At 32.7% G+C, this 72,089-nt stretch overlaps 4 protein-coding genes across 4 annotated transcripts; 3 read left to right on the plus strand and 1 right to left on the minus strand.

Annotated features, from left to right (window-relative positions):
• Positions 1-9,410: 9,410 nt before the first annotated feature.
• LOC145564958 (uncharacterized) lies at positions 9,411-11,391 on the minus strand. Its single transcript, XM_081625103.1, has 5 exons — positions 10,843-11,391; positions 10,681-10,797; positions 10,556-10,621; positions 10,270-10,444; positions 9,411-10,189 (listed from the first exon to the last, which is right to left on the minus strand). Exons 1-5 carry the CDS (start codon positions 11,389-11,391, stop codon positions 9,411-9,413), a joined length of 1,686 nt encoding a protein of 561 aa, XP_081481229.1.
• A 15,638-nt stretch (positions 11,392-27,029) lies between these two features.
• Positions 27,030-30,014, plus strand: LOC145564959 (uncharacterized). Its single transcript, XM_081625104.1, has one exon. It carries the CDS (start codon positions 27,030-27,032, stop codon positions 30,012-30,014), a length of 2,985 nt encoding a protein of 994 aa, XP_081481230.1.
• Positions 30,015-39,065: 9,051 nt separating this feature from the next.
• LOC145564960 (uncharacterized) lies at positions 39,066-39,605 on the plus strand. Its single transcript, XM_081625105.1, has one exon. It carries the CDS (start codon positions 39,066-39,068, stop codon positions 39,603-39,605), a length of 540 nt encoding a protein of 179 aa, XP_081481231.1.
• Positions 39,606-41,709: 2,104 nt separating this feature from the next.
• On the plus strand, positions 41,710-50,716 carry LOC145563729 (cysteine--tRNA ligase 2, cytoplasmic-like). Its single transcript, XM_081624161.1, has 9 exons — positions 41,710-41,970; positions 42,806-42,869; positions 45,345-45,530; positions 46,385-46,555; positions 46,642-46,923; positions 47,031-47,156; positions 49,758-49,979; positions 50,112-50,225; positions 50,309-50,716. Exons 1-9 carry the CDS (start codon positions 41,780-41,782, stop codon positions 50,516-50,518), a joined length of 1,566 nt encoding a protein of 521 aa, XP_081480287.1. The 5' UTR covers positions 41,710-41,779; the 3' UTR covers positions 50,519-50,716.
• Positions 50,717-72,089: the final 21,373 nt, after the last annotated feature.

Below are 72,089 nucleotides of genomic sequence, written 5' to 3' on the forward strand. Positions count from 1 at the left end.
ATCAACATCGTTGGCTTTACTGCACTCAAAACCCGACATACAAGAGGTCATGTTACTTAATATGATTTACATTTCCTACCTTTCAGTGAACATCAAAGAGTCAATCATTCTGCTATTTGTTTACAAGATTCACTCTGAATACAACCATGTCAACCAGAATCATTCTAAATCCTAAAGGAGCACGAGCAGATATGCTTCGAGAATGGTAAATACTGCATAAACAATTCTATCAGCATGTAATAATAAACTAACAAAGGCTGACTATTTGTTTCAGGGTTAAATTATATCAGCATGTATTGCAAGATAAACAAGAAAGGATTATGAATGTTAGATACCCAAGCACTGAAAAGAAACTTGTAACAATAGCTGAGCTAAGAAGCAAAAAGGTCCTTTATACACTGAACTTATTGTATATGAAAAAATAACCCTCATAGTACACAGTATTTCTTACAAATATATTTGTCATCCGTTATCTAATATCCTATTGGTTACATTGATGCAAGCAGCTAATGCAACACCAGATGAAATAGCTTGGATCAGAGTCACAATACCAGAAGCTGACTTGCAAAGAGTTAATGCATACATAGGTTGTCTTGGATGTGGAAAGCGGTCACATCTTGCACTTGGGACTCGATTCCCTTGCATTTCTTGCAAAAAAGGAGACACTACTGCTGCCCATAAGTATAATTTTAAACTGAACTTCAGATTTTTTTTTCCAACAAATGTAGGATATATAGCAACATTTCACTTGACTGACGTGTATACTGTTACAGAGTTACTTTCAAGTTCGAAGCTGTTGATGACAGTGGAACAACGTCATTTGCAACCTTTAATGATGATACAGAAAAACTTTATCGAAAGACAGCAACTGAAATCTGGGATATGAAAATCACTATAAGGAATTATACCAATGCTATGGTCTTTGACATTTTCCAAAATTTTTTAATCTGTGTATATGCTTGTTTGCACTATAATAGTTCATCATAATATGCATGCTACACTAAATATATAATTCATTGTTAAAAGACGCCTACAAAAAAAAATGTAAACTGTTGATTACAACTTTCCCTCTTAATTAGCTCCTTGTTGTAGATAAAGAAAGTCGATTAAGCATCCATTATTTACCATACACTTACTATTTATGTGCCATCTTGAACATTGTAGGACAATTTGGAAGCTTTTAGGGTTGTACAAGAAACGCTATCGACAAACCCTTTTTTCATTCAAGTAACTCCAACTCTGGAGTTAGCATCAAATGCAACAAAACTGTTGAAGTCGAAGATGCAACATCAAATGCTCAAGTTCCAGGTTCATTGTCTTCTAACCTTAACAAAGAACAAATTGCTTCTAAAGCTGGTAAGAGACTACCAACAAAACAGATACTCATGAACGAGGCTGCAACTATTGGCACAACCAAAGACCATGGAAAAGCACCTGCTGTTCCTAACATAGAAGGCGATACTGATTATAGTGAGGAGAATACATAAACAACTTATGAGGTTCTTGCTGAAATAGCTCAATTTCATGACTACAGACTTGCTTCTCAAGCATTCGAGACAGATTGCTTTGATGTCCCGTTTTAGCCAGCAAGTAAAGGAATTACAATTTCTGAAGCACCAGCAATAGTGACAGAACTTCCTTTATGGACCAATCTTGCTCGCACCCGCAGCAAAGCTAAGAACAAAGAGCCAATGCCTATTGATCAGATTAAGGAATCAGATGATGAAGACCATGTTCCAAGGAAGAAACTCCGAATAGCCCTTTTCAAAGAGAATCCAGAGAAAGAAAGTTTAGCCAACAAAGAAGCGCCTTGAAGTCTCCTTAACAACTTACATATGAAGCCGGTTTCAAAAATATGAGTGTGTACCTCCTTTTGCTGTTTGAATGTTGGTATAAATCAATTACTATAGTATGGTAATTCGCTAAGTTTAAGGTATCTTTTGGATGTTTAAAAAGAACATTTTGGACATTGTAGACACCCAAATGTGTCTCCCCAAAACCAAACCCAGTGATGAATACCTTTTGCGTCGAATGATTATCGAATAAGGTGAAAGTGTGAAAAGTCAAGTGTTGCGGTTGGTTTTTATTAAAAAAATTCTTTCTTTCTGTTTTGAAAAAACAACTCTATTTTATGAAAATAGCTAATCCAGTTTAGTTTGGTCCACGACAAGGGTCCAATAATAGTGTAGTTGGATGGGGCTTGCAAAGAGCTTTCCAACGATATATTATAATCCCAATTCCGATGAATAATGAGGAAGTTATGGCCAAAATACTAAACTGGGCCCGGTTTGATCTTTATATGCGGCCCAATGATCTAGGGGAGGGCCCAATGTTAATTATTATTCCTAAAGTTATTAGAATTGATTATAGTCTTCTATAATTCTTTAGAAAGTTCTCTTTAATCCTAATAGAATTAGAATTAATAATTAGATTTTGATAAAGTTTTATTTGGAATAAAATATTATTTTATGAAGAATACGATTTCGGTTTTCATACGGACTTTATAAATCGATTTTGATTCATATGAGGACTCCGTGTTTGAAAGCGCGTAGGAATCCAGGCTGTCGCCAGATGACAGGCCTGTCGCCACGCGACAAGCCTTGTAGCCACGCGACAGACCCTGTCGCCTAGCGACAAGGTCGGTTTTGCAGCGACAGCGTAGAGTTTTATTCCTTATCAAATTCTACCTATTTTCGGACTGTTTTCTTATAAATAGGGTCCTGAACCTCCGTTTTCAATCATCATCTACAATCATCTCTCTCTAAAGCTAGAAGCTTTCTCTCTCTATTCTTTTTCTAAACCTTCCCTGAAACAAAATTCCGCATACACGAGATCTAGACACACCTATCCAGTTCGAAGTTGCCTTCGCCCTAGACGTGAAAGGTTATAATTTCTGAGGGTTTGGTCCCTAATCTCTATTTCAATTATTTGATTTGATTGTTTGATTTTATATTTTCCTTGAAGTTACTAACGTGTGTATTTTGTTATTAGAAAGAGGTACGAGGCATCCAAGTAAGTGCTTTAATTGTTTAATTGATCTTATGATATAGAAATCATGTTAAGATTGTTATTTTAGTTCCTAGTATCATGTTAGGATGCTTTCCTTAGTATGATATTTAGGTTGATTTGCTTATATTAATTGTGATTTCTAGGATGCTTCCTATTTTCTTTTCTAATATCATGTTAATATCATGCTAGGACTAAAGCTTTGATTTTTAATGCTTAGCGACATGCTAGGATTTGTTATTAATCTTGTTAGTATCATGCCTAGGATCTTGCTATTATATTTAAGCTTTATTATTAACATGATTATAATTGTTATTTCATAATTATGATGATTGATTATTATGTTGTTTGATGCTTATTTATTGTTATTGCTTGATCACACCTTTTATGCATGTTTAAAGGGAATTTGTACTTGTAATCACGCTTAATAAGATAATTAATAATCTTGTTTAGGGCTAATATGATTATAATTTAAGTGATCGCCAATAATAGTTTTGCTTGTGCATTAAATTCAACCAACATAGATAAACAGGTTTAGGGTTAACCTATTGTTTGCATGTTAGTCAGAAAGCGCATATGAATACGAGAAGAATGAAGTAGAGGTCTATTTAGGGAAGGTTCAATCTCTTTTAGGTTGGATTTGTACCTTCATCCCCGAACCCTATTTGGTTCAAGACCTTTTGGAGTTGACGATCTCCTGGATCGTTAAGGGGTGTAATCTTCACCTTGTGAACGGTTTACAAGTTCGTAAGACTTGTTGGTGACTCTTTTGCTCTAGCTTCCTTCCCTTTGGACGCCACCATGCTTAAGTGTATGATCACAGTGGGGTTCAAGTTTGGGGTAATGCTTGAAATATTCCCTACAGACATCTTGTGTTCTCTATAAACATCAAGTATATGTATAGCACTAAGACTTTGTAATAGCAGCTAATCTGCAGTAGTGTCTTAGACACCCAGCTTAGTAGAACTAAAGCCTTCTATTATGTACATAGTAATGGCACAATATTTATGATGTATTAGCTTGTAGTATCCTTAAATCAGGATACTTATCTATAATCTAATCTAAATCATTATAAATTCCTTCTTTGAAGTTTTAATTAACAGTTCATCTGCAGCCTTTTAAAATTACAGGTTAATATGTGCATTGCACTTTTAAAGTACATTTTATTTATACTTTCATACACTTACCACATAAAAGGTTTCCAATACTGCACTTCATCCATATCCCATCTTTTGTCGCTTTTTCAAAAGTGGATTCCCTCACTGTATAGTCTACTGAATAGTCTTTACAATGACATGACACAAGATACTTAAATATTATTCTTATTCACGATACATAAAGCAAGTGAACAAAAACCTAAACACCTTCAGCTCATAGTTGATTAGTTCAAATATATAACAACAACAGTTATTATCAAGGTCTTGGCAAACCAGCTAGATTACAACCTAAAATTGCAAGTACCCTATATGCACTTCACAAAGTGAAAAATATATGTTAAGAGGGAACCTACGATGGAATAGCAATAGACACCAGTCTTGAAACACATATACCTTACCACAACACAGTAATTTTATTAGCCTTATAATACAAACATAGCTAAAGCTAGGCATTTTAAAAACTTACTATAAGACTATAGCTAGAATAACTTATTTTACAGTTCCAGTATACAACCACCAAGAGCATCGTCTAAGATGAACTCCTTTATAACACTTGTGGCTAAAAAGATTCTTCATTATCTTAACACCAAAGCAGAATCACCTACATAGCTGTAACTGGCTATAGTAACACATCAAACTTCTCAGAGTACTACTTACATAAGAACATGAAAGTGTTACATAAAAAGGTGACCAAGTAACCTAACACTCTTAATGTGGTGGTAGCAGACATTCAAATAAGAGAGGATATCCTCGACGATAAACTACTAATGCACCTACGCCACTGATAATACACTGATCGTCGTAAAATAGATTGACACCATTTCTCAATGGACAACCAATGATTACATTCCCTCGTCGAGCAATATGTAACTCAGCACACCACTATTTAAGTCTGTGACGAATAAGAACAACAATACATGGTTGCATCCATAGAAAATGAATGCTTGCAAACGATGCAGGAACAATCTGTATAAATTATCATTTAAAAGAATTTAGCCCTCACAGACCATTCACATAAATCTAAGCCAAAATAAAGAAAACATGAACAAACAAAGACATAAGATGCACAATAGTCCATACAAGAGTTCCTTCATTAATATATGATGCACGGAATGTAGACTTAAATGATGGATACGAGCATCTTTGCTGCATTAACCTTAATTGAACTTGAAGCTCCGAGCTGCTTAATGGAAGTGTCCTTTCACTTGTAGCAATTCGTGGTGTCGATGCAGCTGGATACGTCTTTTCTTCACCATGGGAAGCAAATATTCTGGTATGAAATACACTATTACCTTTGGAATACATTATTAGAGTATCTCCAACTTTAATATCATTATCTGCGATAAAGTTTTCCCACCCTTCACCCATATACATACGACTAACTTTACTGGCATTAAAAACTTTCTGAATACTCACAGTCCATGAGAAGCCTTCTGCACCCCGACAAACCTTGACTAATTCACACTGATTTGCTAGAAATTGATAATATCGACCAGGAATTTCCTGAATACAAATACACAGACAGTTAAACAATTAATAATCAATTAAACAGGTGACTAAAAAGCAGTCACTATAAAAAAAGACCCCACACTACTGATGTCTGATGTTCTTGATCAATACTTAGAACCCATTTCATTATTGCATTATCGGTTGCCTGATAAAACAATACAACAAATACATTTATAAGAAAACTTCTAAGATTAAAATAGTAGAAAAGATATCTTGAACTACAAAACTTAGTAAGCATACCATAATTCATCAGTGCATACCACCCTTTACAACAAATCTTAGCCAATTTTATACACAATTACCCCAACAGAAGACAGCAAATGATAACCACAAGCTTCATATTAACTGTATCCATGTGAGTCTCTATAGACATCAAATATACTAAGCCCCTGCCAAGTTTTAGATTCTACAACATTGCAGACACACTAGCCTTAATAATTACAGTGCAGCAGGATAGCTTTTCCTGTTGTAGATTCTATTTATATGCAGCCTGGTACATTAGTTTAGCAAAGACAAATAAGCACACATACAGTTTAGACATTCCTAAATACTTTAAATGTGAAAAGAAAACAACAAGAAATTTCCCAAGGCTTTAAATAACAAAAACACCTTCAAAGTTTTGAAAATGATCCAAATACTTTAACGAATTCCTGCTTATAATAGAAAAATATTACCTATACCTACCTTAGCAAATATGTTGTTATACAAACAATAGAAGTCTACCTTATACTGATCCTAAGCAACACCATTGATCAGCTATCTACCCTATGCTTCTTGATTACTTGCATATGATTCCATTTACTTTTAAGTGTGTCATGTATCTCAGATAATGTAAGTACTGCACCTACCTTCTGCTGTCTAATTATTTAGCTTCGATTTGTAACAGGATCAGGGATTACCTATTTACAATAGCATAAAGACTTAACTTTATATGGATATTATTGCAACCGAAAATCTTGTTTAGTATTTTAGATATTTACTTTATTTTCAGTCGCTTAACATGCTTCTTTCAATTAACTTTCTTTGTCATACATTTGCATACACATTTTTAAACCACACAACTTCTACATTGCTATTATATTAATACATTAGACCATTTCTATCACATATACATTAACAGTTCCCATTCCAAAAACACAAAATTAAATTATATAATCAAAGCCAACAAGTTTTCATAAAATAATGTTTTATTTCATAGTAATTACAACCTAGCTTGCTTTACTAATTACAACCTTCACTTAATACTAAAACTTCTACAGCTCAGCTAAAACTAGATTCTTAGGTAAAGCCAAAATCCACCATGATTAAATAACTTCCTACCATCAACTACCACCTAAAGAACGCCCTAACAAACCTTTAATTCAAGCTCGCACTTCTACAGTCAAACCCAAAAAACCCCCTCCAATGACAAACAGGATGCACTCAGTCAGAAATTTCATCGTAAACATGGAAGAATCTTCACTTGTTTCTTGATTAACTTCGTGATAATTGCCAAAAGCAGAGTCCGATCCACTATCATCATAATCATCATCATAGTCTTCACTGCTTAATCCAAATGACGCATCTGACTCAGCAACACCTTCTTCTTCAGTCTCAGTTTCTGAATCAGAATTCGCATCACTTTCAGTTTCTTCATCCGTCTCTTCATCTTCCTCAGACTCATCTTCTTCTTCACTTTTCTCTCCTTCCTTTTTTGCTCCGCTTCCCTTCTTAGGTTTGGTTTCCCCTTCATCATTGTCTGATTCAACAACAATAACTGACCATTCTCCACAACCATCCCTCTCAACTCCTCTTTTTCTTTTATTGCTTGTTTCTTTTTCTTTTTTGTTCTCAACCTTGAACGTCCCTTGTTGCAGAAATTCCAAATGCCTATTCATCTGCTACGTCACATCTTTAACATACGAACGGAAGCTTGCAATATTTTGTACTTGTGATTTCAACTTATTCGGCCTCCAGATTGGTAGTGTAAATGATTTTCCGGAAGTGGCGGTGCTATCGGTGCTCCCCATTGTTTTAGATAGGGAATTAGAACTCAAACACAAGGGAAAATAAACTAAAAAGAAGAAAGGAAAAAACGGAAGATAGAAGACAGAAGAGAGCAACAGGAACAAGAACAGTACACCACGCAAGAATAAAATTGACCACTCATAAGTACTTAAAACGATTATGACAAAATCTTGGAAAAATAAAAAACCCAATGAATTTCCAAGTACAACCATTTAACAACTTTACATATTCTAGCACTATGAGTACATTAAAGAATCCAAAAATAGAAAGTAACGTTTCGTAACTTTCCTTATATGCACGATATGTATACACACGTGTGTCACCCGTATTTTGTATTTTTTTACCACCGATTTGTCAAAGAACGTCACATTTTGTAATACCAATAAAAAAAACAAAACTTTTTAGATTAATATTTAATCAAAATTGGACCATACGTCACAAATTTGTGACACCTTGCAATTACCCACAATCCATAACCCGTATTAAAATTAAATCCATTACCCGTATTAAAACTTATATATTATAAAGAACCCTTATTTTTACGCAACCTAAACATAACCGCGCGTATAACTAAAAATAAACAATTTCACGAAACTTCCTTTTCTAGCCGTTAGGGGGGCACGCGCAACGCGCTTGCTCCAACGACTAGTGTATAAAAATAAGGGAAATTCTCAACGGTGACCCCCCAACTTCTGCTACTAACCCCATTTTTTTTTTTTTTGGATTATACAAAATGACACTAATTAACTTTTTTCTCTTAATGATGACATTAATGATGTTGTTTTAACATAAATATTATTAATAAAGTTAACCATGGTTAACTTTTCCCACCCAAAAGTCAGACATCAGCTTATAAAAACCCTTTCTCCCCTAATTCCCCCAACTTCCTCCATTGTTGTCTTCTTCTTCATCCAATTTTACGCAGCCACCATGGTAAGAGCTCAAGTAATCAAGGTTCGCTACTGTGACTTTTCATTTAAGCGATTTTTGGATGTGCGTTTTTCTGATACACGCTCCAATCCAGACAGGCCCTAATACAAATGCAGTACATGTCACTTTTTTGCATGGGTTCCTGAAGAAAATATTGTGAGGATTGATGATGGGGTCGGTGATGAAGGTTTTCTCGATGGCTTTGGCAAGAAGATGATGAAGTTTGCAATCGTGTTATTTTTAATTTGGTTTTTCTGTACCTTAATTAAGTGAATGAGTTTGTAAACCCTAGATTGGTAGTTTGGGGAAAATTAGTTGAAATTAGAGTTTCATGTCAGAGAAATTGGGATGTTTGTACTTAGTTCTTAACAATCTTGCTAGTTGAATGATGTACAACTCATCCTTATTTAATAAAAATCAGAACTTTGTTCAAATTCAATTTCTTTTGTTTTGTTGCTTTGTTATTCTACTGTATCAAGGAACTGTAATAAATCATTGCTTAAAACAATATAAAAATAAAGGAACACTACTTGGAGATTAAAACTTAAGCAATTGTTCACAATCTAAACAGATAATTCCCAAAAAACAAGTCCTTCCATAAGATGCCCTGTTCCCTCCAAATACCCAAAAAAATTAGTTTCTAGTGTTATTTCCCTAAAATGCCCTGTTCCCCCTCCCCAAAAAAAAATGCCCAAAAAAAACTGATTCAAATACCAAAAAATCAGTTGTTGGTGCTATATACTTATGCTAATTACAACCAACACATTAATCTACTGAGGCTGGGTTGAGAACCTAATTCCACTAAGCTTCCTCATTTTTTGAGTAGGCTTGTGAGTAAGACATGGGTTGCTTTCCTTTATCCTTTGCAGATGGCTGAATAGTAGCAGGTCCTTTCCTTTTAGCCTTTGCAGAACCTGAAGCAGCAGCGGGTGCTTTGCCTTTACCCTTTGTAGAACCAGAGGCAACAACAGCCTGCTTCCCTTTACCCTTTGTAGAGGTAGAAGCAGCAACAGCTTGTGTTGTAGTAGGGCCTCCTTTGCATGTTGCTGAGTTGTGCTCATAGCTTCCACAGTTGCTGCATTTAATGGTTTTTCTTCTCTTGCCCTTCCCTTCTTCATCTTCATCCCTTCTTCTCTCTCTACAAGGCCTGCCAACTCCTCTTTTCATGGTAGGAGGTTCAATTTTAGGCATGTCAAAGTCTGGGCATTGATCACTGTCAGGGATTGACTTGATTCCACCAGCATATGCAGCTTTGTACCTTCTTACAGAGTACCATTTATGCACAAACTGTTTTGGATCAAGTCTTGCATGCAAGATGGCTATAATGGCATGCTTGCAAGGGATTCCAGAAATCTGCCATTTCCCACACAGGCACCTTCTTTCTGCAAAACTGACAGGGAGAAATGATTTTTCATCAGTGACCTTATACCCATCAACACTAGGGTATGCCTTGCAACACTTGGACTCTTGAGTTATCACTTTAAGTCTGGCCTTGATTCTTGGACATATATCATCATTTATACAGTTCTCAGAAGAAAGCTTCCTAGTGCACATCCTGACCATTGTTGTTCTTCTAATTCCTAACATTAACGACCACAAATTTCAGTGCTACATTCACCAATATAGACACATTACATGCATATAATAAAGAATATGTTACCTTCTAGCAAAGTTAGAATAGATCTTGCTCTATCCATACCCAATGTGGCATTAAAGCTTTCCACAAAATTGCTTTCATTTACATCACATTTGATAGCCTCATTGAATTTGTGAATGGTCCATGTTGATTGATCCCCAACTTTAGACAGCCATATCAAAGCAGCTGGATTAACCTTCTACAGCTGTTCCATGGCTTTCCTGAATGTGAACTCAGAATAGGCCCCACAAGCCCTCTAAAACAGGCTAAACATCAAAGGAGCAAGGAATGGCTTCTTCCAATTCTTTACCAGGTGCTTGTAGTAATATCTTCTTCCAGCCTTTGGCCACAATTTAGTCAATGCAGCGTCAATATCCTAGACAAAGTACTAGCTCAGTTAAGTTAACAAAGAAAATTGATGGCTAAGTTTCATACCTTTTGTCTGTCTGAGATAATGCACCACTCATCACCTCTTCCACTGCCTTTGAGTAAGTTCTTCAAATGCCACACAAAGAACTTCCAATTATCTATGTCCTCAGCTGATACAATTACCTAAGCAAAGGGGAATAGCTCATTGTTTGCATCCAGTGCTACTACAGATAACAGGACACCACCATAATTCCCCTTTAAGTGAGCCTCATCCACACCTATGAAGCTCCTACAGCCAGCTAGCAACCCATCTATACAGCCTTTAAATGATATGAATATACTTAGGAACCGCAGAGGCCTATCAATATAATCTTGAGGTGTCCAAGCACAAAAGGCGGAAGAACCTGGGTTTGTTGATCTAACCATTTCATAGTAGTCAGGAAGTTGAGCATATGAGATGTTATGACCCCCATATATATCCCTCAGAGCCTTAGACCTCATTTTGTACAGAGTACTTGCAGACATTTGTACTCCATATCTTTGCCAGAGTAACTGGTTCAATGATTTGGCAGGGATATCATTATTGGCTCTTATATCTTCAAGCAACACCCTTACAGCCCACTTGGTAGACACCATGGGATTCTTCACCTCTAAACCAGAATAAGTGTGCTCTATGTTCTGAATGGACTTGATTGCCCAGGTTACACCATTAGAAAGCCTAGATGCATGAAACCTCCATTCACAATTACTTGAAGAACATTTAACTGTCCATATCATATTAAATGCCTTGAGAACAACAACAGAAAAAACCACTTTGTATGTAGTAATCTCTCACAACATCTCTCAAATGTTGTTTATCTGTGAATAATTGCCATGGTTTGATGACAATTTTTCTCAAATCCTCATCATTGTACAACTCCCCATTTTTGTATAATGTAGCAAAGTAATCTTCAGCATCATGGTCATTCTCTCACATAGGACCTTCCCTAAGATCAAAGTGATCAACAACTTGTTCTATATCAACTTCATCTATTTCATCTACATCATCCCCTTCATCCTTTATATCATCATCTTCAACTTCTTCAGAATCAATTCACCACCATTCCCTTCATCCCCTTCCACATTCACCACACTCAGAGTGGCTTCATCTTCACCCAAACTAAAAGCAAGTTGGTTTGATGGCTTAGTTGCTTCATCAGAACTTGTTCTAAGAATCAATTCCCTCCTCTTAGCTGTAGTCTTTGGAATTCTTCTACCAACTGTGACAGAAGTTTTGGATGATTTAGAAGATGTCACTAACTCCAAGGAGGGCCCTGCAGCTTTCCCTGTGATAACATTCATCTCAGAAAAAGGTGGTGCAATCACATCTATCCTAGCTTCTGTGTGACCCTCAATTTGAAACCCTTTTCTTGGACTTCTTCTGAGTACTTGCACTGTGTTGGCTTGCTCTATAGGTGGTAACCCTAATTATTTCCTCATCTCTTCTTCTCATTCCTCTCCCTAGCCAACCTCTCAGCCTCAGTTTCTACTGCATTCTCCAGTTTCTTCCTATACCATGCCTTCAAGTCTCTTCCAGGTCCACTATGCCATATCCTACCTTCTATCATCCTGACAAGTGCTTCTTCCCCCCTAGCTCTACCCCTACCTCTCCATCTAGGTCTCCCCCTCCCTCTTCCTCTCCCCCTATTCATGTATTCTTGTTCTTCTTCCATTTCCCTCATCAAATCATCCCATGTATCATCAGAAGGTACTACATTATATATTTCAATAGTAGGGTTTTCAACAGGTTCACCATCACTTTGAACATCAGCTTCATTATCTCCCTCATTAACAGGTTCAGGAATAGGGTCTAGAACTGAGTCTACAAGTTCTATGACATTGGATGAAGTGTTTCTCCTAGGGTTGAGTTTCTTAGGTCTCTCAACATCTATCACAGGTTGACTTGAACTACCCTCTAGCTTCCTTAGACTTCTCCTAGGGATTCCCTTTTCAAGATCACATTCTGTGTGACCCAATTTTCCCACACTCTTCTTCAACTCAGCAGCTATCCTACTTGCCCTCAAAGTCCTAGTAGCCTTCAGTAACTCATTTGGTGAATTAGCTATATATATATATATATATATATATATATATATATATATATATATATATATATATATATATATATATATATATATATATATATATATGTATATATGTATATATATAAAGTGTTGATCATTAATCAAATTCACATGTTTCATTTTGTGAACATAAGAAAAACTTGCATGTTTTGGAATTGGTTTCTTACTTTCAACAGCCTTATCTCAATACTCAATACTAGGTCAACTAGATTGACTGTGTCAATATCCTCAACTACCAAATCAACATCAACACCTTTATACTGAAATCCAAATCTCAACACCACTGCATCGCTCATTCTAACACCATACCATATTCCAAGCACAAACACAGACAATCAAGTTCATAACACAAAATCAGTAAACAAGACAACAAATAATTTCATGTTAGGGCATAATACTTCAATACAACAACAGAAAATATGCAACAGAACAATCATTCCAAAATAGAGTACATAACATGCACAACTCAAACTTTATATAAAAACTAGGGTTTTGGATGCATACCTGAACTTCTTTTTGGCAAGATGATGCAGAAAGATTTGATCTTTCACCACGTACCCCTGATTCTCAGCCCAGACTAGAATACCCTAATCGCAATTATGAAATCAATTTTTTTTTAATACCCCCTTACTTCAACCCAGAAGAAAAATGACTATGACCGTCTTGTTTTGATGCTTTTATGGAGTTTATATTCAATGCTCTGTGATTTTTTTGTATCTCGATGAACACTTTGATAGGAAAGCTTGCAGAAGGAAGAACATAAGGTGAGTAATGAAGAGGGAGAAAGAAGGAGAGAGGGATAAAGAGAGGGAATTAATTTCGGGTGGTTGGGTGAAATAAAAGGGGGCATTCTGTCTTTTCACTATTTTGGTTAACCATGGTTTATATTTATGTTAAAACAACATCATTGATGCCATCATTAAGAGAAAAAGTTAATTAGTGTAATTTTGTATAATCCAAAAAAAAAATGGGGTTACCGTTGGTGCATAGCAGAAGTTGGGGGTCACCGTTGAGAATTTTCCTAAAAATAAAGGTTGATATTAAGGCCCTGTTGACAAAACTAGCGGTAGCAGGTAGCTGTTAAGGTAGCGAGTAGCTGTCAATTAGTAGTGGGTAGAGGTTTGCGGTCAAAGTAACGGTTGATAGTATGAGTATTTTGCAAATGTAGTGGTTGGAATACTAAAAATATTAATAATCATACAAATTGTTAAAAAAATAACTAAAAAATTAATAAACGCTACCCGCTACTCTTAAACGTTACTATTTTTAACGTTTGAGAAAAGGTACCTAAATGCTACTTCCACCGCTAACCGTTACTTAAACCGCTACTTTGCCAAACACTCTTATTTTTTTTCATAATAATGTTTTGACTGGTCAAAACGCTACCTCAAAAGCTATCATCAAACAGGACCTAAAATTTAAAAAGATATCATTTTTAAAAAAAAAAAAAAATTGATATTTTAAAAAGTCAATTGAGTGAGAGAAAGGGGAACCACACTAATTCAAGGGAGTAGAAGGTAAAAGTATATTAAAAACCTGGGGTAATGGAAATCAAAACATCATTATATATATTAAGTGAATCCAATAAAAAGCTAGTAGAGATGGAGAATTTTATCATAAGACTAGAATTTGAAAATAATGAATGTTATTGATCACTTGGTACCCAAGTAAAAGTGAAGCCAATAGTATATAAAATTAAGGAAAAATTGTCAAAAATAATACAAATTTTAAGTGCTCTGTCAAAAACAAGTCGATCTTTTAATTATTTCTGAATAATACAAACTTTGAGGGGCATCCGCTTTAAAAGGTTATGACCAGTTGGTGACTTGATTAATAATTATATGGGAAACGTGTCATTGTTTGACTGGTTTAACAATTTAATTTGATTTTTTATAATTTATTTAATATTTTAAATTTTTAAGAGATATAAAATTATATTTATTATATTATTAATTAAAGGGAAAAAAAAAAAAAAAAAAAAAAAAAAAAAAAAAAAAAAAACCCAGCCACCCCTACCCCTTCCCCTCCTCTTCCTGTTGGCATGAAGTTTCTCGGTGCTTAACTCTCCGACGACCTCCTGTCGGCGGCCCAACCACCTCTAGTGCCGACAACCTTGAGTTTGGCATAACTACCTACCTCGACTCCCACAACCCCCACCAAACCACTAAAAACTCCCATCCTCTACCCCTAAACCCCAAATCGTTCCTCCTCAACCCCTAAAACCTTAACGACTGAGGGTTTCGAGGGTGGAGGGAGGAGCGATTTGGGATTTGGGGGTTGGGGATGGGAGTGTCGTGGGGAGGAGAAGGAGGTTTGGGATGGTGTTTCGGGTGGGAAAGGGAGGACGACAGGTCGACAGCAGAGGTGGGGAAAGGGCGGACCGGCGAGGGGGGCTTGGGTGACGTCGGCGAATGGGCTGGGTAACGCCGGTGAGTATGCTGGGCACTCTGGTGAGGGGAGAGTGGTGGTTGGATGTTGATGGTGGGCTTTTAAATTAAAAAATATATATATTTAGTTAGGAGTTTTTAATAATTTCATTAAGAGTTATTTTTAAAATTAATCATAATTAAAAGGAAAATTTGCGAGAAAGGCCCTTTTAAGTAGTCGATCTTGTGAGGAAGGTCATTTTATGAAAAAAGGTGGCACAAAAGATCCTTATATGAACATTGGGTTGAGAGGAGACCGAACTCCGGCATTGATCAAAATTTTCCGGTAAAAAAAAATCACGTGCTAATGAACCACCCCTTTTTTTTCTTTTTCTTTTTTCCCCTTTCCCTCTTCTTCCTCAATTTTGCCCTTTTCCCCCATTTTTCCCTACCTTATTGAACCCTAATTTGAGAACAATAATCCCAAACTTCAATTCTTATCCCGACCAGAAATTACAATTGAAGGCATACCTTATTGAACCCTAATTTGAGAACAATAATCCCAAACTTCAATTCTTATCCCGGCCAGAAATTACAGTTGAAGGCATTCCAACGTGAGTCGAACAAGGGTAAGGTCACAATCACACTTCAGTTTCAAGATTACTTTCGTAAATTGAAATTAATCTTTGTTTGTTGTACATTATAATTGTGCAAACCGATGAAAAGGTGTAATTGCGGTCATGAAGTTAAATTATGCTGAAATTTTATGGCAAAAAAATAGAGCAGACACCTTGAACTTTCAAGGCACATAATTATAATAAAGCAACCAACACATTTACTATAGAAGCATAATAAATGCCAAGTACTCGAGAATCTAAACAAACTACATTCAATAACAAAATTTAAAGACAAGTAATGTGTTCGGCAGTCTAGAGTTTCAAGTCAAAATTTTAAAAATTTCATCAATAGTATGAGATCTCCAGAACAGCTTCTTCCATGAGTGCATAACACAACTTCAGCTGTTTAACGGTACTGTAAATGCAAAGAAGATTATTAGATCAGGCAATGACATGAATGGTTAATGCAAAGAAGAAAATTAGATCAGGCAATGACATGAATGGTTAATGCAAGTACAAAACAAAGCTCAAAACCACATAGCAATCCATCTAATAAGGCTAAATAGCAGTCCAAATCTACTAAACAGAATAATATGATTTCCCCATATTATTCTCCTACGTTACAAACTCTCTTCCTCATAAGTACAGAGTATGATGTAAAAGTTATGAAACGAGAACAACGGAAGACAGAGAAGCCGTATATTAGAAATTCATGCACAACAGGAAGCAACAAGTTTATCATCATTCCATGTTGGAAGGAGCAAACACAGATTATAATCAAGTTTTGACTAAGGCACAAACAGTTCTCATGATTACAAAATAGCCACTCGCATGATGCAGTCAAGTAATAGATATCACAAAGCAAAGCACACTCACCTTTCAAAAAAAACAAAAACTTTTGACCAAATCATAGCTTGCACAAAACTCAAATTAACACGCAATCACACAAGCCAATCTTCAGCATCGTCATTGATTTTATGATCAAAAACCATTCTCTGGATTGGGTGAAAATTACTTCTACTGAAACATACTTTCATTTAAAAACCTTTTTCATTGAACAGTCCCCTGAAGGATTCCAATCGCATATTTCAAATTAATATGACCTTTTCTTTCGGGTACATACAATCAAAATCACCGAATAAGGAAGCTAAATATCACTAGGGCCATAGCAGAAATTAAGTTAAAGGAGTCGAGAACTCAAACCATTGCCAAAGTATAACATACCCAACAGCACAAGATAATCAAATTCTATTTAAGAACAACTTCCCGTACTTTCCATTGATTTCAATATCAACATTTCTAAAAGATCAATTTGTTCAAAGCCAAATCATCTAAAAACTACTGCCCACCAACGCTGATACTAAAATTCAGTTATGTCCAATTTCAAATTCAACCCACTGTTTGATTCAAGCTTATACTAAAACGATCGTGAGCCCGCCCCGGTCTATAACATCTAATCAACTTCAACAATTTCATCATGTAACAATCCAAATAAAATATAGCTCGTTTACCCTCTTAATTAACAAATCCATGAAACCAAATTGTTGCAAAACCCAGAAAACAATAGAACCAACAAATCAAATTGTTCTGCAAAATAAATAAATAAAATATATATATAAAAAAAAAAAAAAATAAATAAAATAAATAAAAAAATATCATTAACAAAATCAATATCAAAACCTAGAAAACAGTAAATTCAAATCCAAAAAGTATGAGAAATAAAACAGAGAATAAGATGAAAAAAGAAAGAACCTTGATGAAACCGATTTCCTTAGCGTTGCTACGGAAGCACTGTCTGCAGCACATCAATCCATACTTGCGAATAATTGCGTGAGGGTTGCCGCAAACTCGGCTGTTTCGAAATCACAACAACAAAAACAAAAACAATTAAAAAATAAAAATGAAATTTGAATAATCTGGAAAAATGGTAAGAGGAGAGAGAAAAGAGTACCAAGCACGAGATCCAGGACCATAGTTCTTAGGGTGAGCGTTCCAGATGTTAGAGTGTCCCATTTTTGGTTCGACTGAAAAACCTTTGAGAGGAGAGAGAATACGGCGCTGCTCTTCTTCTGGAAAACCCTAGTGATTTCTTCAAGAGGTCAGGATGACTGAATATTAGGGTTTTATTTGTAGTTTTCACCAAAATGCCTATTATATGAAACGCACCGCTTTTGTTTTTTATTATTATTTTTTTTTAATTTAGGGTTCGTTTGGCATTGCTGTGGTTTTCTGTTTTTTGGTTTTTTATTTTTTAAAAGTATATGATATATGCCCCATAATGAATCAAAAATTATTTAAACTTATTAAAATCATGATAATTTTGAAAACCGACAACAGAAAAGTGGAAACACCTTTTTCTCGTTTCCTGTTTTTGGTTTTTGGTTTTCAAAAAAATAGGAAACTGAAAACCAAAAATGATACCAAACAAGCCCTTAATTAGTTATTACCATTTCTTGAGGGTAAAATCAATCTTGTTTTTAAAAACAAAAAAACAAGTGTAAAGCTAAACGTCGCCCTCGAATATCTAACTAACGCCCGTAAAATAAACTAAAATTAAAAATTTACCCTTTCTTAATCAAAAAAATTACCCCCTCAATTTACCCCCCTCTTCATACTAACCCACCACTATCACCTCTTCATACTAACCACCACTACCACTACCACCACCACCACCTCCTCCTCCTCCTCTTTTAACCACCAACTCCTTACCTCCGGTTTCACGATCTACACAGCCGCGGTAATGACGAGTAAGGACAAAGGGAAGTCGGTCGATGGCGGAGAAAATGTTTGATTTTTTTTTCTGAATTTGCTACTAACGCCTAGATTTTTCGCACGTCCTAGGCTCAAACGCCTAGTTTGTGCGAACAATCGTGTGGTTGTATGAAAAATCTGGGTGTTAGAGGTGAAACGCCCGGTTTTTTAGAATACCCTAGGCTGAAACGCCTAGTTTTTTCGAATAGCCTAGGATGTTTCGAAAAAATTAGGTGTTTCAGCCTAGGGTATTCGAAAATTCTAGGCGTTTCTTGGGTTTCGAATTTTTTTAAAAAAATTATCGCGACGTACCGACTCCGTATGGTTCGACGAGCCTTTGGCGAGTGTCTAAGGTTGTGTTTATGGTATTTTGTCGTTGTCCATAAGATCTAATGAATTTGATTTTGCAAAATTTAAAAAATTTGTTTGATTTTGAAACTCACGGTGGTTGGGGTGGTTGTTCGATGAGCGTTAGTGGCCGTTGACCACTAGGGAGAACGGTAAAAAGTTTTGTGTACAGTAAAAGTGGAAATTGAGGTAAAATTAATTATTTTTATAATCGTTATTATAAGGATAAATACGTAATTTTATTTTATTTTGCCGGCGTTAGTTAGATATTCGAGGGCGATATTTAACAACCCCCAACAATCTTTATAAACAAAATCTATCTATACTTATATATTAAAAAGCGTTCCAGTTTGCATCTAAAAAATAGTTATAACAAGACTTGAACTCAAGACCAACAAGTCTTAAATTAAAAGTCTTACCATCTTAGGCCCCGTTCTTTAGAGCTGCTCTGCTCAAATCAAATATACTCTGCTCTACTCAAAAGAAATCTCTCTTAAATTAAAAGTCTTACCATCTTAGGCCCCGTTCTTTAGAGCTGCTCTGCTCAAATCAAATATACTCTGCTCTACTCAAAAGAAATCTGCTCTGCTCTGCTCCATTTTCAAATAATAATTAATAATAACAATAATAATAATTAATATTTTATTGATGATAATAATTTATTATTTAGAATAATTATAATAATTATTAATATTAAAAATAAATTTAATAATTATTAATATAAATAATAATTAATATTTATTAATCATAATAATAATTATCAATAATAATATTTAACAATTCAAACTATTAAGAATTAATATTTAATAATATTATTAATTAATAATTTCTAATAATTATAACAATTCTTTCAAAAAAATAAATAATAATAATAACAATTAATAACAATTTCTTTTTATAAAAATTTGATATTAGAATCACAATGTGTAGAAACAATTTATGTAGGTATTGATTGTTAGTTAATTGAGTTGAATTATTTTTCAAATCTTTCCATACAATTCAAGAATTAAAAAAAAAGAGGTTGTTTTCAAGTAGTACTCTGTATATCATTATTATTTTGAGGGTTAAAAATATAGGAAATTTTGTGTAGAACTACCCTAAAGATAGGGTCATTTGTGAACAACTACCCACTTTTTTTTATTTGTTTAGAACTACGCGCAAGTTTGGAAACGTTTGGGTAGCACTACCCACTAACATTTTCCGTCCAATTAATACCTTATTTTGGCCCAATTTTTCACTTTTATCAATTACAATGGCCAATTAAACCCCAATTCAATTAAACACCCAAACCTTAGAAATCAAAATCCCCAAATAATACTAAACTCATGAACCCTAAAATGAATTCTAACTAAAACCCTAATTAGGTTAATTAAGGTAAATTAAAACCTTTATACAAATTGGGAGAGTTAATTAGGTGGAAAAAGTGATAAAAGTGGGCTCCGGTAACATCTTAATTGGACGGAAAATGTTAATAGGTAGTGCTACCTAAATGTTTTCAAAATTGTGGGTAATTCTAAACAAATAGAAAAAAAATTGGGTAGTTGTTCACAAATGACCCTATCTTTAGGGTAGTTCTACACAAAATTTTCAAAAATATATGATTAAGACAAATTTATAAGTAAAATCATTATTACTCATTAAATCATTTTATTTTAAAATTTTTGTGAAATAAATATAAGTAAACCGTTGTCTTTTATCTTTCTACTATTAACATATGTTAAATATGGTACACATTTATTTATATTTTCACTCACCTAAATCAATGGTATATGCACTTAATAATAATAATAATAACAACAACAACAACAACAACAACAACAACATTAATAATAATATTATTAATAATAGTATTAATAATAATGTTGAAATCTGCTCTACTCGGCTCGGCTCTACTCTACTATCCTGAAATCTGATATGCTCTGCTCTGCTGAAATTTAATCTACTCTGCTGACCCCTGCTCTGCTCTGCTCTGCTTTGCTCTGCTGTGCCCAAGCTCAAAAGGACAGGGCCTTAGTCATTTATTAATTGTGTTTTTTTATCCAACAAAATTATAGTTAACTTGGATAAGTTAATTTGTGTCTTATTATATTATTTGTTTCCATTATGTAATGATTGAGTTTGACAACTAAAAAATGTTTATAACAAGACTTAAACTCGAAACCAACAACTCTTACTATCTAAACAGTCGAATTTGATAGCAAATCAAACAAGTACAAAATAGTAACCCGGGGCATCGTCCGCGCCACACACTAGTTAATAAATTATTAGTTGTTTTGTGTTTTGTGTATGGCCGGTCAAAACACTATTGGAGTAATCCTTGAAGCACTAACGAATGAAAATCAACAAGTAAATATTAAAATCAATCTTGTTTTTATGTCTAAAAAAAACCTTTTATTAAAAATAATAGGTAAAATGTTAAAATATCTCTATTACGGGTATGTTGGGCAGTAACTTTTAGTGGTTGATAAAAATAAAAAAAATAAAAAAAAAAATAAAAAAAAGTGCTTGATTATGTAGCTGTTGGAGTAGTGTTTAGTAGTGGAGGTAGCTTTTATCGAAATATGGAAATATTATCTTTTGAAGATTAAAGGTAGTTGTTGAAATGTTAATATGTAGTTTTAAGAAAAAGACTTTGATTTTTATATATAACAACTACTTTACCGAACATACATACTTTAAGTATCTATCTTTATAGCTAACAGCTTGTTGATATTTTATAGTTATTTGCATGGCTATATTTATTACCACATCTACTTTCACAACTATATTTTGCACAACACTTTATTGGTAATATTAGTACATTAAATTGATTAGAAAAGTAATTAAACTTGTGGTTTGGTGTGTTTGATTTTGTTGTAATTTGTTACAAAATGAAGAAAGTGGATGGATATTAAACTTACGGTGGGCAAAAAAGCTAAACATACATTGAATGTATGTGGCTCCCACATACACTGTGACATGGTAGCATTTCATTGGTTAGTAAAATGGGCCCCAAAATCCACTGTATATGAAATTTTTATTTGAATTCCAAATAAATTTCTGGTTTAAACTTTGAATTTCATTTTTTTTTTGTCATTTCCAACGTAAATTTTTTTTTTTAAAAAAAAAATTAAATTTATAATTGAATTAGTGTTTCTTGGCATTAGTGTTACTGCAGTCGTGATGAGTCTGATGACCCTTTGAAAAAAAGATAACCCTCTTCTAATTGGATTAGTGTTTCTTTGCATCTTTTATGGTTCTTTGATTTTTCGGTAAAAATGCAAAGAAACACTTAGCCTTGAAAATTTTCATTTTGCTTTATTTGTCTTTCCCTTCCCACATACATGTATAGTGTTGTATAATATATTTGTCTAGTCTATAAGATCACACCGATCATAGCCGCCTATTAGTTATTTTACATGACAACATTTTACTTTAGAAATAAAAAAAATAATAAAAAAAAACCTTGTTCATCTTCAACAGTTAACACCATGAACTACAATGGGCGCCATGGAAGATGAAAAAAAAACGTAAAAAAGTCAAATCCAGAAGATAATGTGTAATACAGTTTGTAGTTTAATTGAGTCAATCTTCATCATTTAATTATCTACAACAATTGAAATTAGTGTTTTCCTTTTTCTATTGAACTATTGAAATTAGTCATCTGCTTCTTCTTCTTCTTCCCATTTCTATTGAATTTGGAATTGTGTAGAAATACAATAATTATTAAAGTAACAAAAGTGGTCAAAGTCGTGTTCGTTAGTAAAAAAAAAATGAAGAGTCGAATGACCTCAACAATGGCTAAAAAAGATAAAAGTTCGACGGAAATGGCAAAAAAATTCCCGATAATATTAAACACTTTAACTTACTAATATATTTACTAACACAAACAGATTGTTTAGTAACACAAACAATTATATTTTTGGTAACCAAATATAAAAGACGTAGCACTACTTATTATTAACAAAAAAAAAATCCTACAAATGTCGATATTTATCTTGCAATCTTGATTACTAACAATGAACATAAATTTGCACCGATGAAATATTGTCTCCGAGTTCGATCACTGACATGAACATGAGTTACCTTTTTTTCAAATTTTATTTGTCCTTACCCTCCAATTGATATTTACAAAGATAGTAACAAATATTGTATCCTAAATCTTGTGATGAGTAAGTTATATTTTATAAATACACTTTTGTAGTAACAACAAAACCCAAAAAAAATTGTGAACATATAATTATTAGTAATAAATTGATATATTGAATATAATTCTCAATAATTTTTCAAATATTGAATATTATACATAGACCATAGTTATAACTTTCAAAGTTACCAATTTACCCCTAATTATTTAACTTAATAAAACATTTATCGTTATAGGAAATAAGGCAACATTATATTGATCACGTGTAATGATTTTTGTTTAAATTTTTTTCATGTCCGAGAAAAAGAGGCGACAAGTGTTTAAACTTATGGATGATGTGAAATAGACACAGTAACTGAAAAGTCATAATAAATAAAGTTGAATAAGTAAATATATAGTAATCGAGTTTCACATCAATATTAACCATTGATGTGAAAACTGTAAGTATATGATTTGTTACCGACGATGCAATGAAGAATAATATATAGCTAAATGTTTACATGGTGAATATCAGAATATCTCACAATGTTGGTTACTAACACGTTGCTCATAAATTGGTACACATTAAATTTGGTACCGGTTTCGTATCTCATCCTTAATCACAACGGTTTTTTTTAGTATAGTTTCCTTAATCACATAATTATATGGTAACAAAAAATGAAAATATAGTATTCGAAACTATATATCTTATTCATGTATGACACTTTTTTTAGTAACAACCTTTTTTTTAAAACGAAAAGTAATAACTTATTATCAAAAAAATATGTCGTAAACACATGGGATCACTGGTAGAAAAAATGCTATTTGTAACGCCTTATTTGTAACCAACATTTTTTTATTAGTTCCAAATACTATATGTGTAACCAACATTAGCTATGTCTGTTACAAATAGGATGATATTTGTAACAGACAACATAATGTTGGTTACAAATATATCAATTTTGTAACGGACAACAGAATGTTGGTTACAAATACATCCTATTTGTAACTGACAACTTATAGTTGGTTACAAATAGGAAGGATAACCGCCCAAAGCCCATTACTCCCCTAACCCTAAAAACCATTCAGCCGCCCCCTTTGTTTCTTTCTCATCTCTATTCTCTCTCCTCCTCTCTCTTCTTTCTCTCTCCTTTCTTTTCTCTCTATCCTCCTGATCTCCTCTTCCTTCATCCTTTTCTCCTCGGAAATCTATCTGTCCTCCTACCTTCTTTATTTCCCCTCTTTCCCTCTCCTCTTTCCCTTAATATCTTTGCTATTTTCTCCTCCATGAGCACACCTCGATCATCCATGAGCCGTCAACAATTGAGCTTCACCGTCAGCCCAAGAACATATATCCACCGTCAACCGTGCACACACTGCTTAACCACCGACCACATTATTGCTCCACCTTACATTGTCGACCACTCACGAACGCCGAGAAGAATGTTGAGCACCCACAAAATAATTGTTCAGAGACGAGCATTAAGATGTCAAGGTTTTTCATTTTAGATTTAATTTTTATTAAGGTTATAGTATAGATCTAGTTATTCTTGTTTTTAGTTTTAGTCCAAGTCTACGATTATAATTAATTTGTTGATATAATTGTAATTTTAATACATTTTTTAAGATAATTGTTAAAATTTTTTGTATTTGGACATTTTTTATATGTGTAATTATAATATTTATAGTTTTTTTGATGTTATTTTTGTTATAACTTAGCTTAGATCTGATTTTATATATATATATATATATTGACAGAAGCTTAGATCTGATTTTACTTGTGTTACTTTTGAGATAGTTGTTTGTGTTAATTTTTATTAATTTTTAGACGGTTTCTATGGGCGGTGAGGTGGTATATATTTCGTGCATTGGTCGTTATAGGAGGTGGTGTACATGTGGGTCATGTGGTTAGGGACTGGCGGCGGGTCATGGGGGTGGGTTGTTTTTTGGTCTGGAGTAGGGGCCTGGCGGGTCGTGGTGGTAGTGAGCATGGTTTGCGGTGTGGGAGTGTGGGTGGTGAGGGTGGGTTTGGGTCATGGGCAGGGCCGCAGGGGTATTGTGCAGCTTGCGTTAAGATTCAACGATAGATCTCAACCTAGTATTTTTTGCTAGGTATTTTTTTTTTAATATTGAAAATGAGCATTTGTAACTAACAATTGATATGTCAGTTACGAATAGGCACCTATTTGTAACTGACATATCAATTGTCAGTTACAAATATTTACCTATTTGTAACTAACAATTGAAATGTTAGTTACGAATAGGTACCTATTTGTAACGGACAATGTCTGTTACAAATGATAGGACTATTTGTAACCCCAATACTTGTAACGACCAATGTTGGTTACAAAAAGTCCGTTTTTGTTAGTTACAAATAGCATTTTTTCTACTAGTGGATATTTAACAGTAAGTGACAATAATTATATTGTGTGTGACCAATAATAATTCGATTTAAACTCTTAATTATTTTATTTAAATCTTCAAATCTATAAAGTAAATCTACTACACTTAGATTGTAACTCTCAAAGGCCTCAATAATAATGTTTCAATTTTGATGTTTACAAGCATATAATTCATTCTTTTCTAAAAAAAAAAAGCATCTTTTTTTTTTTAATAACACTTTGTATTTATTTTATTAAGACTTTGTATCTAACGCTACTTGTTTTTATTAATACTTTGTATTTATTGATACTATAAGCAAACTAATCTTTTTCCACATATTTAATATGAGTAATTTTTTTTTGAAACATAATATGAGTAAACTAGTATACATAAATATGATAAAATCAAATAAAAAAATTAAACCAACTTATTTAGTAACGCAAGTAAAAAAGATAAGTTATAAACACACGGGAGTATTTAGCAATAAGTGATAATAATTTGTGTGTAACCTTAGCTTTTGTGATTTCATGTTAACTCTCAATTATTTGATTAAAACCCTTCAAGAAATGAATAAATCCCTCCAATGTATGAATTAATCCGTACAACACTTGATAATTGTATAATTGTAGCTAACACCTATTTAATTTTATATAGTTCCTTATATGTAATAAAAATATAATCTGTACTTTTTTGGTATGTTTGAAACTTTTGTAGTAACAATAATGACAAATTACTAACACTTCTTTAAAAAAGTTAACAAACATAGTAAGGTTAAAATTGTCCAACTTCATAAATTTTTTGAAAATATATCGATATGGATGTCTATAAAAAGATCTTTAAAAAATAATTTCATTGGTTTTTTTATATTAATTTTTTGATTTGTAGTTTGTAAAATATCATCAAATGAATTATTATTTGATTCTTATAATAAACATCTCTCTTCATTAATGACATTGACTAGGATGCTATTTTCTCAGTAAAAAAATTATATATTTTAGTAACCTAAAATATTTTTTTAGTAACAAGAAAGATTATTTGGACCAATAAAATTTGTCCCGCCTTCTTATGGTAAATGGTGTCAAAAACCAAAAACTTTTCTCTCTCATTTTTTATCTAATGATGAGTTGTCAATTTTTAATTGGTAATGTATGTTGGGACCACATACATTCAATGTATGTGTATCATTGTCCTTACGGTGGGAGTGGTTTTGCGCCCAATGTAATTGGTAAAAATAAGCGTTTAACTTTGGATAGTTGATGGATTTATTTGAAAAAGAATGTAACTATTTCCTAGATTGATGCCCACTTCCTAAGGGAAACAGCTGCTCATGGATTCTGTATGTTCATGTCGCTATAAAGTTCAATTCTGATATAAACAAAGAAGAAGGGAAGGACATTTACGGCTGGTAGAAAAGAGTTAGTCAACGATGAGGAAATAAAAGAGGTTATTGATATGTTTTGTTAGATAATATGTGAATATTATCTCGTAAATATTCTGTAAAATATATCTTGTGTATTTTAGGTTATTCTCGTGATTAGGTTGTAAACCCTATATATATTGATTTAATGAGAAAGCCTCCTCCAAGGAGAATTACACTATTCTACATGGTATCAGATTCTTTTTAGGGTTTATTTTCTCTCTTCTCTCACAACCCTAATCGATCCTTAGGGACCACCATAGTCGTTCATCTTCCACCTTCTCCTAGCCGCACCTTTACCTTCCAATGACGGATACTGATGTCGGCACTCCTCTTTCCCCTTCCTCTCCTCCTAAGCAAACCCCCTTCCACCCTGCCTTTGCTGGACACAACATCAAGCAACTCATCAGCGTGACTCTTGATCACGATGACGCTCAATATACTACGTGGGTCGAACTTTTCAAAATTCAAGCTTGTGCCTTCAACGTCACTGATCATATTGATAACAAGGTTGCTCGTCCCGCGGGAATTGATGATGAGACGTGGAAGAGACTAGATGCAATTGTGAAACAATGGATCTACACCACCATCTCCAAGGACCTTGTTAACACCATCATGAAGCCGGGTGCCACGGCTCTTGAATTATGGACTCGCCTTGAGGAGGTATTTCACGACAATAAGCATACTAGGGCCGTTTACTTGGAAGAACAGTTCTCCACTATCAAGCTTGAACATTATGCAAACATGGCAGAGTATTGCAAAAACATCAAGCTTCTTGCCGATCAACTCGCTAACGTCGATTGTCCGGTGTCTGACCGTAAGATGGTGATGCAATTAATTGCAGGGCTTACCAAGGATGAGTACGATACCGTCGCAGCAATCGTCTCACAGTCAGAGCCCACACCAAGCTTCAATAAGGCAAGATCAATGTTTCTTTTAGAAGAAACAAGGCAGAACAAGCAAAGGGAAAACGGGCAGCAAGCCTTAATTGCCCAAGGGTCTGCCGGGACAAGTGCTGCACCGGTCACCTCCCCTCAGAACGCCGACCAGCAGCGTGGTGGTGGTCGCGGCGGAGGGCGAGGCCGTGGGCGTGGGAAGCAAAACAAGGGAGGCCGTGGTCGAGGAAAGCAATCATCAAATGCTAATTCCTCAAATTCGCAAGCTGGGCCCAATTACACGGGCCAACAACAGGCTGCCCCTCAGTGGGGGGCCCAGCCCATATGGCAACAGCAAAACGGGCAGTGGGCTTCACCACCCTGCCCGTTTCCAACTGCTCCTGCCCAACAGCAGTTTCAAAACCGTGGGCCATCTCAATCCATATTAGGAGCACGCCCGGCCCAACAGCAGCAGGCCTACTATGCAATTCCGGCTCCACAAGGGTACGGTCAGCTCATGTCTCCAACAGATTTGGGTCAAGCATATAGCTCGATGAGCCTTCAACCTCCCGACAACGGATGGTATATGGACACGGGTGCGACCTCTCATATGACTCGTGACTCGGGTAATCTCTCTAATTTGTTTAATTTGAGCACTCCTCAATTTATTTTAGTTGGTGATGGCAAACGTATTCCAATTCATGGCTATGGCACTACCACAACCCCCTCACCCAACCCACCTTTCCAACTCAAGAATGTCTTACATGTTCCTAATATTATTAAAAATTTAATTTCTGTTAGGAAATTTACTTGTGATAATTATGTGTCTGTTGAGTTTGACCCTCCTGGTTTTTCTGTGAAGGACCTTCTTTCGGGGACAACTCTAGTGAGGTGCAATAGTGTGGGGGACCTCTATCCCATTTCACAAACTAGCCCACCAACCTATCCTATTTCACCCTCTATCCAGTTCGGCTCACTTCCGAGTCCAACTCCGGTCATCACTCCTCACTCACGGCTTACTACTAAACCTTCCCACATTATGACAACTCGTGCTAAAGACGGGATTTTTAAGCCTAACCCCAAATATCAAGCACATATTACGGTTATCGTTATTTCCCCACTTCCTAAAAATCCCAAATTAGCCATGCTTGACCATAATTGGAATACCGCCATGAATGAGGAATTTAATGCTCTCACTAAACAGCATACTTGGGATCTTGTTCCAAGACCGGAAGGGGTCAATATTATTCGTTGTATGTGGTTATATAAGCACAAATACAGGGAAAATGGTGAATTGGAGAGACACAAAGCAAGACTTGTTGTGAATGGCAAGTCTCAACAGGTGGGTGTGGATTGTGATGAAACTTTTAGTCCCGTGGTAAAACCGGCGACTATCCGCACCGTCTTGAGTATTGCTCTGGGCAGGGATTGGCCCATTCATCAGCTTGATGTCAAAAATGCATTTCTTCATGGTGATCTCAAAGAAACTGTATATATGCATCAGCCTCCGGGTTTTGTTGATCCCAAAGCTCCCACTCATGTCTGTCGGCTCAATAGATCACTCTATGGTCTAAAACAAGCCCCACGGGCTTGGTACCAACGGTTTGCTAATTTTCTGTTGCAGATTGGTTTTATATGCAGTAAAAGTGATAATTCCCTCTTTATTTTGCGACATGGTGCTAATGTTGCATATCTCTTGCTCTATGTTGATGACATTGTACTTACAGCTTCCTCAGAACAACTCAAGAGTGATATTATTGCTCTTCTCAAGTCTGAGTTCTCTATGACTGATTTAGGGAAGTTGAGTTTTTTTTTGGGAATTTCTGTCACCCGAACAAAGGACTCCATGATTCTTTGTCAGAGTAAGTATGCAGAGGAAATTATACACAGGGCAAAGATGGACAATTGCAAACCGGTAGTTACTCCTGTCGACACTAAGTCAAAGCTTAGTGCTCACGATGGTGAGCCAGTGAAGGATCCCTCTCTCTACAGGAGCCTTGCAGGTGCGCTTCAGTACCTCACTTTCACAAGACCTGACATTGCTTATGCTGTTCAGCAGATTTGTCTATTCATGCATGCTCCTAGGGAACCTCACTTTAACGCTCTTAAGCGTGTTATCAGATATATCAAAGGCACTTCTGATCATGGACTACATTTATACCGTTCTGCGCCTACGAGACTTATTTCTTATACAGATGCCGATTGGGGCGGCTGCCCGGACACTCGACGATCTACTTCAGGGTATTGTGTTTATTTGGGTGATAATCCGGTCTCATGGTCTGCAAAACGACAAGCTACATTGTCCAAATCAAGTGCCAAAACAGAATATAGAGGTGTCGCTAATGTTGTTTCTGAATTATGTTGGCTACGGAATTTACTATTCGAGTTGCATTGCCCTATTCGACGGGCATCCTAGGTTTATTGTGACAATATTTCTGCCGTATACTTATCTTCTAATCCGGTACAACACCAACGTACCAAGCACATTGAGATGGACATACATTTTGTACGTGACAAGGTCGCTCTAGGAGAGATCAAGGTTTTACATGTTCCGTCTTCTTATCAGTATGCAGATATTTTCACAAAAGGATTACCTCGCCAACTGTTCTTAGATTTCAGAGACAGTCTCAGCATTCGACCTCCTCCCGCTTCGACTGCGGGGGTGTGTTAGATAATATGTGAATATTATCTCGTAAATATTCTGTAAAATATATCTTGTGTATTTTAGGTTATTCTCGTGATTAGGTTGTAAACCCTATATATATTGATTTAATGAGAAAGCCTCCTCCAAGGAGAATTACACTATTCTACATGTTTGTCACTAGTCAAGAACCTATTAAGGCCACACCTATTACCTACTTAGAGATGGTAATCCAGTCCGAATCCGCCCCTAGTCCGATCCAATCCGGATAAAATAATCTGAACCGAATCCGAGAAATAATAATCCGAATCCGACTTCGTTTAAAACATCCGACTCGGAGGAGGGTCGGAGTCAAAGTCTACTTAGAATCCAACTTATCTGATCCGACTCCGACTTTTCTATATAGTTGAATGTTTTTTATTATTGAATTTTATGAATTTATAGGTCTTTGAAGTTGATTATATATGGGTTGCTATTGATAATTGGGTCAAAATTAAATTTAAGATCGGATCGGGTTGGAAATTTAAGTCGGATTCTCGGAGTCGGAGGCGGAGGCAGATTAAACATCTTGTAGGGTCGGAGTCGAATTTTGCTTAATCCAATCCGATCCGACCCATTGCCATAACCTACTACTTGTTTTCAACCAAATAGGAATGAGTTGAGTCCACCACATAGAAGAAAACATAAAAAGAAATCAATTCAACCCACACCACTTATGTCCAACACAAGAGTAACTAAGACCATTGGAGATGTAGTGAGGAGAAATTTTAGGTTAAACCCAGATGTATATAAAAATCTTTATTTTGGGCCTACAAGGCTCCTAGGCCTCCCACTACCTCTATTTATTTTTTTGGTCAAGCTTCAAAATGTAGTCGAGATCCTACCTATAAGGCTATAATAAGCATTACAAGAGTTGGGGTATAACGATTAGTTGGGGTATAGCGGTTAAGTATTCTATTTTTGACAACTTTTGCTCCCTCATCTTTTTGTTCCAGATCCGCCATTGGTACACATGGTCGTTTCTTTGGCTTGCTTGCTTGCTTGTTTCCCTGGATCCCTGATCATTTTTAAAAATTCCTCATCCTCCATTTCCACGATTGTGTTCCTATCTTGGTACAAATATACCTAATTAGCCACAATTTCAACCTCAACTTTGCTGACCTACAAAATACGTCATACTACACCTAGTCAAAAACTTCAGCTTTGGAAATATGATTACATTCTTGAATGCATTTCGTTGACAAACTTGCGTTTAGAAACACCTAGCTTTATACGGAGTACTTAAGTGTTATATATATATTAACTAACATTAATTAGTAACCAAAATGTTATACTATATTGTTTCCATATTGGCTGCTATACACTCCTTATGTTGAAGTGTTCTACACTTGAATGTTTCAATTTTCAACGCTTAAACACCAAAAGTCTTCACTGGAAGTGGAGATTAAAACCACTAATTCAACTTTTTTTAGTTCTTCGAATTTGATTACTAAGCAAAATCCTCTGAAAAGTCTAACAATTGCAACATTCTGATCACACTATTATATATAACAAGTACATGATGTAACAGAACAACTGAACAATTGAACAAAATCATAACTAACAAAAGTGATCACGTCGGATAAGAGCCTACTAGCTTAATAATGTCTTTACCAACCGGAAGATCCTTGATGAGTTCGAATGGTCTAATGACTCTTATCTTCATGTTGGCGATCATATTGATTGGAATGGCAGCGCGAGCTCAGTGTGGTAGAGGATTCAATCATCGATGGATTCAATCATCGATGGATTCATGTGTACGATACACTCGAAGATAGGCTTCCTAGAGGGCCACCGGTTCCATCCGGGCCTTCACCATTTCATGACATAGAGTTTGACGAAAACAAGTCCGCTCGTATGGATGACGATGATAAGATTAATGATTGTGATTTATGTCCATGAGGTTCACTGTAGGAACTCAATTCAGATCAGGAAGAATTTTTTGAATCAATTTTTCCGTTGATGTCTAATAGCTTAGGACAAATCAAATATGATTTGTTCTATGAGTACGTGATTTTCTTGAGTACGTAATCCGTAGTTCGTTAGTTTCTAATTACAAAAATAATGCAATAACTTTACTAATTACTTTATGTTGCAATGCATATAATCCATCTTATTGATTGTATAGTTGTATCCCTTAAATCATGTACCGATCGATGAATATCCATATCATTCCATGGAATGTAGGCAGCAAGCCATGAAATATATGTTGGTGGGAAATGAACCTAAGTTAGAATTTTTATTATTCTAGATATTAAAAAATTGGGTTTTAGTGTTTTACTATAGATTTTTGTTGTATTAGTCTTTTCATTCAAAGCTAAGCAGAGTAAAGAAGCTCATGAGGCCATGATCATCTAGAGTATTAAAAACGTGTTATATCTACTTTTCTTATCATAAAAAATAGAATAAATTCATTTACTCCCTCCGTCTCATAATATAGTTCTTGTTTGTGTTTTTTTCACAATTTTTAAGAAATAGGTGGAAAAAGTGAATGAAGTACATTAATAAAAGTGAAAGTATAATTATAGACAAAAGTTAGAGAGAGAAAGTGAAAAAATGTATAAGACATATGCAAAATTCAAGGGTAATTTAGGAAGTATAATGAATAACGTTAAAAAAGTGAGGGTATAAATGTCTTTGCATACTATCCAAAAATAGAAACAGAAATAACATTTTAAATTTCTAAAATGGAAAACATGAGCTATATTATGGGACGGAGGGAGTAGTTTATGTTTTTATAAAGAGATTTACATAAGGCAAATGAAATATAATTTCAACTTTGGATATCATCCCAAACACTTTAACCAAAGTTAGCTAACAGTCTGACATAATGAGATCTATAGAAAAATGCGCTTAGCAATGTTGAAAAAGCAATCCTCTCACAAAATCTATCTATAAATATAACTAAAGTAATAACCGCTGACATCATCATTATCCAAGTGTCAACTTTTCCTAAAAAAAATTCCTCCAAAACGTTTGAAATTAGTAAATTAACTAGCTTAGTGCCCATGCGATACACGGTTTATAAATCAATTTATTATTTTTTTGAAAAAAACATTATTACTCCCGTAGGAAAAAAAAAACATAATTTTCAATTTTGTAATAAAGGGCTCTGTTTTACTAACAAATTAATTATGTCTTTGGTATTTGATTTATTTTTTTATAATGTTAAAATTTTAATCGAAAAATAAATGAATTATACACCACATAATTATATAAGAGAAGTAAATCATTTCCTATCTCTCGTAGATAAAAATTAAAATTTTATTACCATACCATTCACTACAGCAGCTATACAATCGAATATTTGCTTTAACCATCGTGTTCGCCAAATCTTTATACACAATAATAACCTTATATATGACTCACAACTATATACATTTTTTTAAGCAAAACATTGTGTCAAAAACAATTACATAATATCCATACAACCAAGCAACAACTGATAGAATATACAACACAAATATATAGATATATACGGATATTGGTTAATTTTTATACGAATAAAAGATATTTATTAAGATTTTTAAGAATAAAAGACAAATTTCATAAACTACCCAATCATGTATGTAATTTATTTTTTTACAGACATATATTCTTATACTGTAATTATTTAAATTTTGAATATTAGCATTGCATTAGTATGAAAATATGAAAATTTATGGTTATAGAAATGAGAATATTCAATCTTCATATAAATTTCATTAGAAATCTATGTGAATAAAAAAAAAATTTAAAATTGTGCAGAATCTTTAATTATTATATATGCATAAAATTTTGGCATAATTGATAATTATTGTTAGGAAAATATTGTTTAATTTAGAAAAAAAGTTACATTAGATATATATTTTTTTAATCTAAGTTAATTTAATTTATTTCACTTTAATTTGTATATATTTTTATTTGGATTGTATATATCTAAGTTAATTTAATTTATTCACCATGATTCTTTAAGAGGGGCGAGGTCAAATATCACAGTGAATGTCCTATTGAAGAACAATATATTAACCTTTAGGTAATATAGATAGATATATAATATGACCTTGAAATAAAAAATGTAAAGACTTATATGACTATGAGTCTATGACCATGGCTATTATTTATATAGATGATAACACAAAAAATTTTGTATCTTATTTTATTATTTAGAATATTTTATTTTACCGTATCATGCTATCATTATATTTCTAGAATATTTTATTTATTTATTTATTTTTATTTGAGAAATAATATTTCTAGACTTTACTATATAGATGATAACACAAAAAATTTTGTATCTTATTTTATTATTTAGAATATTTTATTTTACCGTATCATGCTATCATTATATTTCTAGAATATTTTATTTATTTATTTATTTTTATTTGAGAAATAATATTTCTAGACTTTAATATATAATAGATCAGATGGTTTTCAAAAAAAAAAAAAATAAATAAATAAATAATAGATCAGATGCTCTGACCATAATGCTCGTATCAATAAGTATCATGTGATCCGAAATACTTGTATAATTCTTTCCTTTGCTCATTATGTCGCAATAATATTGCTAGACTTTACTATAATAGATGCTATAACCATTATCACGACAATCTATTATAGTAACTGATTACATTATAAGCAAAGAAATATCATAATATTGCTAGACTTTACTATAATAGATGCTATGACCATTATCACGACATTATAGTAATTGATTACATTATGAGCAAAGAAATATCACTCTATGTTTTTTTTTTTTTTTAAAAAAAAAAAAATTAACGGGAAAAAATATCACTCTATGCTAGTATGCATTTTTTTTTTTTTTGAAGGAACTATGCTAGTATGCTATTGTAAAAGACAATTTCCCAAAATGTAATCCTAACACTTTCTTTTTATTTGAGATTTAATATTTCTAGACTTTACTATAATAGTTTAGGTAGTTATTTGTAACACCCTGTATTTAAGAATGGGGTGTTACATATTTAGAAAAAGATATTTAGAATATATATATATTTTTTTATATGGAAACATAAATGTTTAATAAAAGATAATAATTAAAAAAAGACAGCGAATCATAAAGAAACATTTGTCAGTCTCACATTGAGGCGCTTGTCTTTTAGTATAATATATAGATAGATAGATAAATAGATAGACTGTATAATTCTTTCCTTTGCTCATTATGTTGCAATAATATTGCTAGATTTTACTATAATAAAGGCTATGACTATTATCACGACAATCTATTATAGTAACTGATTACATTATGAGTAAAGAAATATCACTCTATGTGTATTTTTTTTTATTATTTTTTATTTATTTATTTTTTTTAACGAGAAAAAATATCACTCTATGCTAGTATGCTATTTTTTTTTTTTTGAAGAAACTATGCTAGTATGCTATTGCAAAAGGCAATTTCCCAAAATGTAATCCTAAAACTTTCTTTTTATTTGAGATTTAATATTTCTAGACATTACTATAATAGTTTAGGTAGTTATTTTGTAACACCCCGTATTTAAGAATGGGGTGTTACATATTTAGAAAAAGATATTTAGAATATTTTTTTTTATATGGAAACATAAATGTTTAATAAAAGATAATAAAAATTAAAAAAAGACAGCGAATAATCATAAAGAGACATTTGTCAGTCTCACATTGAGGCGCTTGTCTTTAGTATAATATATAGATAGATTGCATATTTCCTAAAATATTTTATGATTAAATTGACTAACTACAAAAATTTTTCATGGATTAAAAAAAAAATAGTGGTAGCTAGACTATTTCATTTTTCTAGAAACTATTTATCTCCTCTTACTTTATACGTTTATATTGATTTTATGTTTTGGGGTATACATTATTTATTAGTTCTTCAGTTTTTTTTTAATGAAAGATGAACGAGTAAAGTAATGCTAACATCTTAGAAATAATTTAAATTTTATTAAAATTATGAAGTATATGGTATCATTTATGATTATAATACTCCGTATTCAACGTCAAATATGTCGTTATAGCTCAATTAATCTAAAAAGAAGGCACGTGATTTATTATGTTTTTCTTAAAAAATACGCATTACATACAAATAAGCAATAAAAAAAGTTATGTTTTAATCGTTCATCGCACGGGACTAACCTAGTAACTATATACTAAAAAGTTATGTTTTAATCGTGCATCGCACGGAACTAACCTAGTAACTATAAATTACAAAACATGGTCAAATGGAGATGTGTGAATAGTGCTAAAGTCAAAACGTGTCAACTAATAAAAAACGGAGGTAGTATTATAGATGTTATAGAAATTACTTTAGAACATCACTTAATTTTTTTTTCAAATACCTCAGCTAGCTAATATTTTATTTCAATTTCAATTTAATATAACTATATATTTAAGTTAATTACAATTTTGTTTCTGAAATTTACTACTATGCGTACATATTATCACAAATTAAGGATTTATAGAGTATAGTATAGACGTATAGCTATAAAATAAAAGTTGTGTTTGACAAATGATTTTTTAGATAGTTTTAGTGGAGATTTTAGTTTTTTGTTTGATTGATTTTTGATGTTTATTAATAATTATTTACTAATGTGGCCACTAGACCTAATCAAACCAAGTCCTGCCTGAAAAATTCTCGGGTTTGGGCAGCCTAAAAAATCCATTTTTAAATAATCTTTTGCTTTGCCTATTAATATAGATTATGACATTATAATTTCTACATATTTGATTTGTATTTTTTATCAAATTTTATTTGTTGTTGAATATAATTAATTTTCTTACAAAAATTAGACTTATCGTGCATGGCGCTAGTAAAATTCTATTAAAGACACAAATCTTATACAAAAATAATTCCTGAATCTTACACAAATGTAATAACTTGAAATAAAAAAAATTGATACATCTTTAACATAAATATTTATATAGCAATTAAAAAAAATTTAACATAATTTTGATCATTTTCTACATCATTTTATATTTATCATATCTTTTGTAATTGAAAATTTTCAACTATATTTTTAGAATTTTTTTTTTTTATAAAAAACTAATTATAATGATAGTTTAATAATGGTTATAATTGAAAATTATCGTTGCATGGCATGGGAACTAACCTAGTAAGAAGACAAGAAGTTAAACAAATGATCATTCCTAATTTGTTTTTTCTCTACTATGGTTACCTTTTTTTTTTAATCATGAATATAAATTATAAATTGCGGCATATAAAACAACAATTTTTATTTAAAATTACGAGTATAATAAAAATTAAGGAACTTAAAAACAGATTCATTAGGCAATAATTAAAATAACTTACGTAGTAGCTTATAGTAAGTAATTGTTGAAAAAAAAAAAAAAAAAAAAAAAAAACCTAGCCTCTCTTTCCTCTCTTCTCTCTCTAAAACCCTAGCCTCCATTGTTGAATTTTGGAGGGAATTCCATTGATTTTTTTAAGTGAAAAGCCCCAATCGTTTGTTTTTGTGTGCTTTTTCAATTGTTTTAGGTCTATGATAACTCTTCCTCATCTAGGAGGAACATTGCTCTCTCGAAAGACAAGGTTTTTCTTCTTCTTAAGGAGGATTTGGCTCCTTCGAAAGACCGTGTTTTTCTTCTCTCTTTTTAGGGAGGATTTGTTTTTTTATTTCATGAATTGCTATAGAGTTGTTTCATGAGTAAAATTTTGTGTGGGATCGAAAAAGGGACAATCTAGTGAATCAGACGAAAATTCTGCACGGCTAAAATAGATCGATAGGCCCCCTTGCTGAACAAGGTTGTAAATCACAACGATTTGATAGAGGGTATGAAGAATGTACGATTTGCAACAACGATCGTAGCTTTGCTGATGAAATGTTTTTATTTAATTCAATTATTATGTATTAGTTAGATCTAGATCTATTTGTAGATGTCGTATGACTTTATTTATGAATTATTTTATTTCAAAAAAAAGTAATTGTTGAAAGTGCATTACAATGCTGTAGAACTTTAGAAATACACTTTAGTTTGAACGTAAATAAAATTGGCATATAATGTGGGATAGTACAAGCAAATTACTCTCATAGTCTCGTGTCAAATTAAATATATTCATAGATTTTTTTAATAACCTTTAAAAGAACTCTACTTGGTTTCCAAATAGACACATAAATGTTAATACTCCATTGGTAGTTATAGCTAGAGGAGATTTTTTTTTTTTTTTTTTTTGCCCTTTTTGTTCTATTATTTGTATAATACACACTAATACACATACGAAAAATATTTCAATAACTCATACTCGTGACGAGAATAAGGTTGATTAAATGGTAAGAGTATCTCCTTCTCAATTCTCACTTCTGTGAGAGGAGTTCGATTCTCACTCCAAGTCAGTGATAAATGTATCGTGTACATATTTTGAGTGGGTGTAGATGCACATGTATAATACACATTGTGTATACACTATACATCCACTTGATTAGTTACTCAACTAATAGTTCACAAATATTAATCAACTAATTTAAACTAATTAAGTAATAATTAAATTATACAATCAACTCATAAAATACATAATAAGTAGCACACTCATGTGACGGTACTTGGTATAAAAATTAAAATGGGATCTAAACAACGCGAAAAGCAAACAAGAGCGCCAACCTGGTGGTTATAACGGCTACTTCTACAAACCCATGAAGCAACTCTTAACCGACCACCACACCTTTTCCAGCTTACCTTACTTTTCAGATTCACTCTTTTTCCTATATTTATACCTTCAATTCAATATCATCAATTTATAATCTGACCCTACTACTTTCTTCTTATTAAAAGTGTCATAATCCCCAAAAATCAACACAAAAAATGCCTAAAAAAACATCCTCTGTTCTTCAGAAAGTCTCAAGCTTTGTGAAATTAGCAAAATTGAGGAATCCCATTTCTTTTGATGTAATTTTCTTCAAGAAAAGATCTGGGAAGTTTAAGTTTTATAGGCATTATAATTATAGGTTTATCCAAGAATATCAATTCTCTCCTTCAAATGATACTCCTCTCATTTTTACCAATAAAAAGGAGTATTTTAGCAATGTAAGAAGAAACAAGAATGGTTTGCAGTCAATGTTGTTTATGTGTTTGTGTTTAGGAAAATTTGGCGTTGAAGAAAGAGACGAGGTTTACTCATCAATGGAGTTTCTTCCTCCTATTGAATATGGAGTTACAAGTAGCCGCCGCAGCGAGGAGGAAGAGGAGGAGATGCTGGAGATTGGTGATGGTGATGGTGATGGTGAATATGGTTTATTGTCATCAGTTGATGAAAGAGCTGAGAAATTTATTCAGAAGTTTTATGCACAAATGAAAATGCAAGGTCAAGAATCTAGTAATAATGTTAGTTTGTTGCTTCAGTGATTAGAGGCTAATTTTTAGGGGGAGGGGAATTATTTATTTGTATAATTTTGAAGTGTGGGTTTTGAGATCTTGGTAAATTTATTTATTTTATTCATTATTTTCGCAATTCACGTTTTACGATTAAATAAAAAATATGCAGTGTTTATTTTGATTATTTATTCGTAATTTCTATGTGTTTATATAAAAATTAAAATCAAATTAATCTAAAACAGCTAATGGTATTATAGGTTTAATTTTTTTTAACTAATCTTAAAGCTCTCACAATTCTTTGTCAAAGTATTGCAAATTTTTTTTATTTTGAAACGGAGGAAGTTACACGGGCTCGTGTATGATTTAGCTGTTACTTCAAAAAAAAAACAAAAAACAAAATCATACAAGCTAACAGGCTCGTTTAATATTTAAGGCTCTACAATTCTTTGACCTCATTTCAAAAAAAAAAAAGTTGCAATTTTCTTTGACAAGGATGAGATAGAGTACAATATTAGTAACATGTTTTGTGTACAGCTGACCGCACCAGACGATCGCTTGTAAAAGAACTAAGCAATCCCTATAATACTGATTGATCAGTAAGCCTTGAAACATTGATTGAGTAAACCTGTAGCACGGACCGATTAACCCCTATGATGCTGGCCACACATAAGAATTTATGTATAGGTATATCTTTTTACATTTTATATAACTAATACATCAATAATCATCAATCAATCAATAATTATATACTAAAAAACTTGGACATATTTTAACGTAAATATTTATATAGCTATAAAAAAAACATTCTTAATATTTTTAATCATTTTCTATATTAGCTTTTATTTAACATATCTTTTGTAATCCTTTATCATTTCAGCAAGTTTCTAGTGCGGCCAGCCACACGGTACGGTAGGGTGCTACGTCAGCAAACAAGTAACCCCTCAGAAAAGTAATCCTTGACTGAGTAACTCCCGACCAACCTAACCACCTACCTAGTAACCCTTAGTAACCCATGACCTAGTAACACCCTTAGTATTAGTTGTACCCTCTGCCCAACGCTACCAACAACCACGCCCAGCAACCATGCCACCACCAACTCCTGTACCACCAGCAACCACGCCCAAATCGAACAAATACCATGCCACCACCAACTCTGTACCACCAACAACCACGCCCAGATCCAACCAAACCCACAACCAAACCTTTAAAAAAATCAGCAAGCCCAGATCCAACCAAACCGAACCCACAACCATAAAAAAAAAAATTTCAATCGTTAAAAAAAATAAATCGAACAAATACCTCATAATTAATATTGGCTTTGAATTTCACTTCAAATATGGCTTAAAAGGTCAAATTCGACCATGAAAATTAGAGTTTTCATGGCTGAATTTAGCCTTTAAAACCTCTAGCTTGTTTTCCGGTGACGAAATACGAGGAGCTCCCTTACCCCTACCACCACTGCTCCATTTAGCTTGTTTGGTTGGGCTAACTAGAGGAGAAGAAAAGAGGAGAGAGAAAGAGGAGAGAGGAGAGAGGAGAGAAGAGAGCTCGAGGAAGGGGTGGGTTTGGGTGGGCTAAGTGGAGCAGAAGAAAAGAGGAAAGAGAAAGAGGAGATAGAGAAGAAAAATAAAAAATAAAAAAAAAAAATATTGTGGCTGGCCGTATGGTGCGGCCAGCCGCATATGAAACTTTGTACTATTCAGTGCATCTTGTGTGTGGCTAGCCACACCACGTGGCCACATGAAAAAGAACAAAGTAACTCCTATAACATTGACTGAGTAATCCCTATAATATTGACTGAGTAACTCTTAAATAACCCCTATAATACTGGCGAAGTAGCCCCTGTAAACTGAACGGGTAACCTCTATAACACTAACGAAATACGGAGTAACCCTCATGATAAATGACCACACCGTGTGGCCAGTCATATATAAGACTCCGTGAATCTCTTTTAATATTTTATTTATGTATAAGATTTATTTCCTAAATAGTTTTTGTTTAAAAAAAAAAAAAAAACTAAGGGACATTTTTTTTTTTTTTTTGCGTTTATTTGTTTTAAATTATAAATTAAGTACTCCGTACTAAATTGTCGTTATTTTATTTACTTATTACTTACAAAGAGAGAAAACAACAGAAGTTAAGTTCCTGTAAGAAAAAAGTAAAGTAAAGTTAAGTTAGGGTTTTGAGCTCTGAATACCGCAACAATGGCGGAAGAAGATGTGAAGTCAAACAATCGTCCTACCTTTATGCTTTACAACTCCATGACTAAGCAAAAGGAAGTTTTCAAAACCAAGGTTCCCAACAAGGTTTCCATGTATGTTTGTGGTGTTACTGCGTATGATTTCAGCCACATTGGTCATGCTCGGGCTTATGTTGCTTTCGATGTCCTTTACCGGTATAATCTTCTTCGAATTTCTCGATATAATGTTGTTTTCGATTTTCTACTTTTTCTGATTTGATGTCAATCGGAATTAGGGTTAATGAATTGGGGAATTTTGTTTGTCAGTGTACTATTTTATTGAGAATTTGGATTTATTCGAAAGTCTACCTCTTTCTTAGTTTATAAATTTTCTTAAGGTAGTGTTTGGAATATCAATTTTGGATTTGATAACCCGGAAATTCAATTCTAAATTCCATTTTTTTTGAAGCAGTATTTTGAATTCTGGAATTTATATTTGGTTATTATGTTTGGATCATAATAAGTGGAGTTTGATATACATTTTTTTTTTGAGAGATGGAATTTGATGTACATTTTTTTTTTTGAAAGGCGGAATTTGATGTACATTGCTAAAACTAAATTAACAGTATTTTTAAAAATTAACTGAGAAAAATAAGAATTAAATAAATAAAAAAAAAACTTAATCAACAATATCATTTAAAGCTTGAATGAACCAAATTGGAATTCTTTCCTTCAAAACTTAAATCAGTCAATCACCGCGTTAGATCTTGGTTATTAACCATTAGATGGAATGAATAGTTGTGTCGGAATTCTGGGTGTTGTTCTCTTGGATTTTCATAATCTTACAATATATGATGCAGGAGTGGGATTTTAAATGAGTGACCAAATTGGTGAATATGCTTTAATGCGATTGATTCTAGAAAATTGTAAATTCCTTTGTTTTCGGCTCCTTTCTACTTTTGCCGGTGGTGGGATATTTATTTTGTTACTATCTTGAAAAAATACTATTATGCAGAATTTTGATATGATAAGTTTCGATATGTTCATGCAGATACTTGAAGGAATTGGACTATGAGGTTACATATGTTCGGAATTTCACTGATGTTGATGACAAGGTCAGAAATTGCGAGATTTTTACTTTTTTGGAAAAATCTTGCTATAGTTTGTCAACAAATATGGACTTTAGGTTGAGACTTTTACATTGGCACATACTTGGATGAATTTGATGTTATGTGGTCTGCAATGCACTAATGATTAACATCATCTTAAGTCTCTTGTATTATACTATGTAAGATAAAGTATTGGAGGCAATTACAATTTTATGTTCTCGTTTCCATTATTCTTGGGTGTATAGAAAAGGGCCAAAAGGCCTTAATTACAAAGGTAAACATAAGTGAGGTGCAACTGTGACTCTTATTATGCCTTAGAAAGAGCCTTCTACTGAGACATGCTAAACGGGTTCCTTGAATTGCTTTTGGGTCTATTGATGTCAGGTTGATTCACAGGTCAATTCAACTTATTACTTCTTTTTGTGAGTGTGTGGGTGTTGGGGGGGGGGGGGGGGCGGGGGAAGTGGGGCATGTGTGTGTGTGTATTTAAAAGAAAAACAATTTGAACCTGATCACCTTTGGGATAAGTTTGAAATTGTTGCACAAGGCTGTAAGATAAGATGTCAAAGTTTGAGTGAGCCTATACCTCTGCCCTTACAATAAAACTAAGGCTGTGATAGATGATAAAAATGTAAACATACCCCAAATAGAATCACACTAAGAATTATGCACAGTTTAATTATTTATTTTTTTCAACGTGAATTCCTGGTTCTAGTTTCCAATTCATGGTTTCATGCACTGTATTGATTCAATGTTTTATCTTGCTCTTGTTGTTACTTCTAAGATCACTGAACTCTTATGGAGTGGCAAAGTTGCTTTATTTTTGGAATTATATAGTAGAAATGGATAGAGGAGGAGTTAAAGTTGATTATTTTTGAAGGACTAATAAATGGGTGTGTGGTTTGCATGGTGCTATTCATTTGCTTATTGCACTTTTGAGTTTATCTTTTGGAGTTGGATTGCTCTTGATTGTGATGAAGAGTGTGCCTGGAGCTGTTAGTCTGCTCCATGTGTGAGTATTTACAACATTCTAGCTTTGCTTCATTCATTGCCAATTGCCATGATCCTAGACCTTCATCACGAACTGGCTGAAATTTGCAAAGGACAACACTTGATCGTAGAAACTACTGAACCAGAGGACTAGCTGTTTAAATTTTGGGGAATACCTAACAGTTGTCTGTGAATATTTGGGGATCTGCTAAGATTTTTTAATATGGTTCTTTGAAATGGTTAATTATGCTGAGTAAATTGGAATTGTGTGGGACAGACTTGGGGATTTCCGTACCATAAGCTTGAAAGCAGGCCATGAACTTGGCTAAAAGCTAAAGGCTGATATTTTGCAAAGATAAAAGCAAGTTCACTGTCATTTTTCTGGAGCATGTCTTGCATTGTCCTTTGCATGCCACTCAGCCACTGGAATCCTTTTGCCAACAGAGCACTATTGCTTGTTCACTGGCTGATGACCATAATTTTATAAGCAGGAATTGTTGGCTACTTCAATGATAGAGTACCTTGGCTTTGCGTTCTGTTGGTCAAGTGGTCAGTGACGTTGGCTCTTCCATGGTTTGACTTGAATTTTGCGAGGGAAAGTTGAATTTATTAAAAAATATTTTAATAATATATATATATATATATATTTTTTTTTTTTTGAGGATGGATGTGGGTTGGGGGTGTTCAGGTGTGGACTTTGTTGTTTGAATTGAAATTTCTCTCTGCTTGCCTTATATGATTGGCTATGCTGGATCCTCCATTTCTGGATTGCTCATGTGGAATTGGTTGCTTGAAATAATGTTTTAATTTATATCTGACAGAACTGCTATCAGTATGGGGATAGCAGTTCAAATGGTTTTGGCTACTATAAATTAAAATATTAAATCTATGTGAGTCGTTTCTGTATGATTTGGAGGCTTGTTCCATATGTTAGCAGCAAGGCAATAGTGGCAATCTGACTTAGCAGGCATTTGGTATTGGCTTATTGTGAATATGTTTTTGAAGTCGTAGGGATAGATACTCATTTCACGTGGTTGTTTTATTTTTTTTATTTTTAATTTTTTTATTTTTTTTAAAAAAAAAAATAAATTATTTACACTAATATGGAGTGATAACCAATGAGAATGGCCTCAACAAAGGATATATAAAACTATAGGTACATCATTGCAACATATTTTTTGAGGTTTTATGGCAAAGTTTATTATATGCACATGTCTCCAAGATAACAAAACTTGTCTCTTGTATTGGTGTGAAGGGCCTGCTTTGCACTGGTATTTTAAATGCATATACTCTATGAACTGAGATGGCTTGTTAACTCATTATGAGCTGTGGCACATTGACCTCTTCTATGATATATAATAAAGTTCATAAGTTGATGCTTTCCATTATTACCTTTATGTTTATCATTTGCTTTCAATATCCTTTCTTGATTCTTTTCAGTTCCAGGTTTTGACCAATGCTTTATTAATTCTCTTGTCTGAAACTTTTCAGATTATACGTAGAGCAAATGAGCGTAAGGAGAAAGATCCAGAAGATCCACTGAGTGACCCTTTAAAGTTAAGCAATCATTTTTGTGAAGAGTTCCTTAAGGATATGGATGATCTACAGTGCCTGCTTCCTACTCATCAGCCACGCGTTTCTGATCACATGGATCAGATTAGAGACATGATAGCTAAGGTGAGAATTGTGGTTTTGTGTGTTTTATCTCTTGTCTAGTGAATTGAATTATAAAGGCTTTGTCTTTAAAATGAAAGTTTATGGAGAAGTTTCACATTTGTGTTCAATAATGTGTATTGGGTATTGGTCAGACATGGATTGTTAGTCACTCATGTAAACAATCATCTATGTTGTTCACTGGTGCCTTCCTCTTCATTTTATTTTTATATAATATGAATCTGTATCTGCACGCTCCTGTTATCCTAGCACCCTCTGAATTCAGTAGTTAAATTATTAGTGTGAGTCAAAAGAAAAATGGAGCTTGGAGGATTTTTGATTTGTTTGGTTTAACTTTTGTTATCTAAAATTATTTTATTGAACTTGTGAGAAATTATCTGAACTTTTTTGTTTGCAAAAAAAAAAAATCCCTTGCTGCGTATATTGTCTAAAATTGTCTTTCTTTTTTTTTTTTTTTTTTTTTTGTGAACTTATTGAACTTTTTTTGTCTGAATAAGTCAAATAAGATGGAACAAACAAATCTATCTTTTGACAAGAGAGAATTTACATGGTAATAGCAAGACAGGGGATACAAAAGTTAGAGGACCAGAAATAACTACTCAAATAATAAACCACCAAGTAGCTTTATTTCAATCATGCACTCAAATAGTCCTAAACATGTATTAAGAATGGCTTGCATGGAAAGGTCCTCAATGAATCCTCATACCATGAAATTTTCCACTTTAGAAACCAGACATGGCTGAGCATTAGCATTTTCTTTTATTGTATGCCTATGAATTCTGCAAGATTATCATTCTTTGTTAATCTCACTTTTTTTGTTTTGTTTTTTTTTTGGGGTGGGTGGTTGTTCATTACAGATAATTGAAAAAGGCTATGCGTATCCTCTTGATGGAGATGTTTATTTTGCGGCTGATAAGTTCCCAAATTATGGGAAATTATCTAGGCGGAAGCTTGAGGACAATAGAGCAGGGGAAAGGGTTGCTGTAGATTCTAGAAAGCGTCATCCTGCTGATTTTGCTTTATGGAAGGTACAGGAAACAAAAAACATTTTTTACCAACACATTCATTAATGTTGTGCTGTTGTTTCCTTGTGTGACATCTATCAAATTTGCAGGCTGCTAAACCTGGTGAGCCAAGTTGGGACAGTCCTTGGGGTCCAGGAAGGCCTGGATGGCACATAGAATGCAGTGCAATGAGTGCTCATTACCTGACTTTCTCTTTTGATATCCACGGTGGTGGAATGGATTTGATATTTCCACATCATGAAAACGAGCTGGCCCAGAGTTGCGCTGCATGTGAAGAGACTGACATTGGTTATTGGTTGCATAATGGGTTTGTGACTATTAATGAAGAGAAGATGTCAAAGTCAACTGGAAACTTCTTTACTATTCGCGAGGTATGATGAGTGATGAGTGATGCTACATTTTAAGCTGTTGATTGAGGTGTTTGCATGTTTGGTTGACATGTTATTACTCTTAAAATATTTCTTTTTCTCAAACCTAGGTTACCAAACAATACCATCCCTTGGCTTTGAGGTACTTCTTGCTGAGCATGAACTACAATTCTCCTGTCAATTATTCATTGTCACAAATAGATATTGCATCCGATGCAGTCTTCTTTGTTTATCAGGCAAGTATTCTGTGCTTATAGTTCTTGATATTCTTAGTTTGCTCTTGCTGTCTCTGATTTTGCTTGCTATATCCTAGTGCATTAGAATTTTTTCTATCTGGTTTTAGATTTACAAATTTATGCTATGTAGTCATGGTGTGAATTTTCTATGGTGTCTTAAGTGTATGTTGTTTTGCGGGAAAAAGTTTTTTTTTTTTTAATAAATATTTTATTATATATATATATATATATATATATATATATATATATATATATATATATATATATATATATATATATATATATATATAACAGATTATTATTATTTATTTTGTTTACCTTTTTTACTATTCACATACATCATGCATGTAATTCCGATGCTATTAAAGCCAAAATCTAGGATAGAGAATAATGAAAATCTTAGATGATGAAGTAGGAAGAATTTTTCATACATCTTTAGTAAAACCATATAATGTGCATAAAATCATAGTTTGAGCTTATGCCGGAAAAGGAAGATGGTATATTATTAGGTTTAGAACCACATGAGAATGATTAAGATTTTTAAGTCATAAATCCTCTGGATGTTAAATGAAGGTATGTGTCTTATTGAGTTATTGTACATGTATGGTTCTGCTAAGCCCATCTGGTTTCCTCTCATTTCTCAATTAAGTTTAGTAAGTTTGGATAGTAATTTTAGGGTATAATAATGGCACCCTAAGTTGGTAAGCCTTGACATAAGAGTTATTGTTTGATTTTGTATGATGGTTGTGAAAGGAGGGAAGGAACGAAAAAAAAAAAAAAAAATTTAGCTTTATCGTCATATATGTTGTAACAAAATGAAATTGCGAATTTGCGAGGGGCTTTTCTTTGTACAGAAAGAGATTGTAAAGAAATTACGAGCATTGGTACATTTGCGGTAGTACCCTTTTCCCCTTTCTAATCCCTCCAAACTGCTGGTAACATTATTCTGAAGGAATCATCTTTCTAATTAATTCCTTTTTTTTTTTTCTCCAAATCTTATCCATCGATTAAGACCAGCCATGGGAAACTGGTAAAGTGAATTTCTTACACTAAACTAACTTTCCCACCAATTGCTTTCAGCACCTTAATAGTGGGATATACGGTGTAGCCAAGAAAGTTGAGCTCATAGTCAGACTCCCTGCTATCTATTGGGTTTCTGAATAAGTTAATTACACACTCTTGCCCTACTAGAATGGAATTTTTCCAATTTGATTTCTAAGTTTTCTTTTGAGATTGCCTTATAGTATTTTACGATAAGATTTTGTTTCCTGTAATACCCTCTTATTCATTTATCTTGTATTTCAGTTCTGATGCAAGTTTTTATTTTATTTTATATTTTGCATAGATATGCAAGACAGTTTCGGCATACCAATTGACTGATAAAGCTACTCCTGTTGTCCCACAGTGGTATTCCTAGTTCTGTTGGGCATGGATATGCAAAAAATACAAAGTTAAGTTATTGGAAGTAGTTTATTCTTTTAATATGATGGAGAGATAAATGTTGAGTGAGTAAGTGACTAAGGTGGGTGGGTGGAGGGATTTTGTTTTTGTTGACTCGTACTAAATAAGGAAATGGGAAGAATTTTCAGCATAAAAGAAAATGGAAAAATGGGAAGACTACTATGGGATGGATTAATGATTTTTTTATTACCTAATGTAATGTGGAAATGTGCTTTCTCTCCTCTTCTTTTGGGATAGTGGTGGCATTTTGTTTGGGGGAGGTTTATTCAAGGGTGAGCAACATAGGGTGCCTTGTCAAAATTTCCGAAACTAAAACCAGAACGTGCTGCAACCGGCCATTCAAAAACAAAATGGGATTCGGTGCCTATTGCAATAGTTTTGGATATGCGAACGTTAGCTAGAAGTCCAAAACTATCGGGTACAAGTTTAGGTTAACCGGTTACTCATAATTGAATGGATTCGGTGCCTATTGCAATAGGTTTTGGAAATGAGAACTTAAACCAGAACCCATCAGGTACAAGTTCTGGTTAACCAGTTCCTCAAAAACGAAATCAGATTTGGCGCCTATTGCAACAGGTTTTGGAAATGAGAACTGGATCCAGAACCATCGGGTACAACTGTACAAGTTGTGATTTAGGAATTTTATATGCTAGAATAAATTGCTGCCTATTTATTAAAAAAATGCTATTGTATGACATGGTCTTCAATTGTTTTATGATTTTTTTACTCTTCCAATAATGGCCTTAGATTGATTTATGATAAGTAGCATGTTTATGTGGTTTTGGTTCCAGGTTTTGGGTACTCGGTTTTGGAAATTTTTGAGAACCTGAACCGGTTCAGGTTCTGGTTTCCAAATCTGGGTACCCAAATTTTTTGCTCTCCCTTGTGTATTCAATGCTGTTTCTCTTCTGTTGTAAATTTGCACATCTGAGTAATTCTGGCAAGAAGTTATGTTTTTTGTTTGCTAATATTTGCTTTTCCAAATTATGATGTCTCTTTCATACTAAATCTGTTTGGTCATTTTTAGTGGATTGCTGTGATTAGGTCAATTGATTGATTGATTGATTGATTGTGTTTATGTTTTGTCTAGAATTCTTTGTTCTAATTTGTTGATTGTGATCTTATGCTCTTATTCTTCAGACGTTGCTAGATTGTAGGAATGCTATATTGTCTTTTGATAGTGGAAACTCAAATGACAAGCCTAAGTCAAATAGCAAACAACCTAGTAAACCTTCTGAGGCTAAGAATTTGAAGACAGATTTTGAATGCAAAATGTCTGATGATTTGCACACGGCAGAAATTTTGAAGGGCAGTCTTCAACATGCACTGACGGCTATTAACAATGAAATAAACGGGCTTAAGGTGAGTGATGGTGATACCTGCATTTAATTCCTTTTCAAAAGGAAAACAAGTTTCAACTCATATTCATGCAAATTATGGTTCTTATAACTTCTTTGATTGATGGATGTGAACTTTTGATCTTCCTTATTCCAGAAGAAGCAGAAGCAACAAAAAATGTTGGCTGTTCAGTCTCTTAAAGAATTGGAGGAGGCAGTCACGAAGGTTTTGGATGTCCTAGGGTTGCTTTCTACTCTGCCGTATTCCGAGGTAACTACGTCTTTGTATTATCTTTAGAGTCCTCCCTTTTAGCCTGCTACATACTGTCAATAATATTTTTGTTTTTCAAATAGGTTTTGCTGCAGTTGAAGGAGAAGGCATTAATTAGAGCCGAGCTAACTGAAGATGAGGTATCACGTCTAATAGAAGAAAGGGCTGCTGCTAGAAAAATCAAAGATTTTACAAAAACTGACCAGTTGAGGAGTGAATTAACCGCTAAGGGTATCAGCTTGATGGATTTACCCACAGGCGGCACGATTTGGAGGCCATGTGTGCCAAAGTGAAGCAATTAACATAATGATTAAACTGATTCTTTTTGTTTTAGACTTGAAGATAAACACATATAAACACTTGAGAAATTTTCTGCACAATTTTGTAGTGGGGTTTCATCTTGTTTCCCCATTTCAGTTGATTCATGTTTGTGTCTACAACTATCATACAGTGAGACTACAATTAGTAAATTATGAACCCTTTTTTTTAAACTTTTTTTCCCCCCTTTATTTGTCTGTTTTGTTCTTATCTATTCATGTATGTTCTTTCATTTGATTTTTTTTAATGTGATGGAGGTAGGCTTTGAGTCGAATCGAGTCTAATGTGATTTGGTTTGGCAGCAAATGTATAGAGAAGTAGATTGTTAAAGACCAACTGCTGGTGTTTGTAACCAGTACAGTGTAATGCAGTCTTAGTGGATAATCCTATCATCTGCATTTTTGGATTTCATTTTCATCAATCTGTAGTTCCTTTGGATGCTTAACTTTAGACATATTTATCACTTAAAGATTGCCCAAACCCTTAACTTTAGACATATTTATCACTTCCTCTGTTCTTTTTTACTTGACCTATTTCTTTTATCACGCTTGCCAATGCAAATCTTTAACGATCAATAACTTTAATTCATCATAAGTAAAAAATATAAAAGTTATATATTATAATAGTACTTATTGAGGCAAATTGAAAAGATCCAATATGAATATGTTTTTCTTTACATATTATTCACAAAAGACGGTCAAAGGAGGGGTAATGAATACTGTAAAAGTCAAAGCGGGTCAAGTAAAAAAGAATAGAGAAAGTATTAGTATATGGAACAGTCGTTTAGGGTCGGAAGGAGGAGTATTGTTAGATTGGTTTGATTTAAATTTTTTGAATGGCTTAAGGTTGAAGTGAGCTAGACTAACGGGTTGGTTTGGGTCAATTCTTAAAATTAGAGGCTCAATTCATTTTCAATTATTATATACACAATTTCAAATACTTTTTAGTATAGCCGGGGATGTAAGTAAACGAATGAAGTGTGTCATAGTCAGTTTTGGTTGAAACGGGTCAGATTGGAAATGGGATAAAGCAGACTTGCGTTCATATTAGGTGGGAAGACTCGGGTCATAAATGAATTAGGTTAATGGGATATTAAGTTGAAATGATTGAAACATGTTCATTTAACTGGCGGCTTAGCTTGGGTGGTTGGTTACGAAAACTAGCGGGTCGATTCTACTAAGCTATTCAGTAGGATTGAAATTGGGTTGGGTTTAATAAGTTTAGAGTGAGTTCAAGTATCTAGACGTATTATAAATGGGTAGCCTAAGGTCCTGTTCTTTTGAGCTGTTCTGCTCAACTCTACCCTGCTAAAATATGCTCACTCTGCTCTGCTTTGCTCCGCTCTATTCAAATCTGCTCTGCTCTCTTTAAAATAATAATTACTAGATTAATTCCCGTGCAATGCACGGATATAATAAAAGAATTTATAATTGTATAAATTTCAAAAACACATCAGTTAAAATATGTAAAATCTTTGTATTACATACGGTATTATTAACATAAATCAAACTACAAAAATTAAAATACTATAAACAATAGAAAATTCACGTCTACAATAAAAATTAGCGAACTTTGTAATTAGATGGGATAATCACATATTTAAAAGGTTGATATTTGTTTTCCTTAAGATTTTTAAAAGGTTCTTAAAAGAAAAAGTAATGAAAAATTGAAAACTAAAAAGTTTATTGTACTGCATTAAAATACTTTGCAATCAATAGATTTTTTTAAAAAAAATGTGAAAGGAAAAAAAAGTTTAGGCGGGAAAATATAAAGGAGAAGCTGACACGTGTATAATTTGAAAAAAATGATGATGTCAGCGGTTGTTCCTTTAGTAATATTTATAGATAGATAATAATAATTAAAATTTAATAAAAAAAATAATATTTTCTTTTAATATTTATTAATAATAACCAATATTTATAGATAATAATAATAATAATAATTAATATTTAATAATAATAATTAATATATAATATTAATTGATAATAATATCTAATATTTAATGATATTAATTAATATTTTATATTATTTAACACATTTTCTAATGTTATTTAAAAAAATCTTAAAAAAAATCAAATAATAATAATAATTAATAATTGATAATGCCATAATAATAATAATAATAATAATAATAATAATTATAATAATAATTTACTGGGGATATTTTCGGTGATCACGCGGTGTCATGTGCTGGTATGGTGGGTATTAAACATCGGCATAATGTTGTTCGGGATACCCTTGTTGATGTTTGCTATTGTTTTGGGATTTCAGCGAGAAAGAAGGTTGACATTGGGTTGTTTGGAGGGAACGATGAGGCACTTAGACCTGCAGATGTGTTACTTTATTCCTGGGATCGTGGTCGCGATGTCTGTGTTGATTTGACAAGGTCTTCTCCTTTGACACAATCAGGGCTATATGACTTTATTCCTAGTCGGGTTGTGGCTGATGCGGCTCATCGGAAGCGGGTTAAGTATGAATTGAAGCTCGTTGTCTGGCGATCGGTTATGGTTTCATTCCCTTCTCTTTTTCTTCACTTGGGGAATTAGAGAAGGAGGCTGTTGCATTGCTGAAGCGGGTTCAAAAATTCTCGACGACGCAAGACATTGGAGCAACACGCTGCTGCTCATATATTTACTAGGATAGCAATTGGTCTTAGCTGCACTCTAATGCAGCTATCTTAGCTACAACAAGACGCGGCTCATACTTCATCCAATTAAAAGCGTCCCAGACAAATATACCTTCCTCAACCCACTTCAGCAACCACTGTATTCTCTGGAATTTATTTCTCCTTTTTAAGGTTTTCTCTCACTAGAATCAAACACAATTCATTCTCTCCTGTATGAATTTCTATCACTAAAAATCTGGAAGAACAACCACGTATATTCGGGATGAAGTGAAAAATCAAACAAATTCTCCCAAAAAAGGTAAATTAGTGAATATTACTTACTTTTGTTTGAATTGTTAGATATATACTTTCTTGAAAATTCATGAATGAAATCTATCCTAAAGAAGATGAAATTATACGAAAATTGTTAGATTAGTTTCGATTTACAAGTAGTCGAATTGATTTGTTTAATTTTTGAGGTTGTATTAATAATTTGAGGTACACATTTCACTTTTATTTTTATTTTTTTTGTAGAAACAAAAAATTCTTCAACAACTACTGAAAATCAAGATGAAATGTAAGTATAAATGATTATTTTACATTGTTGATGTTTTAAAATTAAAGTTTTATATTTATTGTTACATTGTTGATCTACATTTTTGTTATGTTCATAAACTTCAAAATTCCTTTTGTTCATTCTTTTAATTGTAAAGTTTCATATTATTAACTATAATAACAAGTATCAAGTCTATTCATTTTTTAATGTGTATTATACATTTTTAAAACATCTTAAATGTTCATTTTTAAAAATACGTAAGTTCATTTTTAAAACATCCGCCCTATGTTCATTTTTTTTACAAGGATAGTAACAAGTATGTTCAATTTTTAAGGCTTGTATGTTCATTTTATTAACGCATATAGATTCATTTTCTGTATTCTTGATGTGCATAATCACTTAACTTTATGTTCACATTTAGTTAGCTTTAAGTTCATAATCTTTTAATTAATTACCTAGAGGCTATAGCTTATATAAATTGTGGTGTTTATTAATTAAATGAAGCATATGGAAATATACACTTCAAATTCTTTGCAAGAGTGGGTTTGTGATTTAAAAGCTAATTATACAAGTTTTTTAAATTTAAAATATTCATTTATAAACGTGTGTTCATTTTTGAAACTTATATATTCAAATAATTTATTCATTTGTTCATATTTTTGTTTTCAGGCTGATCAAATTTGGAAGCTAAGGGTGAATTTTGTGCTAAAATTATACTAAGTAACACATAAAGAGAAGGACATAGAATGGACATGGCTACAAGAAACTATACTAATTAACACAATCAGAGAAGGACGTAGAGTAAGGATCGCTACAAGAAGAAATGATCGAGATTGACTTTATATATGTTGCAATTGAAATATTAATTACCTTGCAAAACAAGTGTAATTTTTTTAAAATATGTTTTTGGGATTGATGTAGGACAAGTGTGGTTTATCTTTTTATAAACAAGTGTGGTTTGCAAACGATTACCTTAATATATCTGGGAGTATGTTCATATATATCTTACTAGTTGTTCACCGTTGTCGTCTATTATGTTCATATATTACTTGTTCATTTTTAAATCTAAAAAGTGTAAATAAAAACATAAATCTTAAAAATGTTAATGAATTATAATATTGAACTTCATAATGTATAATGTATACTTTTACATTTTTTTGCTAAATGAAAATTTACAATCAATTTTTTAAAAATGTAAATTAATTGTCTTGTCAGACATTATTGTTAACATTTCATTATAACGTGAACAATTAGGAGATCCACCAACAATAGACCATTCATTCCCTCCATTGCGCCAACATCAAAATACATTAAATTTTTTTTTTACAAAACATTAGTCTAACCAACTCTTTGTACTTTCCCCTTCCTTATACAAAACCAAACTTAAAGGCAAAATCATTGTACATATCATATGCTTCTTCATCACTTCTTACTTGTTTTTTCACTAATTCAGATTCTTTGCCTTCCACAAATACAATTGATCTGTGCTCACTAAAATATAACAAATAACAACAAATAATCAGAATTTTCAATCATAATCATCACAACATATGTTCATAATCATCACATTATATGTTCATAATAATTGTTTAGAATGTTCATAATATAATCATCAATATAATAATTAAAAATATAAATTATCACTCTATATGTCACATGTGTTCATAATCAATAACAGATTTGTTCGTAATAAATAACGAAACATATATGTTCATAATAAATATATAAAATGTTCAGGTTTTCAACACTAAATGTTCATATAATCATTGTACAAATCAAATGCTTGCTGCTCACTTCAAAGTTCTTTCAACATTAATTCGGATACTTCGACTTCCTTAAACACAAATGGATTTGTATTCTCTGAAACAATAAAAATAACAAAGTGTTCATAATCTACACAATAAATGTTCATAAAATTGACAACGAATGTTCACAATGATTATATATAGTGAAATAACAGTTTTCATTGTCTGGTGATTGTACATTGCTCACTTCTGGAGAATGAATGTTCATAGTATAGAAATGGAATGTTCATATTGAATATATATATGTTCAAAATGTAAATGATAAAAGTATACAATGTTTAATGTTCATATAACAAACTCAAAAACAAATTCAATTAAAAAAAAGAAAAAATCATAAAAACAAAAAATACATAACAAATTAAGCAATTCAAGATTTCATAACTTATTTAAGAAATCAATAGTAATTGTAAATTGAAACAGTCCAATTCATCAAATTCAGCAAAATGTAGATAACACTTGAATAAATTCATGAAATCCATCGCAAATTCACTAATTATAAAATCACAAAATGAATCACAAAAATGCAGAACAACATTCATCAAATTAGAAAACCAGAAAAGCAAAATGAATCAGAAATTCATCAAATTCATTCAATTCATCAAAATCAATGTCGTCAAAATCAATTAATCAATAGTAAATTGAAATTCATCAAATTCATAAAATTATAAAATCAGAAACAATTACAAATTCAACGAAAATATAACCTAATTAATTATAAACAACACAAAAACTAACCTGCATTGATGATTTCATCGGGGAACAACTACCACCTCCATTATTAAGTGAAGAAGAGATCAGAAAGAAAATCTTGATTAAAAGAGAAGAAGAGGAGAGAGAAAAAAGAGAGAAAATTGCAATCAAATGTGTAATTTGAATGAAGAAAGAAATTGAATCATATAAACGAAATAAGGAAAGGGGCGAAAATATAAGGAAAGTTCTAGCAGGAAGAAGGAAAGTTGAAGGAGAATGTGTTTCATTGATTAAAGCCTGCGTTTTGGCTTGTTGCAGCCATCTTGGATGCATTAGAATGCAACCAAGAATTTGTACCACGGATAGGATTTGCTATAGCTAGAGGAATGGGGGCCCAGATTGTATCTCGGCTATCCACTAACTTTTTTTATAGGTTTTATGACTTTGTCTGTTTTTGAGATAATAATAATAATAGTAGTAATAATAATAATGCGATAATATAATCTAATATCATATCATATCATATCACTAATATATAAAGCCGGTCTCACAGCCAGGCCACAAGACTGTGACACTTGGCATTCCACTTATTCGCCATGTGTCACGCCACGTAGGCGAAAACTAGGTATTATTGTGATACATATGTTGCTAAGTAATCGAATTTTGGATAGTTTTTTCAAGATAAAATTGTTGTATAGAGTTTTATTGCCAATATACCTCTAATATTACATATATACAAAATTAATCATAATTTTTAATAAATATCCTATAACTCGATTCTATTTACATCATAAAATTTATTTTAAAAATTTTTTTAAATTTTAAAATAAGATTCATTTATAAAGAATTTTTAAAAAAATAAGATCCATTATCAATCTAGCAATATCATCAAACAATCTATCATTTTGACTTAAAAAATATTCTTTACCAAAACAAAAAATATACTTTTGTATAATATAACCTACAAAACTGAAAAATTCTTTTGAGAACATCTAAAATTACTAATCTTCAACTAATTGAGTAATAATGTATTCATGTTTGAATTGCTATGATTTGATTGCTTATCGATCCAGATAATTATGACCATTCAATATTGTTGTTTCAATGAATACTACAAGAAGAGGGGTTGAATTATAGTATGATAGATTTGTCAAACTTTTTGCGGAAATAAACTAAGTAAGCTAAAGGAACAGAAAGTTAGCTAAAGGAATTAAAAGTGCAAGAGAGATTTTTACGTGGAAAACTTCTTGGCCCTAAACAAGAAGCAAAACCACGACCACAAGGGATTTTAGGAAAAGAATCTTCACTAGAATAGGGCAATGTCCTATTACAAACTAAAGACTATAACTTCGAGTTCCACAACGAACCCAAAGCCTCGAGAAACAAGTCACCCAACTTGTTACTCTTCTCTTTCTCTTCTCACTTCTCTTTCTCACAAATAGAAGTTCACTCAAATTTCCCAATTCCCCAATACAAGAGTTCACTCAAACCCTTATAAATTTCCCATTACAAGAGTTCACTCAAACCCTTGAACATTTCTCAAATACATATGAAAGATAGATGTACAAAACTAATATATTGGACACTTTGAGACATGCAAGGAACTTGGAACCTAAAGGAACTGACTCACCAACGTGGAAGACATAACATATTTCTCATGAAAAACTATTCCACTTAAGTGAGATACTATGGAATGACTCTCTAAAGTCAGACAATTTGGAAAGAATTAAAAACGTTGTATTTATAGAAGATTTAGAAAACCCACTAATTACCCACGTTCCTTATGATCAGGAGTGGTCCGAATCTTTAGGCCCACAAATAGAAAACTAATCTGATCATAAGCAACAATAATGGATCAATTAGTTGCTTCACGACTTGCCTAATAACTTCCTTTTTCTTAGGAAAGCAATCAGCACGTTTTACAAATTCCAGCCACAAGTTCCTTGGCGATCAAGTCCTTGTGCTAAAACATAGGAGTTTAAAACAGACTTCTTTAAGAAGATAAGTTAAAATAACTAACTTGTTCATTAATTTAACTTCACATGTAGACCAGATTCATTTTGTTCCTTAACAAACAAAATCTCAACTAAACTCCTACTTTTAAGGTAACCGCTTTGAAAATTGTTTTCCCACGATTTTGACTCAAATAAAACCAGATTTTATTTTTAAACCTTTGTTTTATAAAATAAAACCATTTTAGAAATTAGTTTATGAGAAAACTAAATTCCTAGAAACTAGGAAAATAAGTTATCTTTTTTACTAAAAGAAAATCATATTTTATTTTAAAAACTTGTCTTTTATAAAATAAAATCTATTAAGAAATATTAATACCAAGTCAAAACTAACTTCTTATAAAGTAGGAAAACATAGTGTAATGACTATTTAACGTGGAAAACTGACTTCTAGTGCTGTGCAAACTCGTGTTCCTTCTATAAACAAATTCTAGATTGACTAGTAAGGAACTTACTGGTCATTAACACTAAGTTCCTTACTGAATGAAGTTCCAATGCAGTTCCTTAGGCTTGTTCCTAGACAATTTCTCTTCTCCAACATACTTACATGATTCTTAGCTAGAAAAATATACTCCTATTTTTCTGTCTTCATGATTCTCTGATGAAGCTTATACTCCGATGCTTCTATTCCTGTTAAGGAACTTCTCTTCTCTGATGAAACTTCTACTCCGAAGCTTCTGCTCCTGTGAAGGAACTTCTCTTTTCTTGTTCCCCCTCAGGAGCTGCTGCTCATTCCTTGCAAAGAACATCTTCTCATTCTTCTTAGGAACTGCATGTAAAGTCTAACAATACGTTTGTACGCCGTTTAGACTTCTTCTCTTTGTGTTCCCCTAAGGAACTTAAGTACGATCCATACATTGTATGTAGGGAACCATCTTCAATAATGACCTGACCGGTACTTAATCATCTTCATGCTTCATGACTTGTTCATGCACAACTCAATACACATATTAGTTAGATAATCATCATTTATTCACAATCATCAAAACCTTACAACAATTTCCTCATTTTTGATAATGACAAACAAATGATGCTTATCACAAGATGAATAATAGAAGATGTACATATATTCCCCCTTAATCATGCAAATTAGGAACATTTGAGAAATTCATGCATGTATGATTGTATGATAAGGAACTACTCATAAAAGGACAATAACATGTTTGAAGTACATTATATGGACGTACACCAATATGACTTAGCTTAACTACATTATTCAATAAGCATCACCCATGAATAAATCAGCATTTCAATAAGCACATCACATTATAAATAAGCATAAGCATCACACACTCATATTCTTCCCTCTTTTGTCATTATCGAAAAGGGTATTCTTGCACACATTTACTAATTCAATTCAATCATTTATGCATACATACATAAGGGCAAATATCACACATACCACCATAAACATGGTTAAACACTTGGTATTTCTAAAAGCTTAAGATACTCAATTTTCAAACTAGGATGCTACACAAATTTCACTTCACAATCCAAAGACCTAACTTCAAAACCAATGAAGAACTTGACAGATTTGATACAAAATCAAGCAAAGATCGATTTCAAAAGTTTTTTAGAGAAAAGGATAATGAATATTTAGCTCAAAAGATATGAAAGAAGATAATGGAAATATTTCGAGTAGAAGGAACTTGAGACAGATGTTGTGCTCTTAGTTTAGAAAGTTTGAGATAAGGTTCTTAACAATCATAAGAGTTTAATTACCTTCATCTTACACTCTTGAATGTTCAACGAAACACAACACTCATTATTACCTTGGTATATATGTACTTACCAAGTTCCCTTCACTTCAACCACCAACCTTCCTTAAAAACATGCTCATAAGTGAAACTTGAATATTCATAATCAAGTTCTTTCAATATCACCTTCTATTCCTTAGCTTTCTCAAGCTTCATGGATAAAATCCTTCATCATCTAATAATCACCCTTCTTCTTCTCCCCCCCCCCTTTTTTGAAGGGCGACTTTTAAATTTTTCTTTCATTCACGTACAGTAATGAAGATAGAATTTACTCATATACTATTGTAGGGAATATTTCAAGCATTACCCCAAACTTGAACCCCACTGTGATCATACACTTAAGCATGGTGGCGTCCAAAGGGAAGGAAGCTAGAGCAAAAGAGTCGCCAACAAGTTTTAGGAACTTGTAAACCGTTCACAGGGTGAAGGTTACACCCTTTAACGATCCATGAGATCGTTAACTCCAATAGGTTTGGAACCATGACTGGTGTTCGAGGATGAGGGTACGAATCCAATCTAAAAGAGAAAGAACTCGCCCTAATAATAGGCCTCTACTTTATTCTACTCGTATTCATGTGTGCTTTCTGACTAACATGCAATCAATAGGTTAACCCTAAACCTGTTTATCTATGTTGGTTGGATATTAATGCACAAATAAAACTATTATTGGCGATCACTTGAATTATAATTAAATTAGCCTAAACAAGATTATTAATTATCTTATTAAGCGTGATTACAAGCACAAATTCCCTTTAAACCTGCTAGAGAGGGCGTGATCAAGAAATAGCAACAATATATATCAAGCAACATAATAACAACAATCATCATCATAATAATAATATTCTCAATCTCAAAGCATAATAATATTAGCAAGATCCTAGGCATGATACTAACAAGATTAATAACAAACCCTAGCATGTCACTAAACATTAAAAATCAAAGCTTTACTCCTAACATGATACTAACATGCTATTAGAAACAATAGGAAGCATCATAATAATATACATGATATTAGAAATTTAGTTATCCCTAAACATGATACTAGGAAGCAATAAAACATCCTAACATGATACTAGGAATCAACAAAATAATTTAAGCATGATTTCTATATCAAAAGATCAATAAAGCAATTAAATTACTTAATTCGATGCCTCGTATCTCTTTCTAATAACAAAATACACACGTTAGTAACTTCAAGGAAAATAATAAACAAAATAATTAAATTAAATAATTGAAATAGAGATTTGGGACCAAACCCTCAGAAATTATAACCTTTCACGTCTAGGGCGAAGGCGACTTCGAACTTGGCTAGGTGTGTCTAGTACTAATGTATGAGGAATTTTGTAAGAGGTAAGGTTTAGAAAAGGAATAGAGAGAGAAGGAAAGTTTCTAGCTTTTAGAGAGAGAAAGAGAGAGATGATGATTGTTGATTGTAGATGATTGAAAACGGAGGTCCAGGGACCCTATTTATAAGAAAATAGTCCGGAATTGATAGAAATGAATCGGAGTTCGAAAAGGAATAAAACATGCTTATGTCGCCAACGACAGGGCTTGTTGCCAGGCAACAAAATCGTCGTTAGGCGACAAATCTGTCGTTTGGCGATGCAAGACAGTTTTTGCGGATTTTGTTTTTATCATATCTTTTGATCCAAAAGTTCAAATAAGTCATATAATATGTCGTTGGAAAGCTCTTGAAATCTAATTTCTAACCCAGTTAGAATCAGATTAAAATATTTTGTAGATAAAAAGATATGGCCGAAATAGTGGTAGGGTGTCAGTTTTGGATAGAGTTTCGTATTCCATTCATATCTTTTTCGTTATAGCTCGGAATTAATATTATAATATATCATTGGAAAGATAATTTTGAGATATATCCAACCATATAAGATTTGGATAAAGATTATCTGACTGTCTTTGAACATCTTTAAATTCGAATAGAATTAGGATTTAAAAAAAGGAAAGTTTTATTCAATTTCAAACTCTTTGATTTTATCTTTTCAAAAAAGGATAATTAAGATCTTTTAGAAACTTATGGAAGCTTCTAATTAATCCTAATTAGTTTAGGAACAGGATTAAACCTTTGGACCCTCCACATGATCATTGGGCCGTAGGTAAAATCCGGTTTGAGCCCAGTTTAGTATTTTGGCCATAACTTCCTCATTATTCATCGGAATTGGGATTATAATATATCGTTGGAAAGGTTTTTTCATGCCCCATCCAACTACACTATTATTGGACCCATATCATGGACCAAACTAAACTGGAATGCACATTTTTCATAAATAGGGTAAGTAAAGAAATATTTTCAAAAACAGAAAGAAGAGATATTTTAATAAAAACATCCTCATCACTAGACTTTTCACACTTTCGCTTTGTTTGATAATCAGATGACATGAAAGGTATCCATCACTGGGTTTGGTTTTGGGGAGACACATTTGGGTGTCTACAACTATTGAGTTCCAACACCAAATATATGAACCACTTTAATTGGTTCCTCCCTTATCTCACCTTAGTTCCTTATCATTCTTCTTCATCTTGAAATTTATTATAGAAATTCCTCAAGCCGATTCTTCCTCCAAGACATCAAATAATAAATCACAAGCACTTCAATCCTTCCACAACTTCCCTCTCAACATGTATTCATCCAACTTTTCATGTATCATTGAACCATAAAAGGGATAAATTTTAACTTAGAGCACATGGGTTGTGTGAAAATAAAGTGGAAAGATATGAATGAGCTAAGGAAAACATAATGAGAATAAGGATCTTCGAAGTTATGTATATGTAAGATATGAAAATGAGAAACACAAACCATAACACAACACAAACGCACAACATAATGTTGTAGAATAATGTTGTTTTCGAAGATGAATGGTGTGGATAATTTGAAAGTTGGAAAAATGATAGGTTTGTTCCCTCTAGAATATATAACCATATGAGATAAAATAGTTAGGGGATGTACCTGTTTTATTCCATCAAAGTTTCTTCCATTGTTCCTTTGGCAACTTAGAATTTTTGTTTTTGACAACATCCATAATTCTCAACGAGACCTTTGACACTTTTAGGAAAGTGAATATGTCTTTTACAACACAATATTTAAGTGTGACACATTACACTTAATTGTATGTATGTATTTTACTTCATTTATAATGTGCACAAGAAACCACACTTGATAATTATAAGAAAGAAATATGTATATATGCTCATGCCATACTTCAACATATTTTATTCCTTAAAACAGTCCATACTTTACTAATTAGGTGAAAGCATAAGAAAGAGATTCCACATATTCAAACATCATATTGCAAGTTCCTTAATAAATACAACACTCAATTCAAACATCAACTATGCAGTATCGTGAATATAAGAGGACATACCTCAAGTTATATTTCACCATGTATCACAATAAATTTGCAATGGACCGAAATTTGATGGCTAAGTTATGAGTTCCTTAAGGATTCGTTCCATCCTCTTGATGCACTCACATCCGATGCGAACAATCACTTTTGACTTGAAACTCATTAAATGACTTTGATGTCGCTGACCATCGTTTTTAGGAAGTTCCTTGTCGTATTTTTATCGATTAGACCACCATGCCTTTCTCTTATTTTGGATGCAGATCCAAAGTGAAACTGAGTTCCCCATCATGCTTTTACAAGGTTAGTAAGCCCTTGCAGAAAGATTCGTTAGTTGCACCAAAGATATAAACAATATAAGTATGTATAACTAATAAAACAATAAGTTCGTCTTGAAAGTAAAACAATTAACTTTCAGATTAGTTTCAAAAAGGAACTTGAATAATCTCCTATACCATTTTGTATGAACTTGCATGCTTCAACATTTAAAGAACTTTGTTAGGTTCATAAATATGGCAAAAGGATTTAGGATCCTAAAGGTTGTTCCTCATAGACATCTATAACTAGAATCTTTAGAAAATTCATATTAGACATCTTTTAAAAACAACTTGATTATGTAAGCAGCAAAATAAATGATATGCAATCAACTCATTATCTAGCTATAAAATACGAACCTGACAAAGTTCCTTGATGTAGGAACTATGCTCATATGTATTCATAAACACTTATCAAATGATTTTTTGTGTTCCTGAATAAGTTCACGGTTCTGCACCTTAGCTAATTCCTTTACACCTTATTGGAAGGCTTCATGTGTTCCTTAGTCAAGATATGCTCTAAGTTCCTTCAAGGAACCAACACTTTATGATACGTTAGAGCTTAAGGAACTATAGGACAATGTAGCTGATTGATGCTGCTTTATAGAGTGACATACTTCTGTAGAAATTCCACTAGTTTCAAAGGAACTAATGAGTTCTACACTAAATTCTCTTAAACCTGCATGCTGGGAACAAACATGTTAGATTCATAAAATTTATGGTCACTCAATGCACATTAATACCTTGTTGTAACATGTACATGTTTCACATTTGGAGGTGCACCATAAGAACACCACCTTATCAATTCTATTATCAAACTTCCCTTTTCAAATGAAGGGTTTCTTGACTCTCAAAGGTCTAACCATTTCCTTGTATATGATGCAGCAAGTAGCATTGATAACTTTGTAGTGATTTCAACATTGAGAGCTTATAATCAATACTTTGACCTTGCACAAATTATTAAACTTCAAAGGAATTTGATTCCATGGTTAGATCTTTAATATAATATATGATTACTGCTTAATCACTTAATCCCTCAAAGAAAAGATAAAAAAAATATAATCCTTGTTACAACCTAAGGAAAGTGATTAAATAACAATTGTCAAATATAACCAAGACATATCTCTTTCAATCTCAATTTTAAATACTCAAGGATTCACACAAATCCAATTGAATGAGGTCCAATAGGTTTGTGTTCCTTATCATTATTTAACTTTGAAAGAAGATAAAGTAGACAGAATCACTAACTTTTCATACTTCACAAACTTATGGTAAGGAACTTGATATAAGATAAACTAACAATCAAGTTCCTTGACGTTTATCAAGTATGGAAAATCAGCATGTTAAATATGTTTGAAACACAAAAGAATTCATCTTCAATAAATCCTTGAAATGTCAGGTTATTGTAAGGAACAAAATTGTGACCCTCATACATAATATAGTATGAGTTCCTTCTTCGATCCCCTTTCAATATGACACTCCTAGTTTTATAGATGATGAACTACTATTGGTAAAACAAATAAAGTTACAAAACTTTGAAAATATCATAATGTGCTTCATGATCACGAAAGAATGTTCACAATGGAGTAGGAACTTAACTTACCAACCTTTTAAGTTAATACCAAAAGTTGAATTGAAGTTCCTCCATCGTAGGCCACTAGTGAGAAAACTTTTGTCAAGCCTTCTACCACATGTTAAGAGCACCAGCTGTCGAGATATCACAAGTTGTTCCCCTCACTAGATATCGCCTTCTTTTACATGTTACTCTTGATCTCAAATTGGAACATGTTCCTTTGATCCTTTTAGACCATTCCACATTCTCTTAGGCTCTTTTAATATGAGGAACTGAATGTGTTGATTTGATCTTCAATGTTTCAACACCATATCAATCATAAATCCTCATATCTTTCTCATAAACATATAACCTAAAATTCAAGAACCCAATTAAATATTTTTGTGCGATATTCAAGGTTAGTAGGTTAGTGAATAGAGATAGGACATAAAAAGCTCAAATCATAAAGCTCCAACTAAGCATACTCCCTTAAGAATGTCATCCCATATTTAAGTCTAGCAGTAGACTTTTGTACTTCCAATACTTTGCTTAGAAGTCATCATATAGTATGTACCAACATCCTTTGAGGAGAATTGAGAAAGGAATTTACGATTTATTTTGGGAATCAAAATCAGCAGGAACTTGAACCGAAACTTGTATATTATATATCGCGAAAACTTAATGTAAAGTTGTGTTACTTTCATGTTGTTGGTTCCTTTTTGCATTCTTAAATTCACCAAGTTCCTTCAGATCAACGTCCAAAGTTCCTTGATCCAAAAACTTTCTTTTTATGCATTTATTCACATCAGGTATCAACCTACAGGACACTCATTATTAACCTGCACAAATCTTGAAGAGAAGTTATAAAAACGTAGTGAATCTACTTCTCTATCATAATCTTTCACAATTATGCAGTTATAATAACGAAAGTCGCTCAACAATATTAAGTAAAAGATTAAATATAACAAAAGGCAAACAAATACTGACCAAGACTACTTATATGAAGATGTAAAACTATCTTACCCATTAGCACGTGTAAAAAGTTTTACTTTCACATACCTCTTATAAAGACGCATATTAAGAGGAACTTGTATATGTGCCCTAATATACAAGAGACCATCCATCATGTCATTAATCGTGGTTGCTTCCTCTCATATCAAGTCTGCAAAATCTGATTACCTCTTGATCTTTGGAACCAAAAATAAATTAGGTTCCTTCCCGTTAGTAATTGTAGTAAAAAATTAATAAAACTACTCCTACTAACAAGGAACAACATGTATCTCTACAATAGATATTCAATATACACAGGATACATGACGAAATACTATTTCTCTGACACTACTAAAAATTTTCGTGTATTACCAAGTCAGAAAAGTAAAGTTCCTTTTGATAGGAATCTAAGTTTGTCGTTCCGCAAGATGTGTTCCTTGAACTACTTTTAATCAATTAATTCTTTGTGAATAAAGATTCAAAATGGAAATCTAACACACTGATACTAAAAATCAGAATAGATGTTTATCCAAAGTTGATAACAGGATTCAAAAGAATTAGCATGACTATAAACAAAAATACAACAAGGAACATGCTTAAGCCAATGTATGCATACAATGAAGAACTCAAAGACAGGATACTTACCTCAAAAGTATGAGTCTTTGAATACCTTTCACTTCTCCAATAAAATTTAATCTTCATGTGCTTCTTGGAACAACGAAGGGTTGAGTTCCTTCTTTGAATTTTCTTGTACGTACTCATCTTAGCCAAGACCTTGCTCGTCAGGGTTGCCTGCTTTATCAAGAGCTCCGGCTCTGATACCAATTGTTGTTTCAATGAATACTACAAGAAGGGGGGGGGGGAAGTTTGAATTGTAGTATAACAGATTTGTCAAACTTTTTGCGGAAATAAAACTAAGTAAGCTAAAGGAACAGAAAGTTAGCTAAAGGAATTAAAAGTGCAAGAGAGATTTTTACATGGAAAACTTCTTGGCCCTAAACAAGAAGCAAAACCACGACCACAAAGGATTTTAGGAAAATAATCTCCACTAGAATAGGGCAATGGCCTATTACAAACTAAAGACTATAACTTCGAGTTCCTCAACGAACCCAAAGCCCCGAGGAACAAGTCACCCAACTTGTTCTCTTTCTCTTCTCACTTCTCTTTCTCTTTCTCAATTCTCTTTCTCTTCTCTTTCTCACAAATAGAAGTTCACTTAAACTTCCCAATTCCCCAATACAAGAGTTCACTCAAACCCTTATAAATTCCCTATTACAAGAGTTCACTCAAACCCTTGAACATTTCTCAAATACATATGAAAGATAGATGTACGAAACTAATATGTTGGACACTTTGAGACATGCAAGGAACTTGGAACCTAAAGGAACTGACTCACCAACGTGGAAGACATAATATATTTCTCATGAAAAACTATTCCACTTAAGTGAGACACCATATGGAATGACTCTCTAAATTCAGACAATTTGGAAAGAATTAAAAACGTTCTATTTATAGAAGATTTAGAAAACCCACTAATTGCCCACGTTCCTTATGATCAGGAGTGGTCCGAATCTTTAGGCCCACGAATAGAAAACTAATCTGATCATAAGCAACAATAATGGATCAATTAGTTGCTTCACGACTTGCCCAATAACTTCCTTTTTCTTAGGAAAGCAATCAACACGTTTACAAATTCCAGCCACAAGTTCTTTGGCGACCAAGTCCTTGTGCTAAAATATAGGAGTTTAAAATAGACTTCTTTAAGAGGATAAGTTAAAATAACTTACTCGTTCATTAATTTAACTTCACATATAGACCAGATTCATTTTGTTCCTTAACAAATAAAATCTCAACTAAACTCCTACTTTTAAGGTAACCACTTTAAAAATTATTATTTTGGTTGTTAAAATTTTCTTAAGTAATCCATTATTAGACAAATTCCAATGTAATTATGCAATTTTATGTTTCTAGATAATGTCATGATGTACATTTTATTAGAAGATATTCAACGTGAATATAATTATATGAATGGATGTCTCGCTTGGTGCCATACCCATCGTATCATATTATATCACTAATATATAAATTAAAGTCGGTCTTGCAGCCACGCCACGAGGCAGCGATACTTGACATTTCAGTTTTTTGTCAAGTGTCACGCCTCGTAGGCGCCAAATTGGTATTATTGTGACGCATATAATGCTTAGTAAACGATTTTTGAATAGATTTTGTAAGATAAAAATTGTTGTATAGAGTTTTATTATCGATATACTTCTAATATTTCATATATACAAAAGTAATCATAACTTTTAATATTAATATATTAGATTAGATGCCGCGTTAGATTAGATTAAATAGATTTGTTTAGGATAAAAAAGTATACATAAAATAATTTATAATTCTTTTGAAAAAAGTTAATTTTTTTAGGAAAAATTGTCAAAAATAATACAAACTTTCACCCATTTGCTAAAAACAGTCGAACTTTTGATTTTTTCTGAATAATACAAACTTTGAGGGGCATCCGCTTAAAACAACTTATGACTTTTTGGTGACTTGATTAATAGGTATACGGGACCCGTGTCATTGTCTGATTGATTCGACAATTTGATTTGATTTTTTAAACTTATTTAATATTTATAATTTTTAAGAGATATAAAATTATATTTATTATTATTAATTTTTTTTTTTAAAAAACCTCAACCACCCCTTATTCCCGGCGTTTGGCTCTCCGGGGACCTCCAGCCAGCGAACTAGCCACCTCCTCTACGCCTAGCACTTCGGCAACCCCTTGCCAGCGCCTCCATTACCCCGCGCCGACGAACTGACCCCCACATCCCTACCTCCTCCCTCTCCCCTTCATGACTCTCACGCATCACGAAAAACCCACAATTCTGTCCTAGCTCCTCTTTCCCTACCGAAAACCCCCAACTACCGCTTACACCACCCTCAAAACCTTAAAAGGCTAGGGTTTTCGAGGATGGGGAAGGGACGGTTGGGGATTTCAGATTTTCAAGGACAGAGGAGGGACAATTTCGTAAAAACGGAGAGGGAGGGGATTTCGTTGTTGGTGGTTGGGGGAAGGGGAGGACGACAGCGGGGTAAGGCTGGCTAGGTGGCCTGGTTGCCGCTGTCGGGTTTGGGGGAGAAGAGGGGCCACTGGTGGTTAGGAAGGAGGGGTTGCAGGTAGTGATGGAATGCGTTTTTTTTAATTAATATTTTTGAGTAGTTTTATTTTTAATTGGTAACTAATTGTGGTTAAACTATTAAAGTTTTAATTAGCAGTTAATTAATTTCTTAAATGAATTTATCAACAAAAAAAAATGTTAACCGGTTATTTAGGTTGTAGGTAAAATTTCTCGTTTAAAGCGAATGCCCCTTAAAGTTTGTATTATTCAGAAAAAAGCGAAAGTTTGACTCGTTTTTAGCGGATGAGTGAAAGTTTGTATTATTTTTGACCAACTTTTCCATTTTTTTTAATTGAAAATAGAATTTTACTTATAACAATACACTACATATTATAAATAATATGAATATCAAATTAACAATAGAATTTTACTCTATACAAATAACCACGTAATTTTAACTATAAATATGGTCATTTATCATTAATTTTTTTTAGTCTACCATTAATTTACCATTAATTTACCATCAAAGCTTTTGAATTAATTTGGTATTCTTTATATTCGGTTGTAATATTTTTGTGTATGTTTTTGATTTTATTAATGAAATTAAAGAAGTAAAAAACTAGTAAAATTAGGACACAACAAATTTGTACAATACAAGGGAATCTTGAAGTGAATTCAGATCAATGTTATCAAAATCTTAGAACTTTATGGAGTTTTCACTTAAAAAACGTTTCAATAATTTTTATTTTTTAATTTTTTTATGCTAATCATACTATTATTTTTTTCAGCTTAGGTCACGAAACGACACTTGACATTCTAGTTTTTTGCCAAGTGTCGAGACACATAGACGACAAATAATATTATTGTGCTAAGATTAGATACCACGTTAGATTAGATTGGATTGATTTGTATAGGATAAAAAAGTATACCTAAAATAATTAATTATTCTATTGAAATTTTTTTTTATCTTTTTATTGACAACAAAATTTTACTTATAGAAACACACCACATATTATAATTAATATGAATGTCCAATTAACAATAGAATTTTACTCCTATATGAATAGGCACGTAATTATAATTATAAATATGGCCATGTATCATTAATTTTAATACAAAACATGCTCACAAATAAAAGCACTCTCTAAAATGAGTATCCGGGGCAACACCTGGGGCACATACTTGTCACTAATATATAAAGCCAGTCTCGCAGCCAGACCACGAGACAATGGCACTTGTCATTTCAGTTTTTTGCCAAGTGTCGCGCCACGTAGGCAAAAAAATAGATATTATTGTGACACATATGTTATTAAGTAGCGATTTTTGGATAGATTTTTAATATAAAATTGTTGTATAGAGTTTTATTATCGATAGAATTGTTATATATATATATATATATATATATATATATATATATATATATATATATATATATATATATATATATCCTATAACTTCATTCTATTCCATCATCAAATTCGTTTTAAAAAGTTCTTTAAAATAAGATCCATTTATAATATATTTAATCACAAACTTTTATACGTAGCTTGTCAAACCATGTCACCAACTATTACAAGAATTACTTCTTTAGTGACAGGGGTTACTTGGTTAGTGTTATAGCAGTTACTAAATCTGTGTTATAATAGGGGTTACTTAGTTGGTGTTAGAGGTTACTCAGTTATTATTACAGGGCTTACTCGGTCAATTTTATAGGTATTACTTTGTCCGACCAGATGGTGTGGTTAGCCGCATACAAAATGCACTGTTATTTTATTTTATTTTTTTTGTATACGTACTATTTTTGGATAGATTTTCTAAAATAAATATATTATGTAAAGTTTTATTATCGATATACTTCTAATATTTCGTATACACAAAATTAATCATAACTTTTATACTATAAATTGGTTTTATTTCTACTATAAAATTCATTTTGAAAAGTTCTTTAAAATAAAATCCATTTATAATATATTTAATTGATTTAATAAAAATAATTTTTAATTAATAAAAATAATTTTAATTTGGTAAAAAAGCTTTCATTTCAGTAAAAAATAATTTAAATTTAATAAAAATAATTTCAAGTCAATCAAACATAAATATCTATTTTACAAACAAAATTACAAAAAGTACACTATTATATAAACAAGCAATATGATATCGTAAGTCTAAATATCATTATCAAATGGAATTATATGACTGTATTCATTCGAGGAAAAAAGTTTATTCTAAAATTTTATCAACAATCTGGGCATCGTCCGGGCACAAAACTAATATATAAATAAAGTAGGTATTTTTCAAGAGCATTTGGCGCGCCATATAAGGAAAGGTATTATTTCAACTAATTTAAAATTAGATATATGTTTTATTTTTAAAATATTTACTCGTCACCTAAGAAAAAAAGAGACGAATGATATAAAATTATATCACCACTTAGGTAAAAGTAACGAATTATATTTGATATCTAAAATTTCAATGCCACGTAGATTAAAACAACAAATAAAACTATCTCAAATAAGTTCACAAATTTGATAAAATTTGACAGTGTTTAAGATAAAAATAAAAATTGTTCCTTAATCATGATTAAATTAAAATAAAAATTAAAATAAATTAAAAAAAACGATAAAATTAAAATTTGTGATACCTACTATTATAAATTGACGCATTATACGACACAAATAAAATTTTGTATCAGTGGCCGGGTAATTCTTAGCTTATTTTTTAGAATCCATGTTTAAGTTTACATTTGTAATTATTACTTACATTTTGTTTATTTGTGATACGTAATAA

The sequence above is a fragment of the Chenopodium album genome, chromosome 10 (genome assembly GCF_948465745.1).
Source record: "Chenopodium album chromosome 10, dcCheAlbu1.1, whole genome shotgun sequence".
Taxonomy (NCBI): domain Eukaryota; kingdom Viridiplantae; phylum Streptophyta; class Magnoliopsida; order Caryophyllales; family Amaranthaceae; genus Chenopodium; species Chenopodium album.

Bases quoted from the DNA above. Each gene is read 5' to 3' on its own strand.
- LOC145564958 (XM_081625103.1), bottom strand. From the start codon at position 11,391: ATGATATGGACAGTTAAATGTTCTTCAAGTAATTGTGAATGGAGGTTT. The intron at 10,798-10,842 runs GTAGTAGCACTG...CCCTTTGCTTAG, and splicing joins ATGGTGGTGTCCTGTTATCT to GTAATTGTATCAGCTGAGGA. The intron at 10,622-10,680 runs GTATGAAACTTA...TACTTTGTCTAG, and splicing joins TTATCTCAGACAGACAAAAG to GATATTGACGCTGCATTGAC.
- LOC145564959 (XM_081625104.1), top strand. From the start codon at position 27,030: ATGACGGATACTGATGTCGGCACTCCTCTTTCCCCTTCCTCTCCTCCT.
- LOC145564960 (XM_081625105.1), top strand. From the start codon at position 39,066: ATGCCTAAAAAAACATCCTCTGTTCTTCAGAAAGTCTCAAGCTTTGTG.
- LOC145563729 (XM_081624161.1), top strand. From the start codon at position 41,780: ATGGCGGAAGAAGATGTGAAGTCAAACAATCGTCCTACCTTTATGCTT. The intron at 42,870-45,344 runs GTCAGAAATTGC...GAAACTTTTCAG, and splicing joins TCACTGATGTTGATGACAAG to ATTATACGTAGAGCAAATGA. The intron at 46,556-46,641 runs GTACAGGAAACA...TCAAATTTGCAG, and splicing joins CTGATTTTGCTTTATGGAAG to GCTGCTAAACCTGGTGAGCC.